Source organism: Euprymna scolopes, chromosome 8 (assembly GCF_053919585.1).
Source record: "Euprymna scolopes isolate OS-2025 chromosome 8, ASM5391958v1, whole genome shotgun sequence".
Taxonomy (NCBI): Eukaryota; Metazoa; Mollusca; class Cephalopoda; order Sepiida; family Sepiolidae; genus Euprymna; species Euprymna scolopes.
In genome coordinates this window covers 50,598,078-50,670,166 of record NC_136489.1, presented here as the reverse complement: position 1 = coordinate 50,670,166, position 72,089 = coordinate 50,598,078, and positions in this window count along the sequence as shown.

Genomic DNA, 72,089 nt, shown 5'->3' with positions numbered 1-72,089 from the left:
CCCGTGTTTTGACAAGCTTCTGGGTTTGACCTTTACTCCTGATCTGAAATGGAACACGTACATCAAGTCTGTTGCCAAGGTCGCAGGAAAGATGGTGGGATCATTCTACCGCTCCAGAAGATATCTCACTACTGATGCAATTCTCTATCTATATAAAAGCCAAGTACGGCCAAGGATGGAATACTGTTGCCATATCTGGGCAGGAGCTGCCAAAAACAGCCTATCATGCCTTGACAGAGTACAAAATAGACTTCGTGGTTTAGTGGGGGATGCCCTTTTCTCTACCCTGCAACCCCTCTCCCACAGAAGAGACGTTGCGAGCCTATCCTTGTTTTATCGTTATTTTCATGGCAGGTGCTCGTCTGAACTCCAATCCCTGGTCCCCCCTCGCCAATCTTTCACGAAAAACACCCGTCTAGCTGAATCCACTGTGAAAATTTTCTCCCACTCTATATCTGTGCCTAAATCAAAACGCGGATTTCATGAGCAAAGCTTCTTTCTTAGAACTGCACGCCTGTGGAACTCTGTTCCGTCTGCCTGCTTCCCTCCGGACTACATCTTGGATATCTTCAAGTCTAATGTTAAAAAATTCCTAATGAACCGCCCCCCCCCTAATTAAACACTTCATAAAATCTCCTCACTAACGTGATGTACTTACAATAACCCTTATCCCTGAGTGGCTTCCGGGCCTTGATAAGTGGTGATCACTGTGTAAAAAAAAAAAAAAAAAAACCAGAAAGAAAAAACTACTGGAGCAAAATATGGTAAGAGCACGAAGATCACAACAGAAAAACCAAACGGCAAAAAGATATGAAGAAGAGTTACATCGAATCAAATCACGGACAGAGAATGAAGTCAGCAAAATATACGCATACAAGTTCAGAAAAAAGCTAATTCAAAACCGGATTTTTCTTTACGGACAGAATCCATGCGCGCTGATAAGAAAATAAGCCCTTTTATAAGATTATGGTATAAAAAAACTTTAAAGGCATGAAGACTTAATCTTATCTCGGCCATGGTTCTTGCCTCACCGCAATTCTTAAATGCCGCCCTGTGCTGCGGCTAAACAGACTAAACCTACCACAATATGCATTCTCATTAGAGTCTCTACATAATCACACTGATATTTGCTCAACGATGCACCGGCGATATCCTTTCCTATTGCGTTTTGCAGTTCTGAATGTGCTGCCTCAGAATTATAGGAATATCACTGTCATATTTTTGGGTTTCTTTATTGATTAACTAGCGTGATATTCCTAAATTTCTTTAATTAGCTCAGTAGCCTCCGTCTAATGCTAACGATTTCAGAATCATGGATAAATAAAGGAAGAAAAATACGATTAAAAATGCCCCCCTTAGATTGCCCTAGTTCCCTCCTATCTCTACAACAAATGAATTACCGAAGTTTACTTTCCTGACTTGCTTCTGTGGTACAAGTTTATAGAAATTCTTGGAAAAGAACGAACCCACTCAATTATTGCCCCATTCTTCTCTTAGCAAAAATATTTGAATCCTTAATCAATTAAAAACTTGTCCACCACTTCATAGTTACTAATACTTTTTCCCGACCAACACTGTTGATTTAGGCAAACCCGTTCTATAGCAGATATCCTAACAGTAATCTCTGAACGTATAAACGATTCATTGGATAAAGCAGAGGAGGATAGGACAGTAGCCCTCGATATATCCAAAGCTTTTGCCAGTATGATAGTATTCTAATGAAAATTAAATCATATAATATTACTGGACGAATACTTAACATAATCAAATCTTTCATAAATAAGCGAAAAATTCCGGTTATACTCCATAGTCGTGCGCCAAAACAATATGGCATAAATACAGAGTCGATCTTTGAACCTTTAATATTCCTCTTATTCATAAATTACCTCTCATAAAATTGTCTCTGAGATGGGTATTTTTGCTGATGAGACACCGCTCTATATCAGACAGGAAAGGGGAACAGATGAACAAACTTTAGAAGTATTTTAATTGAAGGTCCACTAACGAATTCCAAACCCTTGTACCTCATCCACGTAAACACCCTCAACTAACACGGCAAGCAGTTTAATTCCACTCGTACGGTCCTTTTAAACAATTATACCCGTAGATTAAATGAAAGGATTCGTTAAAACTCCGTACAAAATCCCAAGTTCAACACAAACATCGTTGCGTTCGACAATATTTACACAAAACAATATTATTTATGTTTCAAAAATTGTTTTACTTTTGTGCATTTTGTATCAGCAATCAAGCAGGGTTTTTTTAACCAGAAAGGTCATCTGCTAATACCCCAGGATCGCTCACATAAATAAAAGCTCTAATTTAGCTTTCATTCGCCGCCTCTGGGGCAAATTACGTCTATTATGTTGCATCGACCAAAATGTTGAGAAAAATTAAAGATCCACAAGAACGAGAGTCGAGATAATCCAAATATTACGTCAAAAAGAACTATCTACATAAAGTTCGAAATTTCGTATAAATTCCAGAGATCTGCTGATTCCAGAAAACACTCTACTAATATAGCTTCTTCCTTTGAACTGCTTGATTTTGGAATTCCCTCCTGAGCTCCTGCTTCCTCGACTGCAATGTCATGCAGAAGTTAACGTGTAATATAAACAGACATCTGGCTGCTCAATTTCCTACATATTGTCCATAAAATTGTGTCTCAAATAGTACCTCCTTACATCCAATTTGCACTGTGCTTTGCATTTAGTGAAAAAGCAATTAAAAATGAAGTAGACGTGCCAAAATGGATGACCAAAGGTTGAACCTCATTGATACAGAAAGGACACAGAAAAGGGAACTATATCTAGACCATAAGATCTTGAAAGAAGTAAAACTATTAAGAATTTTAAAGCCTTGGAATAGATACACTACAAAAAAAACATACGAAAAATTCCTCAAGCATGGATAATATAATGCTTAAGAATATAAAAAAAAATCCCAAATAAGATTATCAATCTGATTGAAAAAGTAATGAGAATATGAAGGACAATACATAACTGAGATAAAATACGTCTTCTAAGGAGATTCCCTAAAACCAATAATGTTCATCACATTCATTAGCCCCTCAAGAATATGTAACCCAGCCACCTATGATAGACGTAATTTTCCCCAGAGGTGGCGAATGAAATCTGAATTAGAGCTTTTATTTATGTGATCGATCCTGAGGTACTAGCAATTGACCTTTCTAGTTGCGAAAAAAAAATATCCAAAATGAGAACAATAGTCGAGATAATCGAAATATTACAAAGAAGTGCATACTTTGCGTGTTAAATACGAGGCTGACACAAGGAGAAAAATCTACACAAAATATCCTGGTCGAAATTCCGTATAAATTCCAATTCCACAAAATGGTCTTGAAGAAGCTCGCATGTTATATCTACTAAAACGTTGTGAAAATAATATTCAAGATGAGAACAATAGTCCGAATAATGCAAATCACATAAATATGACGTCATCAAAACTGACGAATGATGGACGTTGCTAATAAAATTCATCAGTCGAGTTTTTTTTATAGTTTTTTGCTTAATTATTCTTGGAGAAATTATGTTAACGAGAAGAGGTGAATTCTTATTGCAAAACAAGGTTGATTTATTTTGGGGTTTGACACTACGAAAACAGACATTCAATTAACACACATAACTCAACTTTATTTAATTAGCAAGTTAAACGGGTGGCATATTTAACAGAGGCTTCATACTGACAAGAAGAAATTAATTATTTACTTTAATACGCGACTCAAAATTTCTTTCCATTTTTGGTTTCGCAAATACTTGCATTCTCATGAAAGGTGCTCGACTGATCCCTAATCTCTATTTTACTTTTGTCATTGATTAACAGCAAGAGACAATCTGTCTACAACAACTACAAAAAAATTTATTTTTTGGTAATTTTGCATACAGATCGATAATCACTATTCCTATGACAAGCTCATTGGTAAAATAGGTCTGATATTACAACATATCAACAAAACAGGAAAAATATGCCAGCTTTAAGACAAAAAAAAGGATTCGAACGGCATGATAACCAACATGTTTGACTCCGCCGGCCTCATGCGAATTTTAACTTTTCGTATCTTAATATACAGCATACAGCATAAAGAGATACTATGCCTCCGTTCAGTTTCAAGAAACAATGAATACCCCATGTAAGGGAAGATGTCCGTGTAATTATGAAGCAAAGGTTGCGCAAGCCTCAACCACACTTCTCCTGAGTCGGCATTGCTTGAGTCCAGTGGCAAGAAGTGCTAAGCGACTGGAAACAATGCCGGAATAAGCGGAGAGCATATACATCACCTGTAATTCTAAAATGGTCACCCAGGCTCAACGTTGCCTTACTTCGGTGATCTAACGGGAACCGGTGTGTCAACGTGAATCATGCAGTATATACAAAATAGAGGATAATAAATATAATGACAAACCTCTCTTCGTTCGCATATTATATTCAGTCTGGGAGGATGCTATTATTACAAATATTACAAGTTACCATCCACTCCCAAATAGTTAATTAAAATTTATTGTGCACTTAAAGGTACCGCATAAATTAAATGAATACAATTTATAGCATAGATTCGGCTTAAGACCCACAGATACCAATCTCCATCAGTAATACATTACAAAAACAATGAGCAAACAAAGAGTTTCCTTCAGATATATAAAACATAGTTCGGATATATAAAACATAGTTCGGATACATAAAACATAGTTCGGATATATAAAATATAGTTCGGATATATAAAACATAGTTCGGATATATAAAACATAGTTCGGATATATAAAACATAGTTCTGAAGTTATCGCATTGATATTTCTAAACAGCTTACATATGTGACTTTTCGACTTTTCGATTATCTAACAATGGTGTCATCGTGACGTGGCAGCGAAGGTAGGAGGCGCTAAAGTCAATGGCAACATTCATCTATTAAAACAAGTTCTAACTCTGTCATTGTTAGCGGTGACAGCATGGATAACAGAGTACACGATGGCTATTCGTGTGTTTAAATCTGACAACAGCAGAAGCTTATAGTATATTTGGGAAGTTCACTCAATCCCCGAGAAACGATATTGGAATCGACGAATTTCTATAAAAGAAGCCGACCACCAGTTGGTCCGTTACGAATCATTTTTAAATTGCAGGTTTGTCTGCATGTCACCAGAAAGATGAATTATTTTTCTTGGTCTGTCACATTTAATTCAAAATATTATTTCTGGTTATATGTTAGTCTTACTTTTCGAAATTTATTTCTATTTGGCTGTTACTCTTAAATTTGTATGTTTACTTGTCTGTGATACGAACGTTTAAAATATAGTTTCCGTTTAAATTATGATTATCATTTTAGTTTGACTGTTACGCGTAAGTTGGAAATGCTATTTTCGTTTGTCAAATTTAAGTTTTAATCATCATTTTCTTTTGCGTGTAGCGTTTTAATTTTGGAATATCATTTTCGTTTCTCTGTCATGCCTAAGTTTAAAATGTCATTTATGCCAGACCCCCACGTATAATTCTGAAATTATTTTTAATATCATTTTCTTTTTTCCATCAGACGTAAGTATTAAATATCATTTCCGTTTGATTGCCACGTTTAAGCTTTAAATACCAATTTCGGCTTCGCTAAAAATAAATTCTTTGTCTCTCCTTTAAAGCTCTAGAATATAACTTTCGTTTTTCTGTCAATGTTTATTGTTAAATATCATCTTAGTTTGTGTCGCACGCTTCAGTTTGAAATATAACTTTAATTGGTCACACGCTTTAATTTTGAAATATCATTTCCGTTTTGTCGTTAAATGTAAGGTCTATATATTAATTTTGCTTTACCTGTTATGCGTAAGTTTGAAATATAATTTTCCTCTATCTGCTACGTGTACATTTGAAATTTTCGTCTTTCTGTTACACGTAAGTTTGGAATCTCATTTTCGTTTGTCTGTGAAGCGTAAGTTTGAAACGATATTTTTATTTGTCTGTTGAGCGTATGTATAACATGGCATTTTCCTCTTCTGCTCTGCGTAGCGTTAGAAATTCCAACTATGGTTAAGATTTGTTCTCAAATCTTAATGAGAGATTACATCGGTCAGTCGTTCCGTCAAATGTTAGTGTGCAATACCAGTTTCATCGCTTACCACCCACATTATATGAAGATATAAATTAAATGGATGCATGCATATTTATAAAATGTCCTTCTCGTCGGCCGGTCTGTCACTTAAGTTTTAAATGGTGAGATTTTTTAAAGAATGTTTGAAATATTGGATTTTTTTCAAGCTTTTAATTTAAATAACATGTTCGTTGTTTGGTCACGCTTAAGTTTGAATCGCATTTTCTTCCATCGGTTACGTCCGTGTTTAATGAGGTTTTAACAATTAAACGCGTACATTAAATAGATTCATTTTTATGACATCCGTTTTTTAATAACCAAAGGCGATAATATCATACAGGTTTATCTTTAACACTAGCCAAGTATGATAGCACAATTTGGTCCTGAAAACCGTCTGAAGATATCGAGTCACTAACTCAAATGCAGCAAATATTGATTTCATTGGATTTTATGTAGCGTGTCTTAGGAATGATTATCATGGCAGCGTTCAAGACCCTTTAAACTGAAGAACATGTACAGTACTTAGTAATACAAAATAGTCACCTATTTCAATAATGACTCGACTCAATATCGCTTAACTGCGATGATCTAAAAAGAACCCAACAAAGCGTATTCGACGTAAGAGGCTATTATTTAAGATCATGTCTAAAATAAGATTATGGGGGAATTGAGTAGGGAGATGTTTGCTCACATTACTTTTAAATTTCTGCATGCCAGTACAGCCAGGGAAGCCGGAAACATGGAAGGAACTCAAAAGTTTGGCAATCTGAAAGAAGAAACTAATATAGTAGAAGGATTTCTGACATTATGGACCTCAACATTGAAGAGATAGGATTTTGTTTCTTGTTGAGTTAGTCGGGGGTTAGGGTTAGGGTAGGGTTAGTGTTATGTACGTTGATGAGAAACAAGTGCTATGAGTCCATTAATGGACTTTTTAAATAGAAACCATTGCGCTGATGAGACAATCGCTTGAGTTTGACTGATAGTGCAAGACCTATTAGATTTAAAAGTCTTTTTCAGACCCCTCTAAAAGGGGAGGACAACTGGTGGATGCAACAATCCAGATGTAGTACTATATGCATGGGTAGATGATCGCTTTGTAGAAGTATCTATCTCAAATAGCATTTTCGAGCCTTTTTATTTCGAGAAATATATATTTTACTCTTTGTTCCTTCTGGAAACATTTTATGAACACATTTACAAACTTTTGTGTTAGTGTCAATGATACGAGAGGCGTACAATAAGTAATGCCCCCGACCCACTTCCAGTTATCTGATCTAACTGAAATTTTGCATGTGCAATGATTTATATCTCTACGGGTTATAAGGCAAATTACAGCTCTGAACTAATTGTGGTTTCTGTTTTACAGGTATTTGAACTGAGTCAGGTGTGAAATGGAGCCTGTTGAATGTTGAGCAGTGATCCGGTTTTTGTATTTGAAAGGACACACATCACAAGAGACTTTTGATGAAATGAAAGAAACTTATATTGATAATGCCCCATCATATGACCTTGTAAAACGCTGGCATCCTGAATTCAAACATCGCCGGAAATCTGTGGAAACAGCTCCCAGACCTGGTCGCCCCCTTCTGCAATTGATGAGGCATCTATCCGTTAAGTTGAGGCTGCCATTTTGGAAGATCGGCGCATTACTATTTACCAAATAGCCCAAGATGTCAAGATTAGTACAGGGTCTGTGAAAACTATCATTCATGACCATTTGCATATGCATAAGGTGTCTGCCAGATGAATTCCCAGGTTGCTCACACCATTCCAGAAGCGAGAACGCGTCGAGTGCTCGAGGATGAATTTGGAGATGTGCCAAGAAGATAAGTCAAAGTTTTTCAAAAGACTGATTACACAGGATGAAACCTGGGTCCATCACTATGATTCCGAGCCCAAAGACCAGTCAATGTAGTGGAAGCACTTGGGCTCACCACCTCCAAATAAGGCAAGGGTGCAGCGCACCGCTGGCAAGGTCATGCTCACAGTCTTCTGAAACTAGGACGTAGTAGTGATAACAGATTTCCTGGCAAAGAGTACCACAATTACAGGATCCTATTATGCTTTACTTTTGAGGAAATTAAGGGAAGCTATCAAAATCAAGAGGCGGGGCAAGATCAACAAAGGTACCCTCCTCCTGCAGGACAACGCTCCGGTACACAACTCGCATGTCGCCATATCAGAAGCACGGGCGTGTGGTTATGAAATTCTCCTACATCCTCCCTACTCTCCTGACCTTGCACGCTCTGACTTTCACCTCTTCCCAGCCATGAAGTTGTTTTGAAAGGAAAGCGTTACCCAGATGATTCAGCCTTGATTTCTGAAGTCACGTCGTGGTTGGAGGGCCAACCTGGGGTGTTCTACCAAAACGGCTTCCAGAGTTGCATCAAACGATGGGAGAAATGCATACCTCTGGGTGGTCTCTATGTAGAGAAAGACTAATAACTGTGCCAAGTTTCGTTGCTCTACTGCTATGGGAAGTGGGTCAGGAGCATTACTTATTGCACACCCCTCGTATAAATCGATGTATGACGTTCTTCGTTCTATAACAATTGGCTCAATGAACGAATCTTAAATTGTTCTTTTCTGTGTTAAAATCTGACGTTAATTATTTGCATTATAATCCTAGACCCAAATTTCTTAACGGAGGGGAGATACACCGTTCACGTGAAACAATAAAGCTGTTTCCAAATCTCAATGTCTGTATTTGACACGTGTCAAATCCGACTTCGTCTTCTCTCATTTAGGGAAACCATTTTTCTTACCAGAAAAATAAATAGCCCCAAGCAACTATATCGTTGCAACTAATGAGAATCCCCGAAGAATGAGAACTCCTAGGGGAAGATGTTAACAATAAACCCAAGACAGCGAATTGTCAATTATTCCGTATGATTGGTCAGCAGCGAAATTTAGTATATCTAGTTTAACAAATCACCAGTTGGGGAAGATATTAATTCAAAACTTATATAATTACTTTAGACGGGCTAAATAAGTTATAATGATCAAGATAGAATCATTAAGAAAAGTCATTTAAGAAAGTGAATTAAAACAAAAGTAAATTAAATTAGCCGTGAACTGGTTTCAAGAAACGTTTGAATTGCGAACTTGTTGCGCAAGCGATAAACTGGAAAACTTTGGCAATTTCAGTTTATGTAAAGTAGCCGTTACATCGCAAATGGACAAACAAATAAACAGGAATAGAAATAAATAAAAAATCAGGATCGGCATTTTTTTCTTTATCAACAAAAGGTTTTATTACTGTTATTTGTGGCACCCTTTAAAAATCTTCTAGTGTCACGTGTCCATTTAAGCCGAGAACACGTTTCTTGTTCATCCTACCACACCGTCCAATTCTCGTTTGAGACTTCAGACGTCTATTTTCTTTGACGCCGACTTTTTTTTTCTGTTTTGCACATCTATTCTTTTCGACATCACACTCTGTACTTATTGCATTTTTTCATTTTCTTCGTCTTCTTCTTTTTCTCGTGTGCCTTTCCTAATTGGCATATGCAGTCTTTCGTCTACTACTGATAATCTTTTAGAATACTGGCTCTACTTCGCTGTTGCTAATAATTTCCCACCGTGTTCTGTTACATTTCTAGCACGTTGCCGCTTCTCTTAAGGATCATCATTCTTGGAGCTCCTACTTAAAATTACGAAACGTAAAAGAGAAATAAGGAAACATGTAGCGAAACACACACACACACACACACACACACACACACACATATATATAATATATATAATATATATATATTAACATATATATATATACATATAAAATAGACAGATATGTGTATATATAGACATAATTAAAATTCATAAAGATAAATAAATAATAAATATAAATGGTAAATATAAATAAATATATACAGTAATAAATAGAAATTATATAATATATATATAATATATATATATATATGTGTGTGTGTGTGTGTCACAATAAACATAATTAATGCAGATATAAATAATCTTTATACAAAGGCAGTTATCAATATATAAAAAAACAAAAAAACAATACACGAATAAGTGGAGCGAATTCGGACTTTCATTGGACTTTCACTGGACTACTTTTTGACTCGCCGGATACTTTTCACATATTTTAATTTGCTAAATATCTACACGTTTTTGTTTTTATAATTTTTGCAATAATAATAATAATTATAATTTATTTATAGTTTTATAATTTTTTTTAATAATATTTATTATAATTTATTTAACTTTTTATAATTTTGATAATAATTATAATTCATTTATAGTTTTATAATTTTTATAATAATAATTATTATAATCACAGTGGATTCAGCTAGACGGGTGTTTTTCGTGAAAGATTGGCGAGGGGGGACCAGAGATTGGAGTTCAGACGAGCACCTGCCATGGAATAACGATAAAACAAGGATAGGCTCGCAACGTCTCTTATGTGGGAGAGAGGTTGCAGAGTAGAGAAAAGGGCATCCCCCATTAAGCCACGAAGTCTATTTTGTACTCTGTCAAGGCAGGATAGGCTGTTTTTAGCAGCTCCTGCCCAGATATGGCAACAGTATTCCATCCTTGGACGTACTTGGCTTTTATATAGATAGAGAATTGCATCAGTAGTGAGATATCTTCTGGAGCGGTAGAAGGATCCCACCATTTTCCCAGCGACCTTGGCCACAGACTTGATGTATGTGTTCCATTTAACATCAGGTGTAAAGGTCAAACCCAGGAGCTTATCAAATCCTGGGGCCTCCCTTAGACGAGAGCCATCCATCACAATTGATGCCAGGTGGGGATCAGAGCGTTTATGATGTAGAGATAGGAGCTTGGTCTTAGATGCATTAAAGGTAACCAGCCACCTCTTTCCCCACTGTACCACGCGCTCAAGATCGGAGGAGAGAGAATCAGAGAGAACATCATCATTTATGGCCTTTGATGTGTTGCCATAGATGATCGTGTCATCAACATAGATGTCAACAAATGATTTAAGTATGTGTTTAGGGAGGTCATTGATGTAGATCAGGAAGAGAGTTGGGCCCAGGATTGACCCCTGATGGACTCCAGCATTTATATTGCAGGCCTCCGATTTTTGTCCATCTATCACTACTCTTATGAGCCTATCGGAGAGAAATGATTTAATGATTGAGAAAACATTTCCAGTTATACCTAAGACCTAAAAGATGAAGGAACGCAAAACACGCGTAACTTTATTACTATTCAGCCATGTATGAATCAAACCAAAGTTAATCGTAAACCTGGAATGCATATAACGTTAAATATAAAACTTCAATTCTAAATTTACATCTCGAAATCTCATTTTGTTTCAGTTCTTAAAGGATTTTTTGAAAATTGTAAATTCTTATTTTAAATACGGGCTACTGTGAATACATGTTTATTGTTAAATTTAATTCTTTTTATTATTGTCATTCATTTGCAGTTTAAACTGAGGCCAGGCAGAAGAAATTTTAAATTAAAATAAAAATTATAACACCTCAAATATATTTCGCTAAGTCAAGTAAATGTCAATTATAAAGCTAGTATACCTACTACGATAAATATAACACTTGTATATATTCGCCCAAAACACACCTAAAAATGAATTACAACAGCAATTTGGAATACAATTATTTTATAAAAATGGAAAAACGATGTGGAAGAAAATGAACAGGGTTTCTTCTTGCTGAAACTCAGTGAAATTCCTATAAAATGTTAACTGCTTTTATGTATTTTCATTACGTGATTACTTTTTAACTCTATTAAATTTGAATGTTTTTTTCTATTTTCATTACGTTAGTGCGTTGTAATAATACTAAATTTAAATTGGTCTCTTTATTTCTTACGTTAACACATTGTAATTATATTAAGTTTACATGTGTTGGTTTATTTTTTTGCGTTAATACATTGTAATTATATTGAATTTAATTTTTTTACCATTTTTTTACGTTAAAAATCATGTAAACTTTAAAAGTTTTTCCATTACGTTAATACATTCTAAAAATATTAACTTTAAATTTTTTGTCTATTTTCTTTACGCTAATGCAATGTATGTTAAATTTAAATATTTATACATTGATTAACTGCGTACAATAAAAGAGTTGCAGAGATTAATTAAAAATATAGTCATATCTATTAGGTTAGTAAAAAAATGGATGAAATGAATATACGTACATCAGATATATATTATTTAATTGGAATTCATTATTGAAATGAGTATTATTTACTAATACTGAATCAATAAAGTATTCCAATTTAATGATATATATATATATATATATATATATATATATATATATATATATATATATATATATATATATACCATTCTCTGAAGATAACGGTTTCAATCCTACCGAAAGCCAGCCAGAAGCTTACTTGACCAAAACATGGTGGGATGACAACAATTATGGAAGACAGTAATTGCTGAGAACGCAGTTAGGAGATTCGAAGTTCCTATCCGTCGCGGTTACCACCTGACGAAGGCCAAAGGAATAGTTGGCCTAAACATCGTGAAAAAAACAACTAAGAAAGATGAGGATTATAAATAAATAAATAAATGAATATTAGTGCATTGGAGTTCCCCATCATAAAAATGTAATTGGTTAATTTAGTCATAGATATTTACAAGTAAAGCAACTCGAGAGACGTTGAAATATACGCTGAAAGCCTCACTCTTAAGGACGTAGGAGCTCCGATCACATAACACACGTTCAGCAAGGCGACTTTCTTAATTATTATTCGGATAAGGTAGCAAAACTAACCGACTAATCCAAAAAATATGCTTTGCGAGACACATTAGAAATGATTGTGTTTAGGTCACGTGCAATACCAGGTAAAAATTAAGTTTCCTTTATAATTTAACAAAACCTATATTATATTATAATTATATTTATACTTTAGTTGCTGCATGCTTTATTTTCGTAATTTTCGCTTGCAAATAAGTTTTTTCATAGTTTGAAAAAAGGGATTAAATGAGTATAAAACTGTTAGAAGACAGTAGGTAGTACTAGTAGGTGGAGAGACTCCAAACTGATCTGTAATCATTGTTTAATCATATACTAGCATGGGAAGTACTTCAGAAAATGGCTGAATTCTTATTTCCTACTCTTTCTTTGAACCATATAGTGTCACTTGCGTTTCTGTCAGTTCCTTGGGCACCAGTAATTTTAATCTAGAGCTGAATTCGATTGAACTTTTATTTTCTTTCATTCTCGATTAATCGTCTGATAGTCTAGTAGGTTTACTCGATCGATATTTAACAAAAAATATGTTTTCAACTTCTAAATTCGAATGTCTATAAATCAGTTTGAAGTAAAGTTTTTTGGTAGATATAAATCTACTAAAATCAGTACTTTTCTACAAAGAGACAAGTGTACTTTAAAATGCCTGACTTTCACGCTCAACAAACATTTGAACAGCATTTTTAGAAGTACATCTCTTCCTCGAGATGTGATCTCCACACTTACATGACTGGTAGTCGCTAAGCGACATAACTAGAAAATTAAATGAATACGACAGCATTTCATATCCACATTCATATCTCTCTCTTTTTATTTTTGCTTTTTTTCGCATATTAACAACCTTTTACTTTCTGGTCAACACTGGTCATCTTTAACAAGTCTTTTTTCCCAAACGGCATATAAAACAGACATCAATAAAAATAGATTACACAATTTTACATTCTCGGAATAATGGAATTCATTCCAATGAATCAGTGTTTCCCTGTTATCAGGTCTCCGTAACGGTAACAATTCCATCGTTATTTTTATGGTGATAAAAACTACTGTAGCTGCTTATTTGAAGACAGAAATATACTACTTTAATAGAATCTATATTATATTTCTTTGTCGTCTAAACCCTTGTCCACTTTTTCTCTGAAACTATTGAGCCGATCGAGCTAAACTTTTGTATGTACATTTGTTATAGTAATGCATAGCAAACTAAGAATTATGGTATTCGTTCGATGCACAGTTAAAGATGTATTGGGATAAATTGCAAATTGAGCACATATTTAACCATATCTACCTATTAATTTGGCATAAAGCACTCATTCCATATCAACGGGCTGTAGCCTGTTTGGACATTTGTCATAAGTTGCAGCGAACTATGCTATTCGTTAGATGCACATTTAGGGATTACTAGGGATTAATAGGAATTAGTCACCAAAATACCACATTTACTTTAGAAGTTTTCTCAAATATACTAGGCTGATCTGTGTGAAATTTTGTATATAGCATGTGTTATAATACGGTGCTTCGAACTAAGTATTGTGGTGCCTGTTCAAAACAGAGTTAGAGATACTTAAAGATTACTGACCACACTACCACACTTACTCTAGAAAGTTTTGTGGAAACTGATGGGTTGATCGGTCTTAAATTTTGTATGACCCTTTGTTATGAGGAAGTACATCGAACTAAGCATTATGATATATATTCAATGAATATTAAGGCAGTAGTAGGGATTAATAGGGATTAGTCACGGCAATACCGAATTTACTCTAGAAGTTTTCTCGGAAACTACGCGACCGATCTGGCTGAATTTTTGCATGAAACATACATTTGTTATCATGAGGTGCAGCACACAAGAATTATGGTATCCGTTCGGTGCACACGTTTGGATCAATAAGTATTAGTCAGCACGATCCCACATTTACTCTAGAAATTTTCTCGGAAACTGCTAAATCATGTTTTCTCTTATGTTGTTCAAACTAAAGGGAAATATTAAATTTATTTCGAGTAATATTAAAATTTCGAGGAATATTAAAAAAAAGTCGAGAATTTGTTTGAGCGAAACTTCGAAAACTATTTCCCCCAAATTAATTCTCAATACGTCTTAAGCGTAATTTTTTTTTTTTTGCAATCTATATATATAAAAATGTAACTCTTGGTTCGTTCGCAATTAATAGTCTAAAGAACCACTGGACGGAACGGCTTCCACGTTTTGGTATAATATGTTTACTATACCCATGTGTGTTTTTATATATTTCTTTTTAATTATAACATTATACTTAATTTTTCTATAATAAATAGGTGGTTTTCTTTGTACCGATAGGCCATTTTTTTTATTTAGGAACAACTATTTATTACCGCTTCCCGTCACGTGACCAGTGTTTCCAATTTAGCGGTTTTCCTGCTAGATCTGGAGATTTCGTTTGAAATCTAGCGGGGAATTCTAGACAATCTGGAGATATTTGGCACCCACACACCCGCAATTTTAGATTACAAAAATAAAGAAAAGCGCTTGAAAATACTTTTAAACATAAAATAAACTCATTCATGTAAGTAAAAAAGTAGCATTTATTGCCTTTGGTAACACTTATATATTGATTATTTGCTTTGTTTTTCACCTTTTTTTCGGCTAACCATTCTTAAATCTCGCTATAAAATCGATTTGTTGAGTACATTTTAGGTGGGGGGGGGCATTCCAACCTCCGAAGTTTAGTCTAAAATACGATCTTAGCTACCCCACTTAATTTAGAAGTATTTAGTCGAAAATTGTAAAAAGCAAGAAACAACAGCAAAAAAAAAAAAAAAAAAAAATTTGCGCGTGAGTTAAAGTTATTCTAACTTCCTCTATGTAGACCTATTATATGAGCGCCAGGTATGGCGGAATTAATGTAAGCCATTATAAAATCGATTGCCGTTAATTGATAATTTCCGAAAACATAAGCGATTATTGGCATATACAGTAGAATCTAATTATCTACCAACCTAAATACTTTTAACATGCTAAAACAAAGTTTTTTTTTTCTAATTTCAAAATATATTACACCATTATTGTGAGGTTTAATTTGCAGTATATTTCAATTTAACTTTTATTATAAAAAGTTTGAGTTTATGATTTGTTTCTTGCAAAACAAAATACCCACTCTGAAAAAACAGGCAAAACTAGCTGATAAAATATGTAAGCCTTCTGGAGAGCTAACCGCTTCAATATAATTCCAGAAACATATAGTGAGAAAACACACAAAATTTTATATATTGAATATACTATATTTATAATTTTTTATGGTAGGAAGTTAAAATATGGAGTTCTTTTTTTTGGGGGGGGGGGTGAATTAATTTTGAAAATTTCAGACGATAAAAGTTTAAAATCTAGAGATTTTCTGGAGATTTCTTTCTCCTGATCTCGCGGTTTTTTTTTTAAATCTCAGTTTTTTTTTAAGTTTTTTTTTTTATTACATTTTCACCCCAAACAAGGCACATTGCCACTTTGGTGTAGGGGGCTACTATCAGGGGAAACATCTACTGGGGTACTATGTAGGGATTAGGGCAGCGAGATGTTGGTTCACGTTGCACTTGAACTTATGCATGTCAGTACAGTTGGGGAAGCAGTGACCTGGAATGGAATTCCAAAGTCTAGCAGTTCTGGGGAAGAAACTACTGGAGTAGAAAGATCTTTTACATTTAGGGATCTCTACAGTGTGGGGGTGGGATTTTGCAGCTTGTCGGGTCTGTCGAGGGTGTTCACGTCGTGGGGGCATAAGTGCTTGCAGTTCTTCAGAGCATTCACCATTATAATACTTGTAGAACAGGCAAAGGGATGCAACGTTTCGACGATGGGACAGAGGCTGAAGTTTAGATGCCAGTTTAGGGCCTATCAGATTTGCGACTCTCTTTTGAACCCTGTCAAGGAGCGAGAGACTAGTAGCCGATGCACCGGCCCAAATATGACAGCAATACTCCATACATGGGCGAATAGTGGCCTTATAGAGGTACAGGATACTTTCGGGTGTTAGAAGTTTTCTAGCACGGTAGAGAGAGAGCCCACCTTCCTTGCAGCGGCCCTGGCAATGCCCTCGATGTAATTGTTCCAACTCATGTTTCCTGTGAACGTTAGGCCAAGGAGCTTGAGAGACGTACCTTCAGATAAAGAGTCGTTGGCCATTGCTATAGGTGGTAGAGAAGGTTTCTTGTAATTATTGAATGAGACCAGTTTTGTCTTGGTGGCATTGAACGTTACCATCCATTTTTGTCCCCATTCCACTACTGATTGGAGGTCATTCTCTAGTGTTTCTGCCATTACTTTAGATATATGTTCATTTGTTTTCCTGTCCTGCCTGCTATAGAGTGTGGTGTCATCAGCATATATACCCATCTCAGAGGCAATTTTGTCGGGGAGGTCATTTATGAATATCAGGAACAATAGAGGTCCAAGGATAGATCCCTGGGGCACTCCCGCATTTATATCATATTGTTTAGATGTACGGCCGTCGAGGACAACCTGGATTTTTCTCTTATCTAAGAAGGATTTAATTATGTTAAGTATTCTACCAGTGATACCGTAAGATCTAATCTTCATGAGGAGACCCTCATGCCATACCCTGTCAAAAGCCTTAGATATATCTAGAGCTACCGCTCTGTCCTCTCCCGCTTTGTCCAGTGAATGGTATATGCGTTCAGAGATTACAGTGAGGATGTCTGCCGTGGAACGGGCTTGTCTAAATCCATATTGATGGTCGGTCAGAAGTTTAGCATCTGTAAGGTGCTGGACTAGAGCATGGTTAATTAAGGTCTCAAATATTTTGGCAAAAAGTGGGAGGAGGCTAATAGGGCGATAATTTAATGGGTCAGTTCTTTCGCCAGAATTCTTGAATACTTGTACTACAGAAGCAGTTTTCCAACAGCTCGGAAAGCAAGATTCATTAAGGCATTTGTTGTAGAGTTTGGAGAGAACTGGAGCTACTTCGGCTGAGCACTTTTTTAATAGCACAGCTGGGATGAGGTCGGGTCCACATGCTTTGGAAGTGTCAAGGTTTTTTATGATAGCATGCACCTGAGCAGGGGTGATTTTCAGATCGTCTAGCCTGGCGTCTGTCCGCATAGGAAATTGAGGTAGGGGTGGTTTAGAGGGTCCAGTGTGGAGTTTGAGGGAAATCGACTGGCAAGCATGTTAGCCTTCTCGGTTGCTGAGCAAAGAACCTCGTGATTGTTAGTTAGTGGGGGAATTGTTGATTGCCCATTATTTACTACACTGTTGTAGATTTTCTAGAAGTCACGAGTTCCTAGTTTTTGTGCTTCGATGCGTTTTTTAGTGGTTTCCGTAAATTCCCTCTTAGCTGTCGCTATTTCTTTCTTAACGTTACTTCTAGCTTCTATGTACTTCTGTCTGTTTGAACTGGCCTTATGTCGGTTAAACCTGCGGAATGCATGCTGCCTTTGAGCAATGGCAGTTGCGCAAGTCGAAGTAAACCATTGGGGAGAGTGGGGCTTACTATAGAATTTCCGCATGGGAACATGCGCTTCGATTGCAGTTTTGAACCATTCAGTGGTCTCGGTTGCACACTGTTCAGCAGGAAGAGAAAAAATATTTCTCCATGGGGCGTCTCTGATAAGATCTCTGATAGCTTCCCAGTCAGCCTTTTTATAATATCTCGTTGTTTTGAGCACTGGCTCTTCAGTTTTGGGTCTAGAGTTTAGGGCGATTTCAACCATTATCACCGCATGATCAGCGTTCCCAAGTGGGCTGTCGGCTTTCGTTACACAATCATCAGGAACTGTGGTCAAAAACAGATCTAATAGTGATGCGTGTTGTTCTTCCTGATCAGGGAAGCGGGTTGGAAAAGTAACAATTTGCGATAGGGAGTGAGATACAGAGAAGCTATGAGTTGCGCTGCCTGCTGCATCTGTGTAAGTAGAGAATCCAAGCCAGTTTTTGTGATGGACATTAAAGTCGCCAAATACATATACTTGGGCGCTAGTGTCGAAGGAGAGTGCTGTGTCTATGCTGTCAGATACTTTGTTTATTATGGTGGAGTCTTGGGTCGAGGGAGAGCGGTAGAGAAAGTAAAAGTAGCTAATGTTGTGTTGCATTATTAGTCTAAAGCACATAAAGGCTTGATCATCCGTTTCTAGGTTTGTTTCTCTAGTCAAGGGAAGGGTATTACGAATGTAAACTCCAAGTCCGTGCATATGTCTGTCAGAGTGCTTACGGCAGAGTGGGAGATATCCAGGCATGTTAAAGTAGTTAGAGGGGATGGAGGAGTGTAGGTTAGTCTCACTTAGTGCTAAGATATCCGGGGTATTTGTTAGGAGAAATGCTTCGACATCAGCTAAATTAGTTCTAAGCCCACGGATATTTGTGAATGCAAGCCTCAAGGGAGGAGGCAAGTTGGATTTGTTTGACCCTAAGCCTGGTTTAAGCTTATTTTTAGATTGTACTGCTATTATGTTTTTTAACGAGTTTCAGTTGGGTTAGGGGAAGCCGAACAGGAGGTTATGCAGAATATCACACATGCATCACAAGTAGACCATCAGCTGACCCTCCATCAACTAGGACTGTGGCCTCAGGAAAGCCCACCGGGGATAAGTGCAGGGTCCCTTTCCATGCGCGCCATGGCACTGCAAACAACCCGATATTATTCAACTGTTGATGGAGCAGCCGCTCTAAGCGCTACCTAAGAGTTAGGGCCCCTGTACTACCAGTCGGAAACAGCAGCCAGTAACTGTCAATCCGGTACCCTCAACCCATCAGAGGAAGGTCAACCCAATCTAATTGCTCAGGCATATGTGGTACTCAAGTATTCTCAAGTGCCCACCTTTAGGGGTGGGGTGTGTCGAGAGTGGGGAAACGGCGTTCATTGCCCTAGACAATAAACAAGATCTACCCCTGGGTGTTTCTGTCGAATCACTGTGATAGTATCTCTGCGCCTGACTAATAGGCAAAGAAGGAGTATGGAAGCTGGGCGATAGGCAGGACCTATCTACTCCTATTGTAATGGTGAATGCTCTGAGGAACTGCAAGCACTTGTGCCCCCACGACGTAAACACCCTCGAGAGACCCGACAAGCTGCAAAATCCCACCCCACACGGTAGAGATCCCTAGATGTAAAAAATCTTTCTACTCCAGTAGTTTCTTCCCCAGAACAGCTAGACTTTGGAATTCCATTCCAGGTCACTGCTTCCCCAACTGTACTGACATGCATAAGTTCAAGTGCAACGTGAACCAACATCTCGCTGCCCTAATCCCTACATAGTACCCCAGTAGATGTTTCCCCTGATAGTAGCCCCCTACACCAAAGTGGCAATGTGCCTTGTTTGGGGTGAAAATGTAATAAAAAAAAAATCCATGAATGCTAATTTAATCTAGAAAAATAGTAAAGACTGTTTATGTAATTTCGTTAAAAATAAAATGTCTAGTAGATGATTTCTAACGAAATTGTCATATACAAATCTATGTTATCTTGATACTTGAATAACGACTGGAAAGGGAAACGTAAAATAGAAGGAGCAATTGAACATCGTTTATACATGAAAAGTCGAAGAATTTATAAGAAATTATATAAAAAGGTAATTATTGTATTTTAAAATATAGTATAATGGTATAATGGTATAAAGGTAATGTACCTAAAAGTGATACAATAGCAGACTTAACTATAAAAATATACCATGAAAAATAATTTACAATATAAGTTGTTGCTGGTGATTGTATTTTTTTGTGTGTGAGTTAAAGTTATTCTAACTTCCTCTATGTAGATCTATTATATGAGCGCCAGGTATGCCGGAATTAATGTAAAACATTATAAAATCGAATGCCGTTAATTGATAATTTCCGAAAACATAATCGATTATTGGCATATATTAAAATTCTATATATCGCTTGTGCTTGAATATTTTTTGTGTGGAAAATTGGACATTATTTCAATATATAGATATACAAAATAAATGCACATCGGGATTTATTAGGGAGCAAGATATATATATGTTGTTTACGCGATGCGTTGTAATATTTTAAAGTGTAATTGTGTGGAAAGCGTAGTGTTTCGAGTATTTCGATTTAAATTCCTTTTCAAAACTTTGATGTTGCTTAATTCGACGGAAATGCGAGTTGAAGCCTCATTCTACCACAACTAAATCAAACATGCGTCTACTTTATTCTATTACCGTCTTTCAAATAAAAAATTTGGTTTTCTTTTTAAAAAAGGTTATTTACTTCTTCGGTATTATTTTTCTAGTAATCTTTCTGAGTTTTGTGTTCGTCATTAATTATTATTTTTTATTTTTCTCCTTTTCTCTAAGGTCATTTTTCTCCTCTTACGTGAACCCCTTTTGTTTTCTTTTGTCTTCTTTTTTTCTCGTTGTGTCTTTTCTTTATTCTTTAATCTCAATTTAAAATGTTTCATTCATCTCGCCTTTTTCTATCCTTTATTTCGTCTTTCTAAAATCTTTCTTTCCTTCTAAATTTCTCTTTTTGTGTTTTTTCTCTTTGTTTAATCTTTCTTTTCCGTCTCTTTCGTTTTGTTTTTTTAATTATCATTTTATTTTGCGTTTCTTGTTTTTTTTTATCTGTTTTACTTCTTTCACTTTCCGTATTCTTTTCTACCTCTACTTTTCTCTCTTTCTTGCTTTTCTTTCTTTCTCCCTTTCCCTCTTTCTTCCTTTCCCTCTTTCTCCCTTTTCTCTCTTTCTTCCTTTTCTTTCTGTATTTTGTTTTCCCTTTATTTATGTTCTCATTACTAGCGCTATGATAACAATATATTCTTTTCATTATTTTGGCTCTCGAGTGTGTATCCGTTGATAGCTTATATGCTTTTATGTAGAGTGATGTGGTTCTTGGTTGATTAACTGTGTCTGTGTCGGATATATACTCGAGTATAAACAAACATGATAAGAATATTCTCCTGTCCTAGCCCTACTCATTACTTACAAAAGTGTTTTTTTTCGTCACATATCCCATCGTTGTTCTTTCTAAATTTTATTTCTTATATTTTCTTTGTTTTTGGTTTTTTACTCTTTGCCTAAAAAACTTGTCACTTTAAACTATTTTTGATCGTATGGATCGTGTTTAACAGACGACAGTGAGGAGTTGAGCAGAGTGATGTCTTGCATTTTCGTATTATTTGGATTGTTCGAAATACTGCTCTCATATTCGTTGTTATTATCACAACGTTTCGACTGATATAATCACCGACCTTCTTCAGGTGTATCTTCACACTTAATGTCATTGGTGAATGGTGAAAAAGAATGATTTTATATTTTTTCAACTGTAAAAATAAAAATTCGTTTACTTATAAGTGTTTTATACCAAATTATTAGTCGATTAAGGTTAAATTTGTGCTACTTTTTGCATTAAATACTGACACTTCTTAATCCTTAACTGCGCATCCAATGGATAATATAATACTCAGTTCACTGCACCCTATTATAACAAATGACTTTGCAAATTTCAGCCGGATTAGACGAGTAGTTTCCGAGAACACTTTTCGAATAAATATGGTATTGTGGTGACTAGTCCTTTTAATCCTTAGCTGTGCATCGAATGGATATTATAATACTTAGTTCAGTTTTGCCCAGTAATTACAGAGAAAAACTTGAACTTTAATACAAATCCTTGGTAATCTATATTACTAACTATGAATGAAATAGATGTTATAATACTTAATCCACTGCGCCATTATATTAACAAAACTCTATACAAAATTTCAGCAAGATCGTCTCAGTAGTGTGGAACTTTTAAAACCATATGTAATATAGTGATGACTAATCCCGAATTATGCGTATTAATTCTTTACATTGCATCAAACGGATACCATCATACTTAGTTCTCTGCGCCTTATCATAACAAAGCCTGATACGAAATTTCAGCTATATCGGCTAAATAGTTCACGAAAAAAAAGTGGATCGAACAGACAAAAAGATAGACGCAGAGAAATATAATATAGATAAGGGTCTACGTTTCTTAATTTTTGATATAAGGATTGATTATTCGAATAATTTGGAATCTTCAGACTATTGCTCTCATCTTTTGTTATTTTTACAACGTTTCCATCGTTGTAATTTTCGACTTTCTACAGGTGTATCTTGTCAAAGTCGGGAATGTTTCTGCGAACTCACGAATAAGGACTGAATTTCGAAGGGAACCCTTTTCTGTCAGTCATGATTGGACAGAGGTCCTAAGTAATTCACAATTGTATTTTTCGGTCGCGCACAATGAGAATTGTTTGAAAAGATGCACCTGAAGAAGGTCAGATGGTTAAATCGATCGAAACGTTGTGAAAATAATACTCAAAATGAGAACAGTAGTCCGAAGATATCAAAACAATACAGATAAGCGTCTACTTGAGAAACTCAAGAGTGATTATTACTAAACTAGGAATTCATCGAAACGGACGTCACGTCGCATGGCTCCAATAGAGAGTGAAACAAGGAAATTTCTCATTCCTCGAATCAATAAACGTGTGAACACGTTAATTTAAAATGCATTGAAAAGGTATGATTAAACAGTGGTTATCTATATCTTTGTGTTTCCTCTTCATACAACTCCCACTGGTGAGTGATTTGGAAAGAAAAAGATTCAATCGAAAAATAAAAACTATTCTGTCTTGAAAACAAGTTGCCTTGAAAATGACAATTTTATAGTAAGCTGAGATAAGTCCCACGGTATTGTGTTTCAGATAATTTCGTTTTTTTTTCTTCTTAATATATGTTAGCCTCATCTATTCGTTTTTATTTCTGAATTTCCGCACTTTATTTTCTCTTTTCTTTTGGGGTCTTTTTTATTTTATCTTTGATTGCCTTAATCATTCTTATTTTACTCATCACGCAACTTTTTTAATTTCTTCTCTGGTCTTTTATTTTTACTCTTTTTTCATCCCAAACAAGGCATATTGCTACTAGGAGGTAAAAGAACTGAGTTTGTGTCAAAAAGAGACCTACGCTTAAACTTCGGTGGGTTAATACAGTGAAGGAAACGGTAATCAGAGAGGGAATTTCGAAGTCTATCATTCTCAGTGTAGAAGGCTGTTCGGCATCTAGAGATCTCACCAGTAAACGGGGTAAGATTTTTGGATAGTTTGGAGCACGTCAAGAGAGCATAAATGTACTTGTAAAACAGGCACGGAGAAACAACATTTCGTCAATGTGACAGAGGTTACAGCTTGACCAATAGTATGGAAACTATTCAATTTGAGACAATTTTTGGACATCAAGAGGGAAATACTAGTACTAGATACACTACCCCAGATTTGACATCAATACTCCATGCACAAGCCAGTATAGAGTAATCTCTAGTTTGAGAAATTTTCTAGCATGATAGAAGAAACTCACTTTCTTTGCAGCAGTCTAGGCAATGCCTTCAATGTATTTGTTCTAATTCATGTTGCTTGTAAATATTAATGCGGTTTGTTTGAAGAATAAAATATAAGATTAGGTGTTATCTGTTCTGGTAATCGATGGTGCGAGTGTTTTTTGTAGTTATTAACTGTAAAAAGCTAGGTTTTAGTAGTATTACATGTTACCAACCATTTAGAGTCTCATTCCACTACCGACTGAAGGCCGTTTTGTAGGATTTTTACCATTGTCTTCAAGATAATCTTCCAATATTTGCTATATTTTCCCTTTTTTTTTGGTCTTTTGCTATTTTCCCTTTTGTATTTATTTTTGTTTTTCCTTATTTTTCTATTTGCCACCACTCTATTTTTGTTTTTCTGTTTTTTTTCTGTTTTACTTCCTATTTTTTTCTGTTTTTCTGTTTGTATTCTTTCTTTCTTTTAATCAATTTCTATCGCTTAGTGCTTTCTGTGTCTTATTTATAATCGTTTCTTTCATTTTTATGTCTACTAATTTTTTTCTCTAACTTTCATTTATTTGTTTTTTCTTTCTCTCTTACGGCAGTCATTAGACCTTATTCCCTGCCATCTTTACATATCGTACAGCTCATTTATTTTTCTCTTTCCATCGCTAATAAGCTTTTGCGCATGCTTTTACGTAAATTATCAACTTCCGGTCCTCCTTCTAAAAGATTCTATTTTTATCCAAATTACTTTTCAATGATTCCTTATTTACATCTTTGTCTTTTATAGATTTCTAATAAATAGAACTTACAATTCTTTGTTGAATTATAACTTGGACAAGAAAATAACCGGAAGAAGATGATTTAATACACTTACAAATCTATTGTCCCGCTAGTGCCAAAATAATAACTTTCCATTTACAGTTATGAGTTGGTAAAGGAACTATTGTTTTTTGTTAATTTTTATTATTATTATTATTATTATTATTATTATTATTATTATTATTATTATTAACAACAACAGCAATAATAATAATAATAATAATAATAATAATAATAATAATAATAATAATAATAATAATAATAATAATAATAATAATAATACAGATTTCGTTAATCAACGTCTCTCTGGAAAAAGATGATATTCATTTCCAGAGGATTTCCCTCAATTCCGGCTTCAAACCAGGAGCTTCAAGGGGTTTTCTAAGGATGTTGGTGGTACCTATAATTGCAGAGGTTTTAAGGCCACCTTAAACATCGGGGATTTGTAGTTTTTTTCAATTGTCCTTCCAGACTCCTTGATACTACTCCTAGTGTACCAACTACAACCGGGATTAATTGTGTTTTCACCCCGTGTATACGCCTTATCTCCAAGGCCAATGGAGCATAACTGCTCCACTTCTCGTTCTCCTTCTCGCTCACATTCTTAACCCAGGGTATTGAAAACTCTACAATCTGCCAGTTTTTTTAGACTTTGTCAATTCCAACCAAATCCGGACGATTATTTTTTAATTGCTTGGTCGTTCTGACATTTTTGTCTTACCATACCTTTACCTTGCCATCCTCACTTGTTCTCACTTCATCAGGCACCTCGCCAAACCATTTTCCAGCACACTTCATCCCAACCCTCTTACACACCTCCCAATATATCCGGAGTCCCATGCGATCGTGTCTTTTGTGGCACTCTCTCTGGGCCAGTCCAATACACCCTGCTGCAAGGTGCGCAATTGACTCTGAGGTATTACCACAAATCCGGCATTCTTCAGTAACTTCCTCTCCTAGAATCACGTTTTTGAACAATCATGTTCCTAATGCCTACTCTTGTGCTGCACAAACAAAAGCTTCAGTACTCTTAGCAAGATACCCAGCTCTAAGCCATTGCCATGATCTTCATCAGCCACTTTTGCTATATCCTGGAAGAACCTTCCGTGCATCTTCTTCCTAGTCAGTTCCTCTGCCCTTTCTTTATGCATAAGTTTTACATAATCAGCCTTGGTCTCACATATCCCCGCTTCATTGACCACAACCCTAAGCATCCACTCCTCATTTCTAACCACATGCTCCTTCCACGACATCTCCTCGGTTCTCACACGATCTTTTACACTTTTCAATCCTCTCCCACCGTCTTTCCTCTTTTGATACAGCCTTGCTAAACTACTTCGAATGTGAAATATACCAAACATTGCTAAAACTTCTCTAGTTTTGATATGCATGGCATGCAACTCCTTGTTAGATCATTCTAAAATTCCCGCACTGTATCTCAAACACTGACTGCCCATGCGTTCAAATAATAATAATAATAATAATAATAATCAGCCAGGATATCCAAATGGAGTTTGGTATGGAAAAGTGCGCACTACTAGTTATATGTAAAGGAAAACTGGAAACAACAAAAGGCATGGAACTACCCAACCAAACGGAGATGAGGGCAGTAGGGAAACAAGATGCCTATAAATACTTGGGAGTTCTGGAAGCAGACACCATCAAAGTCACAGAAAGGAAAAAGAGAATTGGAAAAAAATATCCCAGGAGAACAAGAAAACTTCTAGAAACTTAATTATATAGCAGAAACCTAATAAAAGGTATAAATACATGGGCAATATCACTAATAAGGAACCCAGGACCGTTCATAGGGTGGACTAAAGAAGAACTGAGGCAGCTCGATCAGAAGACCAGGAAACTCATAACCATGCACAATGCACTACACCCAAAGAACGATGTTGAAAGACTCTACGTAATAAAAGAAGGCGGGAGAAGACCAGTTTGTATAGAAGGCGGGAGAAGACTAGTTTGTATAGAGGACTGTGTGCAAGACACACAAAAAAAAAGAATTAGAAAAATACATAACGCAGAACATTGAAGTGAAGTACACTAAGAAAATCGACAAAACAGACAACAGAAAGATAAAGGATGAGACGAGAAAAGAAGAAATGGCAAGATAAACAACTACTAAACTAAAATAATTCCGAATATCTATAAGTTTTCTAACCCCACTCTAAGCCTCCCATTGCCACATCTATATATATATATATATATATATATATATATATATATATATATATATATATATATATATATATATATATGAAATGGGTTAATAAATTCCAACGAAAGAAAGATGTATATTTAAATAAGGGAGTAGTCACCAATAATGTGTATTTTATACACAGACTTTACACCCCAGATTCAATAAACAATTCGTGATTGATAGCATCGACATAATCCTCAATAACAACTCCTTCCAATTCAATAAAGACAACTACATCCAAATACTAGGCACAGCAATGGGTACCAAAATGGCACCGACATATGCCACCCTTACACTCGCCTTCCTAGAAGAGACCCTTTATGAAAGGATAGAACAAAAGTACGGGCACAATATAAAAACGCTCTTCATAAAATCTTGAAAAAGATACCTAGACGACTGCTTTATCCTCTGGAGAACCTCATGTGGGGATATCAAAGAACTCCACACTTTGCTACAAAATCTACACCCAAAAATAAGCTTCACACTAGAACAAAGCCCCACAGAACTACCTTTCCTAGACATCCTAGTTACAATAAAAAACAACACATAATCACAGACATCTACCACAAACCCACAGACACTCAACAATACCTCCACTTCAAAAGCCACCATCCTAAAAACTGTCTAAAATCAATACCCTACTCCCTAGCACGTAGAGTCTGCACCATAGTAACAGACAGACACCTCCGTTAAACTAGACTGAATGAACTACAAATAACACTGCGGAAAAGAGGATACCCACTACCACTAATACAGAAAGGTATTGAACTGGCTTGAAAAATCCCAATAGACCAACTAAGAACCCCAAAAGAACACAACAAAGAACAAATTCTAGCATACGTCTCTACACACAACACAAACAACCCAGAACTATTCACACAGATAACAAAAAGCCTTATCCTCCTCAATCAGAACGACAAACTAAACAACATACTTAAAACAACAAAAATAATAAAAAGCAAACGCCAACCCAAAAACTTAAAACACATCCTAACTTCCTCAAAACTCGTCCCACATACTACAAAAGGAGTTACAAAATGCAACAAACCGCGATGTGGAGTATGTGACATAATAATAGAAGGTAACACATACACATTCAAAAACCCAGCACAAACATTCAAAATAAAAAAGGATCTAAATTGCACCTCCAGAAATGTAGTATATGCACTAAGATGCACAACATGCAACAAATCCTACATAGGCGCCACCAAAAATTTCAGCAATAGAGTGGCCTTACATAAGAGCAACATCAAAATTGCAGATAACAGACACCTCTATGTTTCAAAACACGTACACACATGCAGTGGAAACAGCTTCAAAATAATGCCAATCTTCCAAACAGACAATTATTTTTATTTACTTACACAGGAAAAAAACTTCATCACCAGATTCACTCCTGAACTAAACAGAACCTAATACCATCACACAAAAACATGAAATGCAAGGTACACTCGCATGCACACCCATACACATACACATATACACACCCACACATAAATCAGAACCGACACATTAAAACACACACACGTGCGCGTATACAACCACACACAGACATAACACCCCTATCTCTAATACAGCACACTGAACAGTACCAACCCTACTTAACCTCGAAACCAACAACACTAGGAGACACCTAGAACCATAGTATAATATCTGTTCCAACACCTCGCTCCCTCCTCAGTCAGGGGAGGAGAACCCCCTCATGACTGAAACGACTATCATCCCTTCTATCATCCCCCTCCCATACCTACACCCCCTCCAATGCCCCCCCCCCTCTGGGGAACAAAATCTTCCCCACACTAGGAACCGATCCTGGGTCTGGCCATACCCACATGGGGAGACAAATAAATAGAAACATTAAAAAATCTCCTATTTTAAATACACCCCCCTTTCTAAACAAACATAATATAAGACTAAAACGAAAAATCACAATACTAAAATCCAAGAATCCAAAAAATAAATATCAAAATAGAATGAAAGCACCCCTACCCTTACTTCAGAAGAGCCAGTCCTCCCCCTCCCCACACATACACATTAGTAACGACCTCGGACCACAGCCGCCTTCCTAAGTAAGCAAATAACCTCAAAATACTATAAAACAATATACACATTCCCAAACCAATAAAAGCAAACACACACACGCACACACACGCGCACACACACACATAAACACACACGCACACACACACACACACACACACACACACACACACACCCTACCCCACCCTAAAGGAAAAGAAAAAAAACATTAGCAGAAAGAGATAGCGACCACAGCGAGGTCAAAGTCTCCCTGGACAAGTCCCCCCCCCAAAAAAAAGCAATAAAAATTCAGCATACCAATGAATAATAAATACTTACAAGCCTCCACCCCTTGGAAAAGCTTCAAATTAACTAAGAAAATCGCCATTTTTACACATTTGAAAATAATTTCTGACGAGGACGCATCACAGACCGTTTGAAACGCGCGTAAACGATTTCAATGACTTAAAAACATTATTACAATGATCCAAACATAATTCTCAATGAAAAACCAAAACACGGAATAATAAAATAATGTTAAAAAATACACATTGTTGGTGACTACTCCCTTATTTATATATATATATATATATATATATATATATATATATATATATATATATATATAACAACTTGCGTTCCTACAGCTATAATCCAAATTGAAACACAAAATTATGAAGAATTCTTGGTAAGATTATTTATTACTGTAGACTGGGGTGATTAATGCCAATCGGGGTGACTAAGACCAAGAACAAGGAAAATGTTTTATCCTCCTTTGATGTTGAATGATTTATTTAAAATTATCTTTAACCCAATAAATGTTTGTTTAATCATTAATCTATATTTCATGATTAAAAAAATAATAATAGGTCTGCAGAGAATATTTTGTGCAGAGCTACACTTGAATCCAAGATATCCCCCCATTTCATGCTGAAAATTTACACTGCATGGGCTTGTCAAACTTTGGTCGGTATTTTTCAAATTTCTGCTATAACTTTGATGATATTCTGTAAATTGCTTAAGATATGGTTGACTTTATTGGGTTTGGTCTTTTTTTCTGATTAATGTCAATATTGTTTAGATGGCTGATGTGGTCTTTTTTACCCTGTGAAGGCTGAACTGGGGTTACTAAACCACAAAAAACATTATAAGTTTAGCTCAACCTTTATTATTTACAGATTTCCTTTATTTTAAGAAGAGGTATGTGTAAATATAATTACCTAATCTTATAAGAACTACTTTTTTGAAAAATCTCACCCTTACACTACCGGATAACTTTGACCCTTACGGTGCCCTAAACTTGACTTTGACCCTAGCCCGAATCTTAGACTTAAAACGAACACTAATCCTATCCCCACCAAGGCCTAGTAATTTCAATCTTCATATTATACCAATGTCGCCATTAAGATGTGTTTATTTTTGGAATCGAATATACCGGATATTCCTTTCTGTTATAATCTCAGCATCAAACCAGAAGAACTGAATAACCTACCGCACGACCTTTCTCCCCTATGCCGAGAGATTACAATCCAAATCCTGGCACAAGGACTTACAACAAAGCCTCCGACTCCGAAAACCTCATCAAGGCTGCGGCAGATGTCAAGGGAGGAAAGTCTCAGCGTGAAGCCTACAGGGACTATAGCCTGAGTCGTACAAAACTGCGATACTACCTTCAGGTGACTGAGGGTGAAAGACCATCGCGGTCACCAGGTGGACAGACCATCATTTCATCTGTAACTCCATTGTCGAGCACCTAATGGCTATTTTAGAGTGGGGATTCCCGTTCAACATCATCGATCTACGGATGACTGTGAAAAGAGTTCTTGACAGAGACGGAGTGACTGTGAATAAGTTCAAGAACAATGTCCCTGGTGAGGACTGGGCGCAGTCATTTATGAAGCGGCACAAAGATCGTATAGAGAACCGCATGTATCAAAACATTTCAAAGAAAAGAGCTGGTATCAGTGTTGACTCGACCAACGAATACTTCGCAGAATTGGCCAGGATACTACAAGGAGTCCCTCCAGCGAATACCATCAATTACGACAAGACGAACTTAATTGATGATCCTGGCCGCAGGCGTGATGGAAAATACCTAAACGTATCATCCATCAGCCTCATGCTAGCTGGCAGTTCTGCAGGGAATTTGATGTATGTCGTGTATAAAAGTGCCCCCCTTAGACAAGGTACAGTCGGTCAAAGTTAGGCTGGTTCGACCACTACTGTTTTATAACTAGTTTCATAGTGTTGCTCTGCTATACTGAAGCAAACTGCCAGGAAATAAAATCCTCATTGGCGACAACCTATCATATCACTTCAGTAATCAGATTTTACATGAATGTGCTGACAATAACATAGTCTTTGTCTGCTTCCCCCGAACACCACACACATGTGCCAACCCCTCGATGTGGCATTCTTCGGTCCAATTAAAAGGAAGTTGAGGTCTATTCTCACTGGGAACAATCAGGGAGCAAACACGCAGGCACTGTTCCTAAAGACACGTTTCCAAAACTTCTCCGTAAATTAATGACTGAACTCCCCAATCAAAGGGAGAACTTAATGGCAGGCTTTCGCAAATGTTGCATTCACCCCATAGATCCACACCTAGTCCTCAATCGCCTGCCCAAGACTGCAGAGGAAAGATATGAGGAGACTGACATAGTCAACACTTGAATCTCAGAGGTATCTCTAGACCACCTGAGACTTCTGCGCCATGGTTAGGAGGGGCCATCCACGAGGGCAAAGCAAAGACGAGTAGACGTCATTCCTGGGAGAAGCATCGGAGCACCTGAGGATGAGGAGGAGGGTCCAGCAGCTTCAGAAAGTGGAGAGGCTATTGACGAGGCCAACAAAACTGTGACTGACTCAGGGAGGGGGAGAGGAAACCGACTCTGAAAATGAGACTGAAAAGCGAAACATTTTTGCAACTTTCAATTTTTGATGCCATCATGAGGCTTTAATTACAGAGTTAAAGTTTTTGTATTATCATTTTATAATCTGTTTTGGTTTCTGACATGATAGGTGTCAGAAAAACCCTGTGTACATGGTTTCATATTTGTTTTTTTGTCACGGTATCCATGTTGGCTGATTTTTTCAGCCATTTTCTGAACCTAACAGTACTTCCAGCCTTAACGCCTATAAAAAGCTGATCATGTAAAGGGTTACTGCATTTTTGCTGAGATTTGTAAAAGAATTTGATAGTGTGGCCTTAGTCAACCCATGCCGGGATGACTATAACCGCATCAAAATGGGCATGTGCTGCTACATAGAAATAAAAGAATTTACTCTTTGAAGCTATGCCTTTGATGCACACAATCAGTCCCCAGAATATATATTTAAATGATTGAGTTTGCAATGATTTATATTAATCTGGCAGAACTCTAAATGTGGTCTTCGGCACCCGAGTGTACGGTACAAGAAATAGAAGTCCATAACAATTAAACGACAGTCACTCGGATGTAAGTGTGTTCTTCAACCTAAAAGAAATTTATTCATGAATTAAATCTATGTTGTCACACCAACCTCTACTTGTATCACAAAAAAATCTTGAAGTATGAAGGAGTATTGCAAAATTCAGTCAAACACCTACTGTGAATGTGAGGAGTGCAACAGAACCTTAGGTTAAAACCTATAGACAACCCGTGAATCACTCATCCTACGTGACATCTCTCAAAACAAAGTATCCTAACATTTCAAACCACCTGCGTTTAGGATGTGAATGGAGGTTACTGAATTAAATATTTATATACTTAATATGCAACCGGTGAGAGTCTATATTTTAATTCGACTTTCAAAACCAGTTCCACGGTATGTTGAGTCACCTTAGTGATCGTATTATAATGATTGCTCCTGTATTCGCGGCGAGATATTGGATCTCGTTTCTTGTCATGTGCAATGCATCGATAGATTTATAGAAATTAATCACGTAAAATCTACATAATATTCTATGTTAGGTCCTTACTGTCTAGGATACGCTTTCAAAAGGGCCAAATACGAATTTGTAATAACCAAACTGCTTCAAAAATTCCAAATTTGCGAAATTATGCTTAAAAAACCTCTCCGGCAAACCTGGGCAATAAGGTGAGAGTTACTTCCCTTTCATGTAACCTCGTTTTCGAATATCATTACAATAATACATAAACATTATTGTAATGGCGTGAGGATTTCTACATGCAGCAGTTTTTCCTTGAAGAAAAGGAAACATTCAAAAGAAACAGAGCAAAAAAAAAACAGAAAAAAGAGAGTTTCTGCCAAAAGGAAACACTTGAAAGAAACAGCAAAAAACAGAAGAACCTTGTCTACCACAAGATACTGGATTGAAGGAGTTAATTAAATATTGTCTCTTACAATACGGTTTTTTATTTGTATTTAACGATGTAACATAATATTACTTTTTTTTACATGGGTGTCACCGCTTATCAAGGCCCAGAGGCCACTCGAGGATAAGGGTTAATAGGTATACATTAGTCATTGTGATTTTAGCATAGTAAACAGTGGGAATTTTGTAACTTGGATTACTTAGGGGGACGATTCAATTAGAACTTGTTCACATTGGACTTTTTCTTTTTCTTTTTTCATAGGCATCAACACATTATCAAGGCCAAGAGGCCACTCAAGGATAAGGGTTAAAGAATGTACAGTAGAAATTGGGAAATATAATACTCATTAGTAATGAAAATTTGTTAAATTTGATAACTTATATGGAACGGCTCATCAAGAACTTATTTACGTTAGACTTGAAGACAACCATATTGTAGTCAGCCGGAAAGCAGGAAAACGGAAGACAATTCCACAGGCGTGCAGTTCTAATAAAAAAGCTTTGTTCATGGAATCTACGTTTAGGTTTAGGCACAGATAAAGAGTGGGGGGAATTATTGATAGTTTTACAGCTAGACGAGTGTTTCTTGTGAAAGTTTGGCGAGGGGGGACCATAGATTGAAGCTCAGTCGAACACTTTCCATGAAAATAACGATACATCAGAGACAGACTCGCAACATCTCTTCTGTGAGATAGAGGTTGCAAGGAAGAGAAAAGGACATCTCCTACGAGGCTACGAAGTCTATTTTGAACTCTATCAAGGCAGGAAAAGTCCTTTCTAGCAGCTCCTGCCCAGATGTGGCAACAGTATTCCATCCTTGGACGTACCTGGCTCTTATATAGATAGAGAATAGCATCAGCAGTGAGATATCCACCGGATCGATAGAAAGATCCCACCATTTTCCAGTGGCCTTGGAAACAGATTTGATATACGTGTTCCATTTAAGATCAGGAGTAATGGTCAAGCCCAGAAGCTTGTCAAAACTTGAGGCCTCCTGAAGACGAGAGCCATTCATTTCAATTGATGCCAGATGGGGATCAGAATGTTGATGATGTAAAGAGAGAAGCTTGGTTTTAGATGCATTAAAAGTAACCAGCCACTCCTTTCCCCATTGTACTACATGCTCAAGATCAGAGGAGAGAGAATTGGAGAGAACTTGGTCGTTTACTGTCTTAGATGTGCTACTATAAATGGTAGTGTTGTCAGCATAAATGTCTACAAATGATGTAAAGATGTGATTTGGAAGATCATTAATGTAGATCAAGGAAAGAGTTGGGCCCAGGATGGACCCCTGAGGGACACCGGCATTAATACTGTGAGCTTCTGATTTTTGCCCCTCAACTACTACTCTTATGAACCTATCAGAAAGAAATGATTTAATAATTGAGAAGACATTTCCAGCTATACCATAGCTAGAGATCTTATGAAGTAAACCTTTATGCCATACCCTATCAAAGGCCTTAGATATGTCAAGAGCAATTGTCCTAGAAAGGTTGCCTCCGTCGAGAGATTATCTAATCCTATGAGATATAACTGTAAGCACATCTGCTGTAGATCTAGCAGAACGGAAACCATATTGAGTGTCACTAAGAAGGTTATTTTTGTTGAGATGGTTGATTACTTCTGTATTAAACACAGATTCCAGCAACTTATTCATGACGCACAGGAGACTTATTGGCCTGTACTGAGAGGGGGATGAGCGATCACCTGAATTCTTAAATACAGGGCATACTGATGAGATTTTCCAGGGAGATGGGAAACTATTCTCCTTAAGACAACGTTTAAATAGTTTTGTAAGTATGGGCGCTAGTTCAAGTTTAAGTTTTTTGAGTACTATAATTGGAATACCGTCAGGGCCAGTTGCTTTACTGGAATCAAGGTTTTTGATTAGCTTGGCAACATCACATACAGATATACGTATATCACATAGTGTGTTTTCTGATACAGGAGGAAATATTGGGGGTTGGCGGCCTTGATCGCAAAGGGTAGAATTAGCTGCAAAGTTCTTGACAAAGAGTTTGGCTTTGTCTGATACTGACGAGATTACCTCAGGTCCATTGATGATAGTTGGGATGGAGCACACGCTTCTGTTCAGAATTCTGTTTGCTATTTGCCAAAACTGGTGAGAACCAAGCCGCTGCTCAGCTACTTTGGACTTAACAGATTGAGCATACAACCATCTTGCGCTCTTTATTACTTTCTTACAATGGTTGCTGGTAGTCCTGAAAGCGGCTTTAGTTTCCATACATCTATTACGTTGGAAACAGTGGAAAAAGTGATTTCTGTGCGCAATGGCAGCAGCACATTCTGGAGAGAACCATGGCTGGCTGTTAGGTTTTTGCTGAAACTTTTTCGAGGGTATGAAATGGTAAATACCTACAATTAACCATTCCGTCAGGTCTAATACTATAGCGGACACATCCTTTTTAAATATGGAATGCAGAAGTAGATCAGTTATAAATGTACGGAAGCTATCCCAGTCAGCCTTAGTGTATCGATATACTGTACGATGGAGAGGTACGTCTGGGAACTTATTACATTTCATTTTTATCTTAATTGATATAACAGAGTGGTCGGAAGATCCAAGAGGCGACAGAACAGAAACTGAACATAGTTCAGGGCAAGTTGTGAGAAAAAGGTCTAGTAGGCTCGCATATTGGCCGTCATTGTCGGGCACACGGGTGGGTTCCTGAACAATCTGAGTGAGATCATAGGCAATGGAGAAATCATGACAGAACCTCCCCTCATCATCGGTCTTGTTTGAGTGTGTCAACCATTCGACGTTGTGAACATTGAAGTCTCCACATACGTGAATGTTAGCTGAAGGATAAGCAGATAGGACTTGGTCAATTTTCTCAGATATGCTTTTAAAGATAGTAACTCCGCTGTTGTGGGGGCGATAGAGAGTAAATATAAATGCAGTAGTGCGAGCTAGTGGAACCTGGAAGCACATATAGGGTAAGTTAGGATCTTCTCTGGAGATGTCCCTACCACATGGAAAGCTATCTTTAATATAGGCACATATTCCATGCCCATGGCGATCTTGGGGTCAGATTTAGAAGTTAAGTTAGAGTATCCTTTAATTGCGAACTCTTCTAGGGAAATAGCCTGTCCAATGCCAGTTTCACTTAAAAATAAAAGGTCTGGTTTAGTCTCCTGTAATGGGTTTCAACCTCTGGACGGTTAGAACGTAGACCCCTGATGTTGGAGAAGGAGACATGGTAGTAGGGGTCTATGTTGGAAGTTGGAGAACCGGGTTTAATCGTGTATTTTTTCTTGAAACTTGTCATGATGAAATTTTGGAATTTGTGGACTAGGTCGTCAGATTTACTTAGAGCAGGACAGAGAGGGGAAACTAGGAGAGAAAAAGAAATGAAGAATTTTTTTTTATTTGTAGCTAATGATAAGGTAAAGCCGTAACAATTACCCACTAGTATGGCATCGAGAGGCCTCACCAGAAGCTACTGCATGGTCCAGGGTCCATTCACCAAATGGCAATACAGCAGCCCCAGTACTTTGCACCTGCTGATAGGACAGCCTCCTTAGTGGTTAATCCAAGCTTCGGGTCCCTGACTATCAGGCGGATAACGTCAGCCCAGACAAAACGTTTACCTCCAGCACCCTTACTAGTGACATGGCTACAAGGATAGACATAGAAACAGAAAATTTCCGCCATCTCTGCCAACTGTTCGCACAAAATACTGCCAACCTAGAAAACAGCTTTTTCTTCTCCCTTTGTCAGAAAAATCACTCATTAAAAATGAGGACTGAGGGACAAATAAGAAGGAGAGAGAGTAACAGGAGCTGCCGATAACGCATCCACAATGCGTATTCTACTCTCCATTAAAAAAAATTATTAAGTATTGTACTTAATAAAAGTCCAACAGACGTGTTTAAGGGAAAGTATGGTGATAGATTCCCCTCTCACGAACTAGAAATGAGTACAATTCGTAATCTATTTTTGCATGGACGAGAAAAAAAAGCTAGCATTTAATAAAACAGAAATACACAAATTAAATACTGAAATAAAATGGAGTTATTAATATTTGAATCTAAAAAAGTATGATTAAAATTGAAATCACTTATCTCAACAAAAACACTTCCGTCTCCAAAATGCAAACTGTAGTGAAAGAAATTGAGTTAACAGCGTTCAAAAGATTTTTTTTAAATTAACCGTTAAAAGAAAAGCGTGATTTTATTCTGAACTTAAGCTAGTCACGTTTTAGAAGCTTACGATATAAAAGAAAGGCGGATGGGGGGGGGTTCTTCCGAAAGTTAGTTGGTGACGTTATAAGTAATTTCGAGATAAGATGGAAGCCGGTATTAAGGAGTGGCGACTGAAAAAGATAATATAATGGATTGAGTATACAATATTTAAGATCAACTCGGTAGATAAATAAACATTTATGGACGAGAAAAAAAAGCTAGCATTTAATAAAACAGAAATCGTTTCATTTGGATAAGTTTTTATTTAAAATACAATAGTCACTATTTTAGAGAAATGTTAATGGACACATATATGTTCCGTGTTATTGGTTTTTCTCTAAAAAAACCCCTATTTTTTGCGTTATCCAGAAAAATTCCATTTTTATCAAAACATTTATTAATTCATTTCTACAAATTACAGAGCATAATGACTAATAAATAAGAATAATTTGTGACTTTATTCTCTTTTCAAGGTTAAGCAAGAAAAGGCTGCTAGATTTTATAAACTAATTATATTTTTAAGATGAAGACTAGTTATTCGTATTATTTGGATTGTCTAGATCACGGTTTTCATCTTGAGTGTTATATTAGAACGGATCAGTTTATGTAGTCTCTGAACTTTTTCCGGTGTGTTTTTTTTTTGAATTCTGGAATCTGCACTAAATGTATCCAATCGAAGAGATCAACATGGGCTTATTCTGTCATCAAGATTAGATAGAAATCCTAAGTAATTCATGTATTTTGAGTGCCATCCGCACCGATGATGTAATATTTAAAATGTAACTTACAACTAAATTTTACCAAGTATTTTATCAATGACAGACAATAGTACAAATTTTCTAGGTGTACAATCTTACTACTTATAACTAAATATATTTTATAAATATTATATATTAACTACTTATCACTAAATATATTTTATAAATATTATATATTTATTACTTATCACTAAATATATTTTATAAATATTATATATTTATTACTTATCACTAAATATATTTTATAAATATTATATAGTTATTACTTATCACTAAATATATTTTATAAATATTATATATTAACTACGTATCACTAAATATATTTTATAAATATTATATAGTTATTACTTATCACTAAATATATTTCATAAATATTATATATTTATTACTTATCACTGAATATATTTTATAAATATTATATATTTATTACTTATCACTAAATATATTTCATAAATATTATATATTTATTACTTATCACTAAATATGTATTATAAATATTATATAGTTATTACTTATCACTAAATATATTTTATAAATATTATATATTTATTACTTATCACTAAATATATTTTATAAATATTATATACTTAATACTTATCACTAAATATATTTTATAAATATTATATAGTTATTACTTATCACTAAATATATTTTATAAATATTATATATTTATTACTTATCACTAAATATATTTTATAAATATTATATACTTATTACTTATCACTAAATATATTTTATAAATATTATATAGTTATTACTTATCACTAAATATATTTTATAAATATTATATATTAACTACGTATCACTAAATATATTTTATAAATATTATATAGTTATTACTTATCACTAAATATATTTTATAAATATGATATAGTTACTACTTATCACTAAATATAATTTATAAATATTATATATTTATTACTTATCACTAAATATATTTTATAAATATTATATATTGATTACTTATCACTACATATATTTTATAAATATTATATATTTATTACTTATCACTAAATATATTTTATAAATATTATATATTTATTATTTATAAATAAATATATTTTATAAATATGATATATTTATTACTTATCACTAAATATATTTTATAAATATTATATATTTATTACTTATCACTAAATATATTTTATAAATATTATATATTTATTACTTATCACTAAATATATTTTATAAATATTATATATTTATTACTTATCACTAAATATATTTTATAAATATTATATAGTTATTACTTATCACTAAATATATTTTATAAATATTATATATTAACTACGTATCACTAAATATATTTTATAAATATTATATAGTTATTACTTATCACTAAATATATTTCATAAATATTATATATTTATTACTTATCACTGAATATATTTTATAAATATTATATATTTATTACTTATCACTAAATATATTTCATAAATATTATATATTTATTACTTATCACTAAATATGTATTATAAATATTATATAGTTATTACTTATCACTAAATATATTTTATAAATATTATATATTTATTACTTATCACTAAATATATTTTATAAATATTATATACTTATTACTTATCACTAAATATATTTTATAAATATTATATAGTTATTACTTATCACTAAATATATTTTATAAATATTATATATTTATTACTTATCACTAAATATATTTTATAAATATTATATACTTATTACTTATCACTAAATATATTTTATAAATATTATATAGTTATTACTTATCACTAAATATATTTTATAAATATTATATATTAACTACGTATCACTAAATATATTTTATAAATATTATATAGTTATTACTTATCACTAAATATATTTTATAAATATGATATAGTTACTACTTATCACTAAATATAATTTATAAATATTATATATTTATTACTTATCACTAAATATATTTTATAAATATTATATATTGATTACTTATCACTACATATATTTTATAAATATTATATATTTATTACTTATCACTAAATATATTTTATAAATATTATATATTTATTATTTATAAATAAATATATTTTATAAATATGATATATTTATTACTTATCACTAAATATATTTTATAAATATTATATATTTATTACTTATCACTAAATATATTTTATAAATATTATATATTTATTACTTATCACTAAATATATTTTATAAATATTATATATTTATTACTTATCACTAAATATATTTTATAAATATTATATAGTTATTACTTATCACTAAATATATTTTATAAATATTATATATTTATTATTTATAAATAAATATATTTTATAAATATTATATATTTATTACTTATCACTAAATATATTTTATAAATATTATATATTTATTACTTATCACTAAATATATTTTATAAATATTATATATTTATTACTTATCACTAAATATATTTTATAAATATGATATATTTATTACTTATCACTAAATATATTTTATAAATATTATATAGTTATTACTTATCACTAAATATATTTTATAAATATTATATATTTATTACTTATCACTAAATATATTTTATAAATATTATATATTTATTACTTATCACTAAATATATTTTATAAATATTATATATTTATTACTTATCACTAAATATATTTTATAAATATTATATATTTATTACTTATCACTAAATATTTTTTTATAAATATTATATATTTACTATTTATCGCTAAATATATTTTATAAATATTATATATTTACTATTAATCACTAAATATATATTATAAATATTATATATTTACTAGTTATCACTAAATATGTATTATAAATATTATATATTTACCAATTTTCCCTAAATATATATTACTAAATATTTTTTATATATTGTTGATATTTTACTAAATATTATTGTTATACATATGTTTATATATTATCGATTATTTACTCGTTTTCATATTGAGCTAACTTCCATAATTAAACTGAAAAAAAATCCGACTTCTACAGAAAGATTCCTTAAGTTTTATGATAAATTCATAAGACAAAAGCGACCGAGAAAAAACTGAGATCAACAACATGGTTTTCATGGAGTTCGACAAAATACACGTGAAGAGGCTCACGTAATCATGTTGAACCCAGAATCGTTTGTAGACGGATAGGCAGCTGTAAGTGTATATTGGAAATTTTCTAAAAAAAGCATAGAAGTTGACTTAATTGATACTCTTAAGGCTATTACGAGCATTTCTAAGTAAGGTGGACATTTTTTTTTCTATTTCATCCTACTGTGGAAAATTATTTAAGGCAGGGCTTCAACCAATTGGTGAATTATATTTCTGATAACAAATCGAATTACCGGATAGAATAAAAAGCAATAATATCAATATGTGAAGATGTCCTAGAACCTTAATATGTCTCTGATGGGTCGTCAATGTTTCTGCAGCATAGAGAAGCACTGTGAAAACATACGCCATATACACATCCACCGTCGTCTTAATAGTGAGTCCCCAATAACTCCACACATTCTTCTGCAGTTTCCTAAATGTAACAGAAGCATTTTGAATGCGGACGTATATCTGTACATCTAAGAAGCAATCCTTGGATAATACACTTTCAATGTAGACAAAGACATCTACCATCAAGCCTAGTATCATTAACCAATATGCTTGGCTCAATGTATTCATCTCCAGGAGAGGTGTGAACATCACCTTAGTTTTCTTCAAGCTGATTTTGAGCCCGAATGCATCACAGGCTTGTGAAAACTCGTCGATAATCACCTGCATGTCATAGTCAGTGTGAGCGAGAAAGTCTGAATAATCTGCATAAAGACGTTCCCTGATCAGATCTTGGAACACTTTTTATTTTGCATTGAATCTCCTAAGGATAAAAACCTTTCGACATGTCCTGAAGTCTAACAGGAGACACCTACGTAATAACTTAGGAATGCATACCTCTACAGAACCGCAAATTTGATAGAAAAAAGTCGGGTAGGGACTATATCTTTGCTTTACACTACTGTACATAGATATATCATCTGAGAGTTGATCAATGAATGCATCTTTAGCTTTGATATCCCGGTGCAATTCCTTAAACATATATAAATGTCGGCGGACAACCAATCTTACGAAGCCCCCTCCACATTCTTTTAAAACATTCTTTTTAAACATGGAATGCAGTGGTAGATCGGATATAAGTGTACGGAAGCTATCCCTGTCAGCGGTAGAGTATCGATATACAGTACGGTGGAGAGGTACATCTCCAGACTTATTGCATTTCGTTTTTATCTTAACTGATACAACCGCATGGTCGGAAGATCCCTGAGCAGACAGAAGGGAACTTGAACATAGTTCATAGGAAGGGGAGAGAAAAAGGTCTAGAAGGCTAGCATACTGACCGGAAGTATCGGGAACTCGGGTGGGTTCGTGGACAATCTGGGTGAGGTCATAGGTAATGGCAAAATCATGACAGAACCTCCCCTCATCATCTGTCTTGTTAGAGTGGGTCAGCCATTCCGCATTGTGGACATTGAAGTCACCACAAATGTGGATGTTAGCTGAAGGGTGAGCAGACAGGATGTGGTCAATTTTTTCAGATATGCTCTTAAGGATAGTATATCCGCTATTGTGGGGGCGATAGAGAGCAAATATAAATGCAGTGGTGTAAGCAAGTGCAACCCGGAAGCACATATAAGATAAATTAAGGTCTTCTCTGGAGATATCCCTACCACACGGAAAGCCATCTTTTATTGAGGACCATATTTCATGTCCATGGCGATCTTGGGGGTCAGATTTAGATGTTAAGTTAGTGTATCCTTTAATTATGAATTTATCAAGGGAACTGGTGGCCTAATTCCAGTTTCGCTTAGGAAGAATATGTCTGGTTTCGTCTCCTGTAATTGTGTTTCAACCTCTGGAAGGTTGGAACGTAGACCCCTGATGTCGGAGAAGGAGACATGGTAGTAGGGGTCTACGTTGGGGGATGGGGTACTAGGTTTACACGTGTTATTTTTCTGGAGCTATTTCATGTTGAGGATTGAGAATTTTAAAACAGGTCGACAGACTTGGTTAGAGCAGGACAGAGAGGGAAGGTAAGAAAGAAAAGGAGAGGAAGAGTTTTTTTTTGTAGCCATGATAAGGTAAAGCCGCAACAATTACCCACTAGTATGGCATCGAGAGGCCCCACTCGAAATTACTGCATGGTCCAGGGTCCATTCACCAAATGGCAATATAGCAGCCCAGTATTTTGCACCTGCTGATAGGACGGCCTCCTTAGTGGTTAATCCAAGTTTCGGGTCCCTGACTATTAGGTGGATAACGTCAGCTCAGAAGAAACGTTTACCTCTTGCACCCTGACTAATGACATGGCCAGAAGGATAGACATATGGACAGAAAATTTCCGACATCTTAGGCTACTGTTCACGAAGTACTGTCGTCGTGGAGAGCAGCTTTTTCTTCACCCTTTGTCAGAATCATAACTCATTGGAAATGAGGACTGAGGGACAAATAAGAGGAAGCGAGAGTAACGAGAACTGCCGATAATACATTCACAATGCGTTGTCTACTTTCCATAAATATATATATATATATATATATACATATATATATATATTTAATTAAAAAGAAATTATTCTAGTGTTTCATGCTTACGCAATCATCCGTGTAGGATTACAATGTGAATTAAACCGTGATTCGATTTGCTATGCTTGTATCTCCGGGTCACCAAGCAATAATAACGAGAATGAAGAGAATTAAGAACTAATAAAAGCTCAATTCGGGGGCGGACATTAGATAATCTATAGTGTTCGAACAACAGGAAATTGTGAACATCGCATAAATTCTAGTTGAAGACTTTTAGTTTATATTTCCTAGACATGTCTATCCTTAAGTATTCACAAAGCGGCTTATATATATATATATATATATATATATATATATATATATATATATATATATATATATATATATATATATACATATATATATATATCACAGTAACTAAAATAAAAGCAAGAATTCACATGCCATTAAGTTAAAATTCATCTCCAGTTTATTATATAAGCTGCGCCATCTCCTTGAGGTATGTCTCTCTTACTATTAGTGGCTTCATAGAAAGAAATACCCTTACAGATATTTCGCAATTATTTCGAAAGAAACGAATGCATGAATCGACCTTTTAATTTTCTTCTTTATTCATATTTTTGTATTGAACATCGTGAGAACAGGCTGGAGCTAATTACAAAATGGCGACACAAAAGTCTCTGAACTGATTACTTCGATATTCTAACCCTTTCTTTAGGGACATCGTTGCGTCATCGATTGTAAGGTTTAAAAGCACCAATGCAACAGAAATAATGGAATTCTAAAATAAGTAAAGTGAAGAGCATTATTAAAATATATGGAATATCTTTCGGAAATGTCTTGGTACTGATCGAAATATCCCTCTATTTCGATACATCTATATCTATGTATCCATAAAGAATATATATATATATATATGTGTGTGTGTGTGTGTGTGCGTGCGTTCATATATATATATCTATAAATGCAAAAACGTATGTGGACACTAGGAACATTTTTGATTGGCTAATCTAATAATCAAAACTCCTCATAAACGATGATTCTAATGGTCTTAATTTTAGCATCAAATGAAAGACAATAATTAATTGTTAATCTTGGGGGCATTAATTTTTTTCTAAGTGAACATTTACAAAAAATAAAATTATACAAAACTACCCCCAAAAGACATTGCATATACGAAACTTGCCATTAACATCCACATCTTACGCTAATGAACCGCCACCATGTTGCCATGGCAACACGCACACAAGAAATATTATTTTTAATTTTGAACTTCTCTTTTAGTTAATATCTTGTAACATTTTAAATTTTTTTAAAAACTGACATTTTTTAATTAAACGATAACCGTAAAGAACTTTCCTGTGATAAGGATATTTCCTTAGGAATTTTTTTACTTCGGTCGACTGTTGAACGCCCATCGACGGCAAGGAGGGAGGAGATAGGATAAAGGAAATGTGTAACTGTGCTCCGATATAATACCACATTCCCTTCGCATATTTTTAAGGGTAGCCATTTCGGACGCCCATGAATAAATGATTTTTACTATTGTTAGAATCTCACATGGTGGAAAAGGTATCACATACTTCTGTTTTTGGCCGATTACATTTACATGTTTTTATCTGTTCTTATATTTTGGAAATTGTTGTGTATGTATGTGGGGGGTATCCACATTACCCAAAATGAAAATGATTAATATCCTTAGTATAGCGCCGGATAGCCATGCTAGTATATATATATATATATATATATATATATATATATATATATATATATATATATATATATAAGGTTACCTTGTCTGGCTATCTGTCTGTCTTAAGAACGGCCTCTAAGAATTTCCCCTGTAAATTTTAAACTTTTGGTCTAAAGATTTTAAATTTGATAAATAGTGCGAGGAATTTTGAATCTTGTGTGTAAGAAGAAGCCAAAGCAGAAATAGGAAATGTATCTTCTCAGTTCCGATGTAAGTAAACATCCGTGTTCATTGCAATGAAGCCTATTTACATTTGACTTATTCACCATTATATAATGTAAAGCTAAACATTTTATTATGCTTACATCATTATTTTATGTATTAAAGTGCCTTATATATGTCTATCTATCTATATATCTATGTTATTTCATATATCTATATTATTTAGTTTATAAGGAGTAGAATGAATGGATTTTCAGTATTACTTCAATATTGGTCAATGAAATGCGAGAAATTCTGTTGCTAAATTGCCATACATATGTTCATAACTTAATACTATATATATATATATATATATATATATATATATATATATATATATATATATATATATATATATATACTAGCAGCACTCGCGGAAATTCTACAGAATGAATAATATACAGGTTGTTCCAGAAGTGTTGGACAAGTTTCAAGACTTTATATCTACTGAACTATATCTGGTAAAGGAAATGACACGATTTTAAAGCTAAATTTGTCAAGTTCAACTTTAATATTATTCGTTATATATATATATATATATATATATATATATATACATATATATATATATATATATATATATATATATATACCACGTTAAATTTGACTATATAAAAAATATATTTGCTCTTTTTTATTGGGCACTCTTAATAACCTTATCTCCTGAATACCTTATTTTTTAAGTACTGCTATAATTTCGGATACCTCTTCTAAAATACATGGCATAACCACCCCCTATTACATGTAAATCCCTTCCATAGCTTTAACCTATTAACACATCTGATTAAATAAGCAACTTCACTCAATCAACCTACCCTATATCCTCCCCGAAAGTTTAATCACACATATTGTCCACATATATTAAACCCATCATGACAGATATGCTATACACCTACCTGTTTTATTTAATAAAATCTATACTCCTTCTTTATCAAAGCGATCAAAGAATGTCAAAATTGTTTCGCTCCGAATATAACTATCGCTAGACGTTGTATCTCTACATCTGTCGAGAACAGTTGTTTCAACGTGCTTAGTTTTCAGCATTAGTGTTTGTTGTATAATCCCAGTCTTTCTATTGATTCCGATTTCTCCTAGTCTTTCTAACAAGTTCTTTTGAACTGTTTATTTCTATTACAGGTCTAGAAGTGTAAGTCATGTTTAGTTTCAGAACAGTTTCCGATGGTTCGTTGTTCTACACAAGTCCTGAGAGGTGACTGGTTTGCAGTAGACAGTTCTCGAGTTGGAATCTACAGAGCAAAATATGCTTGCGGTGTTGAGACGGAAAAAGCATATGCGAAATTGCTACAGAAGGGTTTAATATTTATGGAACAATTTTGCTTTCTGATTGGTTGGTAGCAGAACGGTAATTAATTCGATTTATCAGTTCCCAGCAGAATCGTTTATAAATAGAATCTCCCGATTATGCGGGATCATACACCATTATACACCATTTTGACGGTATATGTTTTTATTGCGCTCTATTATTATTAATTATTGTTGTAATTGTTGTTATCCTTTTTGTTAAACTTGTTATTTCTTTCCCTCTTCTTTTCCCGTCGCTATTTATTAGCACCGGATTTTCCCTTTTTCCTTTTTCCAACATGTTTCAGCACCGGCCATGCCAACTGCCAGCTGTGTACCGACGGTTTCTGCAATGGAGAATGGCGAGACTACAGGCTGGAAGAAGCCTCCAACAGTGAAAATTAATGTGGAAACTTTCTTGGAAGAGGCGAAAAAATGTACGGAATTCGTGACCGAGAACGGAACTACTCTAGAACAACCCAGACGTCAAGAGTTTGCCCCAAAAACATTTATCTTTTTGTCATTGACAACCCCCCCCCCAAAAAAAAACAAGAAACTCATCAGATCGACTGAGGAAACAGTCACAAAGATAATAGCGACAGTTGTTATGAGAGCAGGATGAATTACTAAAGCGAGAAGATACAACACATCGTCAGCCCTCTTTAAAACAGAAGAAGACTGCGTTAACATTTCGAAAAATTAAATCATCACACCAGATTTTATCCAAAGGATTGAATACTTGGAAAGAAGAAGGACCACAATATCCATTTTTGAGGTCCCAGGCGCAGTTCCGGACGAGTATCTGGTTGCTTACCTTCTTCAATTTGGCGACATTACGGTGGTAATGTTAGACCACGACAACGGCATTTGGCCGCGACATCCTTCTAAACAAAGAAGCTTTTTTAAGGATCCCCTACTATATCGAAGCTGAAACAGAAAAACGTCCCATTGTGGTCGCAGGAAGACGACCGGCGTGCTGGATCTGCGGGGAAGTCGGACATCTCACATATACTTGCCCCAAGAAGCAGCCGGCCGCAAGAAACAACCCCAAAAATAGAGTCCTCTGCCACTTAGAGCCTGAGGCTCAAGAAGACCGTAAAACTGCCGAAAAACAACCTGTCAAGGAAGCCCAACAAACAGAAGTCACACCAGACGAATTCGAGACCGTATGCAACTCTGAAATTGCATTCCCCCCACCTAGAAAAAAGATGAATGGAAACTTGTTCCGTCGAAAAAATCTCCCCCCCCCCCGAAAAACCTACGCACAATCTCTAACTAAAGAGGAGAAACTAAATATTAGGACCAGTAAAGATCTCGGAGGAAATAAATTCAAAGAATTGCTGAAATTAAAAGAAGTTCTTGATGAAAAAAGAGAAAAAAATCTGTCCCATTTCCTGAGTCCCTTTTCCCCGAAAAACCCGTCCCTACTCCAAAAGAAAAATGCTCTCCCAAAAATGTCCCATCCCCTGTTAATACCTCGCTCCCCACCAGAGAAAAAAACTGACTACCCTCGGACCTCCTCCTTCCAAAAAAAAAAGAGCCCTAAACCATCCCCTTTTTGTAACCCTGCCAAGACGCCACAAAACACTTCACCCCTTCTCCTATGAAAACTGACATGCCCCTTCCCACACCATTTGACAAAAAGGCACAGAAGCACCTCAAATGACAATGAGCAAGCGAAAAAAAATCTGCCCCCTTTTTTACAATCAAATCTGTATGCTTCATTACACAAGGAAGGGAATATATAATTAAGACCCACATAAACAAACTATATAAAAATCTCCTTGCTTTTAAAAACCTAAACGATAAAGACATTAGTAACCTGGATCCCAAAAGCTAAGCGGGTCTTAACGGTCGTTAGACCAAAGACGGGAGGCAAATGGTTTATGGACCATGATAGATGAGGCAAACAGTGTTTTTGATTTGTTTCCTCCAGTCGCTTTTTTCAACGACAAGGAGATCTATGAGTTGAAAAAATCATGTGTTGGGTGGGTCCCTATAGATGCATCCATCATTATATAAGGCCATGAAATTAACTTTCCCTCGACATCTGTGGTCTGTCCCCTGACGGGTCAATCACCACTGAAATAATCACTGGATCTTTGGGGACAGGTGTCGGTGTCTTGACACCGTCTATGTTTATTCAGGATTCCCAACACTAAGTGACTCAAGATTGCCTTAAGATTAGCTAGTCTGAATGTCCGAAGGTTGAGGGACGCCTCTCGTAAACTTCGAGTTGCACGCGACCTTCAACGCTTCAGTGTGAATATATGTTGTATTCAGAGAAACTCACTTTATTATATGTGATTATCAGGGTGTGCTCCTTAGAGACTTTCAGCTCTAGTAAGCACATTATGATACCCACAAAAGAGGGGTTACCTGGCTGGTTAAGCACACTCTTGATGCGTCGTGTGACCCTGTATATGCAGATCTGGAAGGAAGATTGCACGTACTGGATGTTATAGTAAAGGATGTGGCATTTCGTTTTATTGGGGTTTATGCGCCCAATAACCATACTGAGCTTGTTTCCTTTTTTTTCGGCGAATCGAGCCCTTCATGAATTCGCCTCGTCGGTTAGTTTTAGCGGGAGACTGGAACGCGGTCATGGATCCCGAGTTAGATCGCGGGGTTAATACCACGAGGGTTACTAACCAGAACCGGAATGCTAAGGCGTTTCGAGACTTTGTCGACAAGTTTGATCTTGTCGATAAATTTCGAAACGAAAAGCCCGGGAAGTTAGTATGGACTTAGTGTTAAGCCTAGGATGGCTAGTTACTGGAAGTTAAACCCGTCGTTGTTCGACGTGAAAGACTTCCGGGAACAGCTTCTACTAACCATACAAAGGGAATTGACGGAGACTATTATCGAGAATAAGTGGTGGGACAACCTAAAAAAGTTATTATGTCCTTCGCTGCTGATTTTAGTCGCCAGATCAACCTTAGTTCTAGAGCAGCGAAAGCGACACTAGGAGATAGATTAGAAGGGGCGGTGGAGGAGGGGGATAGTGCTAGTTATACTATAGTTAAGGCTGAACTGGACTCCTTGGATAAAAGGGAGGACCAGGGATTACTAGTTAGGGCTAGATTAAAAAGAACGCCGAACGAGGCAACAAATATGACCAGTCACTGCGTGCGGAGGAATTTCGATGTTATGCTTATCGACACATCGCCAGTATCACATTGCCGGACGAACGAACCGTAACTTCTAATGACGGTATATTGGAGAGTTTTCGGACTCATTTACAGGAGATTTTCACCAAGGAGACTGGTCTGAATATTAACAGTTTGACGCCTATTTAGCTGACTTTTCTCGCCTTGAGACGACCGAAGCGGCTAGGTGTGAAGGTAGCATAAAAGAGGAAGTAGTTCTTGAGGCATTGAAACAGGTCCGGCTAGACAGGACCCCTGGAATTGATGGACTGCCCTGCGAGGTGTATTTGAGGCTGTCGCCCATTTTTATTCCTTTGCTGGCCGTACTTTTAAACTCCTGGTTTACGAACGGGCGCATACCTCAGTATTTTACCAGGGGGATCATTAAATGGCAACGCACAGATAAAAATGGAGGGGGTGTGATAGGTAATTTCCGGTCCTTAACGATGTTAAACACAGATTTAAAGATTTTGGCCAAGCGTCTGCAGATTGTTTTACATCGTCTAATAAGTCCCGAACAGTCTTGTTCAGTTAAGGGCCGGGCGATTCAAGACAATTTGCACACGTTACGCTTGATCGTAGAAAAAGTCGACACAGAAGCCGCGTTGATCAATTTAGATCAGTCCAAAGCATTCGAAAGAGTAGACCATCGCTACCTAGAGGCTGTTCTTCGCTCGGCTGGGTTTCGTCCCCAGTTTCGCGTTTGGATTCGCCTCTTGTATTCTAACCCCGGTGCTATGGTGGAAGTGAATGTGGTGAGGTCGAAGCCTTTCATGCTAACAAGATCAATCCGTCAAGGTTGTCCGTTATCACCTATGTTATATGTACTGTCGCTTGAGCCATATTTGCGTAGGCTTCGGGTGAATCCGGTCCTTCGCGGGATTACTTCGCCAGGTGGCGATACTCCGGTAAAGTATACCACCTATGCCGACGACGTGACCGTGCTTGTAAGAAGCAGTGCTGAGATTAGAGTCGTCGACATAAAAATAAGTCGGTATTCAAAGGTCACAGGGGCCATAATCAACTACGTTAAGTCTGTTGGCTTACATATTGGTGCCTGGAGAGGTATGCTCCTTCAGGGACCCTTGGCTGGACTGATAGGCCCTGCAAGCTACTCGGCGTCTGGTTTGGCCCCGGTCTCCAGCTGGAGAAAAATTGGTTGGAAGTATTGGAAGCGGCCAAGGTCACATCTCATTTGTGGGCCTTGAGAAACCTGTCATTGAAGGGTCGGGCGGAGGTATGTAATTCTCATATTTACCACCTCATCCTATACCGTCTCTCAGTACTCCCACTCCCGGAGGCCTCACTGGTGCGTGCTCTTTTCGCGTTCTTATGGCGCAGAAAGCAAGCCGTGGTTAGCCGGGAGGTCTGTTTCCTGCATCCGTATGCCTAGTTTGGAAATTCGTAGACACACTCTTAGGCTGATACATCTGGACCGAATGTGTATACCTAGTGAAGGAAACTGTGTCTTCTGGATGGAAGACACTAAGAAAGCCTTTCAGGCTTTGGAGAGTGTGCATTCGGCTTAGGGGGAGGCACACAAGTTGCCCCGAAACGACTGCCCTTTGTATCGCGAGTATTGTCAGGCCTTGACATTCCTTTTACGGGTGAAAGAATGCCTCTCTGACACCCAGCTGTTGTATTTCAAGGCACTATATCGGGCTTTAGTGAGGGGATCCGTTAAAGACGTAAAGATTGAGGAGTTTGATTGTACGAAGGAGGAGCGCCTTGGGCATCTGTTTCGAGCTGCTTCGATAATTACGAGGCATCACTCACCTGCTGGTAATTCAGAATGGTCGGCAAAAGACTTTACGCAGCGGGTTTTACTGAGACACCTAATTGTGTTTGATGCGGAGATTGAGAGGAAGACCCTGATCATGCTTTCTTCCACTGCGCTATTGTTCGACCGTTGTGTGAGTTAGTTGAAGGCTTCACGGTTCGCATACTGAACGGGCGATTTTTTGTACTGGATTCGGTTTCCCCGTACTGTAACTGGGCACCAACCACGAAGAAAGAAAAACGCTATGTTTTTCTGTGTTTGCTAGCAGTTATGAGAGGCGTGATTTGGACGACCAGACAGAAAGAGGTTTTCGGAGATGAGACCTTCATTGCTCCCCAGCTTGTTCTCATTTTCAAGCATCGACTGAAAATGCGAATTAACCTGGAGAAGGTGAAACTCACTCCGGCAAATTTCAACGACAGGTGGGTGAAAGTTTTGCGACTGTGTAGAGTGAATGGAGCTGGCTTTAAGTTCCTTTTTTATTTTTCTTAGGATTTCAGAATATTGGACAACCTGAACAAACATAGACATTCATCGGACCACCTAGAATAGGCTAGTTAGTCAGTTTTGTTTGATTTTATAACATAGCTAGAGTATGCATGTTGTCATCGTCCCCATCCCTTTTTAGTTTGCCCCTGTCCCATCTCCCCGGGGGCTTTTCCCCTCTTTGGGTTCGATAACCCCACCCCTGGTCCCATTATGTGACGGATAGGCTGTTTGTCAGTGATGTAGGCCCCTTTTGTGGTGTTTATTTAATAAAGTCAGTTTTCGGGGGACCTACATCTTTTCGACTGACAAAACTCACTACCTGCCACATTTATTAGTGAGGGGGTTCTTTTACTAACAAACATTTTTCATTGTAAATTTTTCATTCACTTTTGTAAATAAGACTTTTATCCCCAACCCCCCATGTCATGTCTATATTTGTAATTTTGATTTTTAATTAGGAATGATTCTGGTATTTTGGTGAAAGAGTCTAGTTAAGTTAACGTTATGTTAGTTAGGTCCACATTAACCCCCAGCCCCCCCCCCTTTTTGGCCTTGTGCCACAGTTTGTGTAAAAAAATTTTCACACGAATAAATATTTACCCCATTATACTCTTGTATGATTAGGATTGTCTCCTAGCGGCTTCGGTTGCAGGGAGAAAGGATACGTTCTTGACACTCAGCCCGACAGGTGAGGGGCCGGGAACCGGACCAGCACCTATCGGACTGAGGTACACCGCTTGGGTACTACCTAGGAGGTCCACTCTGCCAGGCCTTGCCACCGGGCTTTCCGGTGGGGCAAGTTAAATGCTTGTCGTCTGAGGCGCCCCTACCAGGGAATGCCGACGGGGGTGCCCAGGCAGTTTTTGTGGAGGCGAGAGTGCCTCTTCTTTAGGGGAGTTCACCTGTTCTGCACTTTCCGGCCTTGTGCCACATTTTGCTTCGGTGCACAGCGATTAAATATCTACTCCATTACACTCCTGTATAGTGGGATGTATCTCCTAGCGGCCTCGGCAGCAGGGAGACAGGGTAGAGTACTCGTCAAGGATTCGTTCTTGACACTCAGCCCGACAGGTGAGGAACCGGGAACCGGACCAGCACCTGTCGGACTGAGGTACACCGCCTGGGTAATACCTAGGAGGTCCACCCTCCCAGGCCTTGCCACCGGGCTTTCCGGTAGAGTAAGGTCATTGCTTACTGTCTGAGGCGCCCCGACCGGGTAATGCCGACGGGGTTACTCAGGCAATTTTGCAATTGCTGGAGTGCCCCTACTTTAGTGGAGCCTGCTTTGATCCCCACCTTCCGGCTTTGTGACAAATATTACTGTGGTGGGCAGCAATTAAATATCTACTGCATTATAATCCAAAATATTGTAACAACAGCGTAGGACAATAAAATTGTCTCCCCAAAGTAAACAACGCTACAGCTTTATTTTAAAACTTTTTATTAAAAAAAATCAATTCAGGTAGCTTGAGTATGTAGTCGGCTTCAACCTCAATTGCCGCCTCTATACGGGTTCGGAACTGAGAGAATACCCTTTCCATAAGCGCTGGCCGGAGCTCGGCTAATACATGGCGGATGGCGGGGATCAGGCTGGCTTTGGTGCAATGGGAGGTCATGTTAGTGATGTTCTTGAACAAACGAAGTAGTCCACCGAGTTCAGGTCGGGGGAAGAGGGGACCAATGAGAGATGGGTACACAGCCGTAGCCTCCTTCTGAAGTGAAGCCTGGGTCTCTTTTGTGTTTCTGGTCGACTGTGAGTCCCTCTGCCACACCCAGTGTCTGCCAACCGCCACCTGATTGCACCAATGGATCACCACACTCTTCATCACAACCAGGTGTTGACTTTCAAGACGACTTCGAAGATGTGAGGTGGCATGATGTGGGTCTCACTTGAAACTACACCGAAGACCATAATGGTGAGTCGTCTGATGCGTTGAGTTGTGCCCTCAAGCCTTAAAAAGCGTGTTCAAATTTGCATTTTGAAGGTGCTGAGAAATGGTTCTTTTGTCATAATTTTGATCGGTAGAGAGCATGAGTTTTCAGCATCCCCGCTCATGGAACATTGAGTCACTTTCAAACATGGTAGAAGGCTTCTATCGCTCTTGGGATTTGTACAGAACTGGCCAACTAGTGGATGATCTGCAACAAAAAAAGAAAACCGGTTTTCATGAAAGGGAAATGAATTGTGTCGTCTTTTCGATGACAAAAATTTTATCGTTCAACCGTGTACTATTATTAGTAATAGTTGAAACTATGAATCTATCACATAGATCATTTCAAAAAGTATAAACATTTTAAAGGATATATTTTAATCAGATATTTTAAAACGAATAAACAACAATAATAAAAATGACTTAAAAAACGCAAAAACCTACAATAAGGTATTCAGAAATATGATTTGGAAAAATCGATACTGCAAGAAAACAAACAAAGTGAGTATGAAATGAAATCATTCTTAAACTAAAACTAAAAAACAATATCATCTACTATTAAAAATGATGCCTCCGTGTCTAACTGTGTAGCAAATTTTGCACAATCTCCAACCTCTCCTGAATCGGCACTGCTGGAGTCCAGTGGCTAGGAGACGTGCTAGACGACTGAAAACAATTCCAAGATAAGTAGAGAGCACATAGAGCACCTGAAATTTCTAAATGGCCACCCATTTTAGTACTGACCAGGATGACGTTGCTTAACTGAGGTGATCTAACGGGAACCGATGTGTCAACGTGAATTATGCCGTTAAATATTAGAATCAAAAGCTTAGGCAAAAGCATATATTATACTATTAAAATGCCACAAATATATTTTCTAAAATAATTATTCTTGCAACTTAGTAAAGATTAAACTAAAAATGTAACACAGAAGAAGATCATAAAACAAACCTTAACATCAAATACATATAAAATTAATAAAACATTTTTAGTTAATTTTAATTTGCATTATTTTTTGTGTTTGATTTGTAAGACTATTTTAAATAGTACTGAATAAATGAAACGTTTTCATTAGCGTTATTAACGAAGAACAATGATTGCAAGATTAGATGTATTGATTCGGTCGTTTTCGAATGTCGTTTTTTCATCCTGTTTTAATTCTGTTATTTTCCTTGTTTATTATTTACTACTTAAACAATTCTTTGTTCTTTGTTTTTCATTTATTTCTCTTTATTATTTGCGTCTTTTCTTCCTTTCTTCTTCTTCCTCTTCTTCTTTTACTTTGCTACTTTTGATCGTCACTTTCTTTTTCCCTTTTTTCTTTACACCTCTATTTTTTCTTATTCCTTTCTGTTTCTTTGTCTTTTCTCCCCGATTTCATAATTTGCTTTATTTTCTTCTTCTTCTTCTTCTTCATCATCATCATCATCATCATCACCACCACCACCACCACCACCACCACCACCATCATCATCATCATCATCATCATCATCACCACCACCACCACCACCACCACCACCACCACCACCACCACCACCACCACCACCATCATCATCATCATCATCATCATCATCATCATCATCATCATCATCATCATCATCATCATCATCATCGCAGTGACGGAAGCTCGATGGGTAACGACACGGACTGACAACCTATGTATGCCAAGTTCAAATCCAGGTCGTTCGACAGAAACATCTTCAATTAGAGAAGTTGGAAACCTTCACGTTCTTCCTCCCCGAAGTACTCGATGTGCTTCGAGAAAGAATTCTTAATAGAAAAATATCAGGGAAACCAATGCTAAAAGATTATCCTGAATGATGCTCAACAACAATCATCTTATTTTCGTTTTCTTTCTTTCACCATATTCTTTCGTTTTATCGCTCTACTACGATTTTTTCATGGCCTTTTCTTTCTTTTTTTCTTCATTCTCCTGCTTTCACCACTTATTTTTTTCCCTTTATCCACTTTTTCGCCTCCAACTTCAATATCCTTTTTCCTTTCCATTCACCTTCTCTACCTGTAAACATTCCTCGCACTTTTACTAATATTTTACCGCGTGAAAACACTTCTTAATATTAAACTAACCAAACAAATCCAAAATGGCAGACAATGAAAACAAGCTTTGATCGTAATTGTTTTCAATATTTGAATGAGCAGACTTGTTTGCTCACGTTTTAGCTTGACTTTTTGTGCCTTCATTGTTTCCAATGAAGTGAAGGAGTGGCGCACTTACCACGTTTCCAATACCAAAACTAGTGTAGGAAAGACCAATATCCGTCAGGTGATTCAAGTTGATTGCAGACAGTATTTGTTCTATTCAGCTGCATATCTGGATATTTATATTTATAGACTGCATAAAATCAATGGAGGTAAAATGTTTTTTTTTTAATACTGAGGTGTGCGGTGGGTGGCGGTTAGGCAGAGGTGGTCAAATAAAACAAATATGAAGAAGTAGAATGCGTAATTTCTATAGAGGCAGGTAATATACTAAAAATAGAGAGGGGCAGCGTACATTTACTGAAAAATTGCTTGCGCAATAAAGAATGTAGTTTACATATCAGAGACCCTACGTCAGTAGCAATTAAGGTTACTAATGTGAATTACAATAACGGACACATTTAGTGCATGTCAAGATGATCTGAGCCTGCAAACAGAATCATCCCAGAGATGATTGAATAAAGTTGAGGCTACGGGCAATGGTCAAACGGGGTAGACAAAACAGGAGTGGAACGATGACAAATGATGACTCACGTCACCTTTTCCGAGCGAGAGAAAATAAGGGAATTTTCAGCAATATCTGGGAAAACCTTAGTCATCAGGTAACTAACTGAATTTACTATGTAGATAAATGAAAATTTGTGCAATTAAAGATCTCTATTTAATGGCATTAAACCATTACCAATAAACTGAGAAAAGTTCTGCAAACTGATCATCCAATAAATGTGTCCTCATAATAATATTCTAAGAGTAACTTATACTAAAATCATGATTAAATATTAAAATGTAGAAATTCTGGTATAGAATGATTTCAGAATACGAAGTAAAAAGAATATAATTATTCTTACAATATTGTAATGACTTGGTAACACAGCACTTCTACCGGCGCGGGGTGGAGGAACATAAACTTTATATAATTTATTGCTTTTGAGCAAATTCAAATTTTCTTCAATTTCGTTAAAAATAATGGCCAAGAGAACTATTGTTTATAGTTGAATGATTGCCATGGTGTCAACCTTTTATTGGTTTATTTGAGTCTTGTGACGGTTTTTGTATTGTATATGTTGGCAGACTATCATTTGAGGAGTTGGGCGGATTTCCGTCTGGTGAGATTTCGATGGTGAACATATTTTTCGTTTTTGCTTTTGTTTTTGTTTTTGTTGTTATTGTTATGAAATTGTATTCACGGAAATTAAATATTCTCCTCGTACGATATCTAGGTATGAAGTAGCGGAGATACTGCGTTTATTTTATAATATTTTAAAATATAATGTACATGACACAATTGATCTGGATTGTTCTATAATAATACATACGCAATTTGGATTAATTAAAATATCATGTAAAGCGTATTGTACGACCGGGCAACGCCGCTCTGTCAAGTAGTATATACACAAACATATACACACAAACACGCACACACGCATATAAAAACTAAGCTTGCTGTTTATAAATAATCGGTTTGAGCATTATAAAAGTGTTGGACTAATGTTTGTTTAAAATAGACGTTTGGCGAGGTTATTTGCGGGCACCGCTCCCGTGGGCCGATGTGTAGAACTGCTGACTATTAACGTGATGGTTCTGTGTTTAATCCTCGGCTTGGGAGAGGTGCTAATCTAGCGGCACTGATGAGTTATGATACAACGAAACAGGACTGTATATCGTGACTACAAATATATATATATATATATATATATATATATATATATATATATATATATATTACACTGTATAAATGCTATTCTCATGTTACAGTTATATATTAAACTGAATTGATTTCGATAGATTTTCTTCTGTAGAGTAAACATACGTAAGAAATAGTATGAAACTCTTTTCCGGAGCAAGTATTGAAGCATATGTGTAGGACTAGATTGTATATTGTGATGTAATTATAGAAATTACACGGCGAAAGTGTTAAAATAGACTTTAACAGTGGCAATGTTTCAAAACTTAGAAATGTCATTATTAACCGTTTTTGTAGTACTTGCTGATGCCTCTTTGATAAGCGGGCAGACATTACTTAGGTTTGTTCTCCGGTCATTACTACGATTGCGTATTAATAAGCTTACACTCAAGGATAACTATGCTCGCACACAATTCCTGTATTGCTCAATACGTTCCTCGATGGGATCCAAAAATTTAACTTTCATTAAAGTTGCCTGAAACATAAAGGGATATGATTTCAGTTTTTCTTACCTAAACCAAGAGAATACGTTAACAGAAAAAAGAAACTGAAATGTTATATATATGTGGACTTTTGGCACGACTGTTCTCATCCTGAGTGTTATTTGCATAACGTTTTGGTCCATGCCAACTCCGACTTTCTTTTGGATAGGGTCTAAAAAGAGTTTAAAATCTAAAAGAGTTGGTAACTAAGCAAAACCCATGTCCAATTGCAACAATGTTGCATGTCTGCGCTTGTTTTACAAATATTTTAATGGAATGTGTAGAAAATGTGTAAGGAAAGTCCTTTAAAAAATTACTGCGCCTTCTGTAGATGTATAAGGAAAATCCTTTAAAAGTACTGCGCCCTCTGTAGATGTATAATGTTGCAGCAACGTAAAGCACTTCAATAACCAGTAAACACCGGTTCTGCACGGAATCCAACTAGCAGGGTGCCTAGACGGACGCGAACGGTTACTCAGACCGGACCCAACAACGGTAAGATATCCTCACACGACATTAGAAGCAACAGCAACACGATTACCGACCAAGTCAATCATCGCTCTCCCAACGTCTTTCAATCACCCGCTTTTATGGCCGTTGTAGGCCGGTTAAATTTGCATATTGCGAGAATTCATGTGACTTTGCGAAATATCATCCTTTACAAAAGACGGCGGCCGCCATCTTGATCTTTCTTTATCTATTTTCGGTCGGCGACGCCGAACCGGTCCCGAGGTAAGTCTTTCCTTTTCGTCCGTCTCTCTTACGCACCCACACAACACACAAACACGCGGGCGCTTGTCTCCTGGATGCACATTACAGAATGTACTGTAATGAACTCGTTGCACTTGTGCACCCCTTTACGTACATACCCCCGACAAAGCCGCTTAGCAACAAAATCTCACTCCTTCACTGTTGAGATCCCTAAATGCCAGAAAATTTTCTATTCTTAGGGTTTATTTCCTCGAACAGTTCTACTTTAGAATTCTATTCCTGCTACGTGCTTCGCTGGTTGATCTGATATGCAGAAGTTTAAATGTACCATAAACCAACATCTTGTTAACCTTTTCCTAGGCATGGTCCCTATTAGTAGCCCTTACGTCCGAATGGCGATATTCCTTGTTAGGGGTGAACGTGAGTAAACAAATGTGTATTTTGTCGAACCCGTGAATCTTACTGGCGAACTCGGGGATTTGTACAAAATTCCGAATTGAGACCTTTATGTAATCAACGAGATTAGCATGCTCTCGTTCCCTCAACCATGATTGGATAGAAATCCTAGTTAATTTTTGATCCATAATTATATTTAATTCATTTATTTTGTATCATTTATTTATCTATATATCTATAAAAGTGAACGTGTTTGTGTGTGTCTCCCTACGCAATAACTCTTTTTAAGGCTACACACTCGAAATTTGATATACAAGGTACTGAGATTTGGGAAAATTTGCTGGTAAACTCCCCCGAAAATCTTGGGTTTAAACACTTGAAATTTTAGATATAGGTTCCTTGGACATGGATCTAACTTAATAACTTGATTTGAGCTCAAAATGATAAATGTTAAGGGGTCATAATAGGGATCAAAGTTTAAAAAAATTGACTGCTTTTTTTTTCTCAACATACACCCTCAAACACCCGAGCAACGCCGGGCTGAAATGCTAGTATATCTAAAAAAGAGAAAGTGTCTGTGTTTGTGTGTGTATGTCTGTGTACATTTCCCTACGCAATAACTCTGTAAATTTTTAGTCTACAAACTTGAAATTTGATATACAGGGTATTGAGATTTGGGAAAATCTTTGTAATCCATTTTCGGCCAGAAATTGGATTGTTTATTGACCTTTGAGAACTCTACCAAATGCCTCCGACAATTTTGGGTCTAAACACTTGAATTTTGAATATAAGTTCCTTGGATATGGATCTAACTTAATAACTTGATTTGAACCCCAAATAATAAATATTAAGGGGTCATAATGGGGGTCACACAAATTTAACCACTTCGATCTCTACCAAATTACTCAGACAATTTCTGGTCTAAAAATTTGAAATTTTAAATAAAGGGTATTTAGAGATAGGGCCAGCTCTTTAATCGGTTTGCGTCGAAAATTTGAGCTACTAATATATAAATTTATCTATGTATGTATGTTTGCATGTATGCCTAAAACTTTCGACAGTGGCAGCGGATTTTTATAAAATCAATATCGTTTTGAAGTTCGACCTTTCAGACGACGAATATCGAGAAATTGGCTAAAAACATTAATATCTTCACATTCAACTGGGCACTTTTCTACAGGGCACGCTTTTTCGCCGATATTTTCGACAGTTATCCTCTCCTTTCGATTGTTTAGCCTTAATTAAAACCTACGTCACTTCCGTTTTGGCGGTGGTCGTAACAGCAAAGACGTCAGGTTTTTCCCGTTCTTTTCCTCCTTTTCGGTACGGGTTTGAGCCTGCCTTCCTACTACAACGTTTTTTTGTTGCTCAAAATGCACCTCCAAACACCGGGCAACGCCGGGCTGCTAGTATATATATATATATATATATATATATATATATATATATATATATATATATATATATATATATACTATATTATCGTCGGTTTTTATAAACGTATATATTTTAGTTTTTCTGTTTCTTACTTCAGATAATATATACAGCTATAATTTACATTTGAATGGTTGAAGAAAAATAAGTTAGCAATCATAATTTTAGTTTAATTTAATTTTGTATAAATTTCAGTTTTAATTAAAAGAAAAAGATTAGACAAATGCCTTTATTGTCATATTTATTGTCTACACTTATCTCACCATTTAGATAGAAAATAATGTCTGGATTCCATCTGAAAAATATATTTGAAAAGGATGGTGAAGATAATTATTCAAAACATTAAGCACTCACTTTAAAGATCACTTTTAACTGTTCATTCCAAGAAAAGATCCAGCGAAACAAATATGTGATCCAACGTAGAATGATTTATATTAGTTTTAAGTAAAGCTAAGAATATGGATCCACGATTTATAAAATTAAAATCAGACTAAATTCTAATTAAATTTGAAAGAGCTTATTCATAAAAATATTTCTAAGAAATTTTTAGCTTCAAATGACCTACAGAATCATTCCTACAAATCAGTAAAAATTACTGAATAGTTAAATACTAAACAATCGTTAATTAATTTATTTACTAATTTAATCGTATATTAACTAAATGTATAGTTTTATGGTAGTCATTATTTATGAGATTGATATGTGCTGACTTATGGAATTAAAACAAAGAATAAGGTATAGAAAAAAATAATAGAAATAAATGTGTAAGAGAACAAAAACTGAAGGATAAATAAAGATAAACGATAAAGAGAAATAATCGAGTGAAGAACATGAATTCTTAATAATTATAATTTTAATAATGTTGAACACTTTGCGAAAGAATTAAAGGTTTCTAATCGTTTCTCTTTACCGGGATCTCATACTATATTTAATGTAATACTCTTAGCTTATTAATATTAATTATCTATATGTAAAACCATATTTAGTTTTTAAAAAGCTTAAATATATATTAGTGTCTAGTAATATTTAGAGTGACCTTGCAAATTAATACGTAAAGTTTAATTCATGGAATTATAGATAAATTCTACAATCATTTCTGCAATCTTATTCATAAAAAATATTTGTATTTCTATGTACATTTGAGATAAAAACTATATTTCTGCAAAGATAATTATATATATATATTTATATATATATATATTTTTATATCGTATCTTTCATTAAAAAAAGATTTTTTTTTAGATTTTAATCCCGTTTTTTATTTATTTTAAGTTTTGTTGTAGGCTTATAAACAGTCGGATACGATCGTCGTTACCGATGACGAAAGGTACTTCTGTTTATTATAGGAATACTTTCGGGTTTCGGTGATACTTTCGCCAGAAACTCTTTCTCGTCCGAAAACACAAGACAGTTCCAGGAACCTTCCATTATTGTGTTTTCTGCTGTTAGTTTCTAAAAGTTTTCTCTCCCGACAAAATGATATGATCTGTTATAGATACTCACATATATTTTCTAAGGTCGCTAACCCCACAACGCATCTGGAATCAATTTTTTATTGGCGTTTTTCATTTGATGAGTACTTGGCATTTCCGGCGGTTTACGTTACCAGTCGGGCTACGCCGATGAAACATTTAGTGAAATGTGGCTAAGTAACAGAAGTTCTAAAATTTTCATCCCATACATTATTTGTCCAATAATTTTCTCGGAATGGACCTTCAATACTGTTTGCTTTATCTTTATGTAAAATTATGCGTAAAGGTGAACGTTAGGTTCAAACATGGATACGACGTGACAAATGATCAATAACATTTACATCTCTTTTTTCTGTTGCATTTAGCGTTCAAACTTGAGTCTCTAATTTGTACGCCAACATGTATGTGAGATTTTATTCTGAATATCGACGACGTTTACATGTGAAGCATGATTGCAAGCACCATTGACTTTTGAATAAAAGCAAAGTACATCCTAAGATGGAGTATTGTTGCCACATCTGGACAGGAACAATTTGAAGCAACCTATTCTGCTTTGACAGAGTATGAAATAGCCTAGTAGGAGATGCCCTTTTCTTTTACCTGCAACGCCTTTTCCATAGAAATACATTGCAGACACTGCCAATGTTGTTGAAAATAAGACGGGCTTTCTCTACTGTGCTAGAAAACTACTTACACTTGAAAGTATCCTATATCTCAACAGCCACCACTCATCCGTGCATAAAGTTCTGTTGCTACGTATGGGATGGTGCTTCTACCAATACTCCTGTTCTTAGAAAGGATCCGGAAAAGAGTCTCCAACCTAATAGGTCCGGCACTGTCAGCCACGCTCCAACCAATTTCCTTTCGACACAATATTACATACCTCTACCTATTTAACAATTATTATAATGAGATATTCTCTGATGAACTCGTAGTATGTGTTTCCTCGACGTAAATACTCCTAACTAACTCAACAAGCAACAAAATCCAACCCTACACTGTAGAGATCCCTACATGCCGTAAGGTCTTCTGTAATATTATCTTTCCTCGAACTGCTAGACTTTTCAATTATCTCCCAGTTTTCTGCTTCCCTGACTATAATAACATGTGGAAGTTTAAATGTACTGTGAACAGACATCTCGCTGCTCAACTCCCTACATAGTCTCCTTGAAGTTATAGATTAAAAGAATAACACCTTACGTCCAAGTGACATTATGTCTTGTTTTGTGTTAATAAGAGTAAAACAATATAGTTTTACTTTACAAAAAAAAAAACAAAACAAAACAAACAAACAGATCAATGCAACGGAGATTACATTAGAATATTTTAAGTGCTTCTTTTACAACGGACTCACATTTTATCAAGGCCTGGAAGTCACTTGAAGATAAGGGTTAATGGATGTACGGATGTAAATAGTGCAATATCGCAGTAGTCATTACTAGTGAAAATTTGATAAATTAGATTACTTAGGGGGACGGTTAATCAAGAACTTGTTCATGTTAGGCTTGGAGACGACCATATTGTAGTCAGTTGGAAAGCAAGGAAACAGAACTGAGTTCCGCAGGCGTGCAGTTCTAAGAAATAATCTTTGTTCAGGGAATTCACGTTTAGGTTTATGCAAAGATAAAGAGTCGGGGAATTTTTTACGGTTTTTTCAGCTAGACAAGTGTTTTTCGTGAAATTATTGCAAGGAAGGGCCATAGATTAGAGCTCAGACGAGCACTCGCAATGAAAATAACAATAGAGCAGGGACTCGCAACGTCTTTTCTATTAGAAAGCCTGTCTTATTTTCAACAACCTTGGCAGTGTCTTCAATGTATTTGTTCTAATTCATCTTGCTTGTGAAAGCCGAGGGGTTTCAACGAAGAGCTTTCGGGTAGCGTATTATTCGTCATGGCTATCAATGGTTGAAAAGATTTCTTTAAATTGTTCAAGGAAAGACGCTCTGTCTTGGTAGCATTGATTAAAATAATGGCTTCATTACTAAAGATTTTACGGACGCTTTAATAGGTGGCAATTTTGATGGGTCACCGTTTACTGAACTGAATAGAGACGATGCACATTTATTGCAGACGCTCGTGTGTATGCGTCGGAATATTTCTCAGTCTAGTGTTTCGGAGTCATTGTTGGTGCTAATTAGTTTGAGTAGTAAACTTCACATTCCACGGCACGTCAAAATCATTCTACGCACGGTCAGACTCATAAAATTGTTATTCGTGCGAAGCAGTTGAAAAATGTGATGCAAACTGCCAACTTGTAAACTCGTTTTCTAACTAGATTACACCAGTGTAAAAAAGTGCGAAATGACTTAAACATGAATGTTCTAGTCTCTTTTAGATAATGTATCTGTTTTCTGTTATCATTTACAATATTTCTATACACCTCTATATGAAAGTATATCAATATCTCTACCTTTGTCTTTACTATTATATAAAAAGAACTCTGTATGTGAGAGTTCGTTCCCGATTGACTCCGAAACGGTTGGGCCGATTTTTATAAAATTTCACATAAATTTACTTTATGTGTCTGGCAGTGTTATTAGAAAGAGTTTGTATCGGAATGTCATATATAAGTATCAATAATCAAAACAATCTGATGAAAGAAGGGACAGGCGATTTTGACTAAAATAAACACCCTAATAGAGCCTAACGTCACAAGTGCATTTTAGAAGTTTTATTACCACACAAACAGAAAAGTCTGGTATATAAAACCAACAGTAGGTTCTCAGATGTAAAACCAGCAGCAGGTTCTCTACATTGCAATATAGAGTACAGGGTATTGTTAACTAAGTCAGTGCGCGAAGGCATGTAAAGTTTGCCCTGGTGAACTGCGACGAGTCTCCAACTAGACCAATCAATCGATTTTATTGAAAAATGGGTGATTTCAGCGATTTCGATGAAAATAAAAATATGGGAGTGAGAAACATTTGTTCATCATCATCAAAATTAGAATCTATGTAGCTATTGTAATCATTTTTTAGGAACATAGAAATGGAATCAAACTGCTATGTATTCGAACATCTATATAATTGTAAAACTCGGTGGACCGCCTGGATGTCTTATCTTGCTTGCTTGAGTATTGTCTTCGACGATCGGAGGATTCCATCTTTTTATAAAAAGGATGACAGGTGACTATATATATATATATATATATATATATATATATATATATATATATATATATATATGTAATGATTATTATAGTTATTATTAGTATAATAATTATTAATGATTAAATATGAATATATATATATAATGATTATTATAATTATTATAAGCATAATAATTATTATTTATTAAATATGAATATATGTATAAATGATTATTTTAATTATTATTAGCATAATAATTATTAATTATTAAATATGAATATATATACATAATGATTATTATAATTATTATTAGTATAATAATTATTAATTATTAAATATGAATATATATATATATATATATATATATATATATATATATATACTAGCATGGGTGCCCGGCGTTGCCCGGGTGTTTGGATGTATATGCTGAGCAAAAAAAAAAAAAGACATTTTTTTTAACTTTGACCCCAATTATGACCCCTTACAAGTTATTGTTTTGGGCTCAAATCAAGTTATTAAGTTAGATCTATATCCAAGGAACCTTTATCTAAAATTTCAAGTGTTTAGGCCCAAAATTGTTGGAGGAGTTTGGAAGAATTCTCAAAGGTCAAATCGTTGAACTTTGACCCCTTAATCTCCAAATTTCTGGTCGATCGATTTTCCTTAATCTCAATACCCTGTATATCAAATTTCGAGTCTGTAGACTAAAAATTGACAGAGTTATAGCGTAGGGAAATGCACACACACACACAGATACACACACAGACACGTTCACTTTTATAGATATATAAATAAATATATATACTAGCATTTCAGCCCGGCGTTGCCCGGGTGTTCGTAGGTGTATGTTGAGCAAAAAAAAAAAAAGCTGTCAATTTTTTAAACGTTGACCCCTATTATGACCCCTTAACATGTATTGTTTTGGGCTCAAATCAAGTTATTAAGTGTGATCCATGCCCAAGGAACCTATATCTAAAATTTCAAGTGTTTAGACCCAACATTTTCGGAGGAGATTGGTAGAGTTCTCAAAAATAAAATCATTCAACTTTGACCCATTAACAGCCAAATTTCTGGCCGAAAACGGATTACAAAGATTTCCCAAATCTCAGTACCCTGTATATCAAATTTCGAGTCTGTAGACAGAAAATTGACAGAGTTATTGCGTAGAGAAATGTACACAGGCACACACACAGACACGTTCACTTTTATAGATATACTAGCATTTCAGCCCGGCGTTGCCCGGGTGTTTGGATGTGCATGTTGGGCAAAAAAAAGTGGTAGTAGGAAGGCAGGCTCGAACCCTTACCGCAAAGGAGGAAAAGAACGGGGTAAAACCAAACGTTTATACTGTTACGACCAACGTCAAACCGGAAGCGACATTTTTAAAAATTAAGGCTAGACAATCTAAAGGAGAGGATAACTTAAAAAATATCGGCGCAAAAGTGCCCCCTATAGAAAAGAGCCTAGTTGAAGGAGAATATAATTATGTTTTTAGCCAATTGTTCGATATTTGTCGTATGAAAGGTCGAACTTTAAAAGGATATTGGTCTTGGTAAAATCCATCGCCTCTATTGAAAGTTTAAGGCAGACATGCAAACATAGATACATACATTTATATATTGGTAACTAAAAATTTTCGACCCAAACTGATGAAAAAGCATGCCCTATCTCTGAATACCCTTTATGTAAAATTTCAAATATTTAGACCAGAAATTATCTGAGTAATTTGAAAGAGACCGCAGAGGTCAATTTAAAAAAAAACTTTTACCCCTATTATAACCCCTTAAAACTTATTGTTTTGGGCTCAAATCCAGTTATTAAGTTAGATCCATGTCCAAGGAACCTCTATCTAAAATTTCAAGTGCGTAGACGCAACATTGTCGGAGGAGATTGGTAGAGTTCTCAAAGATCAAACCGTTGAACTTTGACCCCTTAATCGCCAATTTTCTGACCAAAAACCGATCACATCGATTTTCCCAAATCTCAGTATCCTGTATATCAAATTTCGAGTCTGTAGACTAAAAATTGGCAGAGTCATTGCGTAGAGAATTGTACACAGACACACACAGAGACACACAGACACGTTCACTTTTATGTATATATATATATATATATACATATACATATATATATATATATGCGTATGAGCGTTGCTCAGAGACTAAAGAAATAGGGTAGACACATGTATGTTTTAGTTTCGATTCTAACTGATGATACCCAATATATATATATATATATATATCAGTTTTGATCTCACTACTGTATATTAGATTCAATATAATAATACACAGAAAACTATATCTCTTATAAAAACGTAATTTGCATGAATTAAAATATACTTAAACGTATCTTACAACGGGGCAGCCTAGTTTACGTTAAAAGTTTTTTAGGCAGGTATTCTTCAATTTTATTTTCAAACAGGCAATGTGTTTTATTAAAATAAATTGCGAACGAACAAGCGGAGCTAAAATAAAAAGATTGTGAGTAATATAACAAATATGTTCGACTTTCTTTGAAGGAACTGTTTCGTATGTCATCGCAAACTGAGTTTAGATACGCGAAACTCAATTGTACATTAAAGGTTATTGGAATTGGGTCCATAATATATGATATTCGTCGTGCAAATAAAATGCAGTCAAGTTTCATACAACTCCCTTAACGTGAAAGTCGATACAGAAATTTCTTTTGAAAACAGGTTTTCTTTATATTTTCCACTTATATTTGTATATAGGTATTAAGATCTTGGCTTAATAAGCCATCGGCCCCCAAGCGATAATGATTTGCGAGGTGGTTGCGCATAAAATATAGCAACATAGTTTTTATTTACCAGTGATAAGAGAAATAAAAAATAGAAAAAAAAACAACACAAAACCGGGAATAAAGAGTGAATTTTACACACCCTACACAAAATATCTATTTATTTTAGTGTTTCTCTTATTCTTATCAAATACTAATTGGTAAAGATGAGGTGTTTTCATTGATTGAGATTGTCGGCCTGACTTCCTCATCTTGGTTGTTATTGTCACAACGTTTCGGCCGTTTTGCTCTCCGGCCTTCGTCAGGTGTTTTGTATCGAACTGGGGAACCGTTTGTTAGGAGTCTCGAACCCAACCCTTTATTAGGATTACGGGGGTACCGTGTTCGGACTCCAGCTAGGCTTTGGGACATAGTTGCTGATTCTCTGTTTTGAATGTTACTTTTTCACTGCCTTCGTTCAGGATTGAACTCAGCACCTTTGGGTAACTGTAAACTTTGATACAACGTCTAGGACCACTCGGCCATATGTCACTGGGACAATTTTTAGTTGTTTTTTTTAAATGTTAAACATCCAACGGTCTGCCTACCATACATACGAGGCATCTCCGAAAAGATTCAGAGAATATGTGCCCCCTACAACATCAGGACGGTATTCAAGAGCGAGTCAACACTCAGACGACACCTGGTACGAATGAAGCCCCGTATGCAGGAGAACATGACCAAAAACTGTATATACTCCATCCCATGCAGTTGCAGAAAGGTTTACAAAGGTGAAACATGCCGCCCCCTTAAAGTAAGGGTGGAAGAACACCGGAAAGCGGTAACTAAAGGGAGACGGAAAAATCGGGTATAGCAAACCATGTCTGTATGGAGAGGAGGGACCATCGCCCCCTATGGGATGAAGTAAAAATAATAAACAGAGAGACCCACTGGAAAGTGAGAAAACTTAAAGAAACAGCTCACATGCTCGGACATAACAACCTACTGAGCAAACCAAGCATAGAGCTGAATGCAATTTGAACACCTCTGATAGAGAGAGAAAACCTTGAATAACAACATAGGTTTAACATTAACAAAAACCATTAGAGTCGACGATTAGAGTCGACATATTATTGCCAACGAGAAACAAGTTTACTTATCCCATTACCATAGAAATCCGGAGTTCTGGAAGCGATGAAGTCACCAATGGTTGATTAAGCATCATCTCGGCTTTTGAAGGATTTTTCACGCAGGAAGTTGTCGAGATGCTTGAAAAAGTGATAATCAGTAGGCGAGATGTCCGGTGAATATGGAGAATGAGCTTCTGAAGAGTCAGTTGAGCAACAGTCGGGCGAACATTTTCATGGGGGAGAAAAGGTCCTTTCATATTGACCAATCTCGAGCACATATTTGGAGCTTCTGGTGCATTTCGTGAATTTGTCGGCAGTACTACGTCGCCGTAATCGTTTCGCCCGGATTCAAGAAGCTGTGATGGATGATATCGCCGCAGACCACCAAACAGTCACCATAACATTTTTTGGTGCAATTTTAGCTTTGGGAAGTGTTGTGAAGCTTCTCCGGCTTTAAACTACTGTGCCGAATGTCGCCTGTTTTCGTATAGAATCCACTTCTCATCACACGTCACAATCCGCTCGAGAAATGTGCCATTTTTGTTGCGCAGAAGGAGCGTAGAAGACACCCCAAAACGACGCCTTTTTATTATCGTTCAATTCATGCAGCATCCATTTATCCAACATTTTGACTTCCCTATTTGGATTAAATGGCGGACGACTGTTGAGTGGTCGACCTCGAGTTCAACAGCAATTTCTGTGATTTTTTGAGGCTTGGCTTCAATTAGGCCTGCAAATGTTCGACCGCGACCGGCTATATCTCTGAGGCTCTTGTCATCGTTGCGAACTTTCTTGAACCAACGTTATGCCTCACATTCGTTAGTGGTTCCTGGGTCAAACGTATCATTTATATTACGATTTGTCTCGGCAGTTTTTCGGCCTAGTTTGAACTAGAGCAAGAAAATCGTGCGGATTTTTGTACATGCTGTCGAAAACCTGCAAAAAAAAAAAAAAAAAAATGAATGAAGAGCGTTAACAGCGTTAACGAATAAACGATTCTATTGAATTAATTCAAAAATTATATATAAAAGTAACATATGTGAGAAAACAATACTGTTTTTGCACACAACCTTATATATGCATGGCAGTTAAACCTAGTTTCATCTCTCTCTTCCCCCCACCCCTCTCTCTCTCTTCCTCTCTATCTTTATATATATGTATATATATACAGAGAGAGAGAGAGAGAGAGAGAGAGAGAGAGAGAGAGAGAGAGAGAGAGAGGTATGAAACGATATTTAACTGCTATACATATATTTTATAAATTACTGTGTATATATATTTATAATATATATGTATATATATATAGAGAGAGAGAGTGAGAGAGATAAAGAGAGAAAGAAAGAGAGAGAGAGGAAGAGAGAGAGAGAGTTAAGAAAATATACGAGTTATAACAAAGTAGCTGAGCAGCGGTTTAGTTCCCACCAGTTTTGGCAAACAGCAAACAGAATCATGAACTGAAGCGTGTGCTCTATTCCAACTATCATCAATGGATCTGAGGTATTTTCGCCAGCATCAGACAAAGCCAAACTTTTTGCCAAGAACCATGCAGCTAATTCTACCCTTTGCGACCAAGGCCGCCAACCCCCATTATGTCCTCCTGTATCAGAAAATACGCTATGTGATATACAAATATCTATACGTGATGTTGCCAAGCTAATCAAAAACCTGGATTCCAGTAAGACAACCGGTCCTGACGGTATTCCAATTATAGTACTCAAAAGACTTCAACCAGAACTAGCGCCCATATTACAAAACTGTTTAAAAGTTGTCTGAAGGAGAATTGCTTCCCATCACCCTGGAAAATTTCATCAGTATGCCCTGTATTTAAGAATTCAGGTGATCGCTCATCTTCCTCTCAGTACAGGCCAATAAGTCTCCTGTACGTCATGAGTAAGTTGCTGGAATCTGTGTTAAATAGATAAGTAATCAACCATCTCAGCAAAAATAACCTTCTTAGTGACACACAATATGATTTCTGTTCTGCTAGATCTACAGCAGATGTGCTTACAGTTATATCTCATAGGATTAGCGAATCTCTCGACGGAGGCAACCTTTCTAGGGCAATTGCTCTTGATATATCAAAGGTCTTTGATAGAGTATGCCATAAAGGGTTACTTCACAAGACCTCCAGCTATACCATATATAGTCTTATCAACTATTAAATCATTTCTCTCTGTTCATAAGAGTAT